The 72,089-nt window shown below is 37.3% G+C and overlaps 1 protein-coding gene and 1 pseudogene across 4 annotated transcripts in view; one reads left to right on the top strand and one right to left on the bottom strand.

Annotated features, from left to right (window-relative positions):
• LOC122752745 (regulating synaptic membrane exocytosis protein 1-like) overlaps nucleotides 1–30,519 on the bottom strand; it is a 386,130-nt gene extending 355,611 nt beyond the window's left edge. Inside the window, exon 1 of one of the 4 annotated variants that reach the window (XM_043999635.1) lies at nucleotides 30,203–30,519. In XM_043999635.1, coding sequence (XP_043855570.1) covers nucleotides 30,203–30,372 — 170 coding nt within the window. In that variant the 5' untranslated portion in view covers nucleotides 30,373–30,519. The remainder of the gene's footprint in view (nucleotides 1–30,202) is intronic. The other 3 variants (XM_043999634.1, XM_043999637.1, XM_043999636.1) reach the window with 3 other exon arrangements.
• Nucleotides 30,520–65,949: 35,430 nt separating this feature from the next.
• Nucleotides 65,950–66,498, top strand: LOC122726366 (annotated as a pseudogene).
• The last annotated feature ends 5,591 nt before the right edge of the window (nucleotides 66,499–72,089 follow it).

Raw genomic sequence — 72,089 nt, 5'->3', positions numbered from 1 at the left:
TATTGGGACATATAAAGACATACAGTATAGATACTTCTTTTAGGGAACTTATGAGGAACTATGAAACACATGAGAGTGTGTTTTACAAAGAGATTTGGGCAAAGACATGAAAAATTTTACATAGAGATCATTTTTACTTGAGGGGTGGGGGAAGGGATGGTAATAGTGAAAAAGAAGGTAGCAACTGAGTCAGGTATATGGATATAGTCAGTTGCCAAATTTTTTATTTCTATTTCCACAATATCTCTCACATATACATCTCTTTCCTCTCTCATATATAGCAAACTTCCCTCAAAATTAGAAAACCCAGGTTCAATCAAGTTCTGCTTCGGACACATATTAGGGACATGATCTGGGGCTGTCATTTAATATTTCTGTCTCTAGACAATTTTCTGAGACTATAAATTGATGAGAAAACATCATCCTCCATTATTGGAAGAAATTTCCTCAACAGGGACTTCTCTGTACTATTGAAATTAAAATTCTAGATAATCTTCACTCTTTATCCTATCACTTCACTTATACAACCACCACCCTACTTCATGCCTTTAACACCTTTCACTTAACATGTGGACTATTGAAATGACCTCCTCAGGGACAGCTAGGTGACACAGTAGATAAAGCACTGGTGCTGGATTCAGGAGGACCTGAGTTCAAATCTGACCTCAGACACTTGACACTCTCTATCTGTGTGGCCCTGGGCAAGTCACTTAACCCTCATTGCCCTGCAAAAGAAAAAAGAAAAAGAAAAAGGAAGAAATGACTTCCTCTTTGGCCCCCCTGTTATAAGTCTCTACCTTCATCCTCCATACCATTGTCAAAGACCTAAAAACAGGCCTTACGTCACTCTTCTCAATAAAATCACAGAGCTCCCTATTACCTCTAGAATCAACTATAAACACCTACCTCTCTTTGGTCATTTAAAACTTTTTACAACCTGGCTCCTTCCTATCATTGCTTTTTTTTTTTTTTGCACTTAACTCCATATATTCTAAAATCCACACATCTTGGCTAACTTGTAGTTCCTTGTTCATTGCTCTTCACTTCTTGTCTCCATGTTTTCACACTGTCACCTTTGCCTGGAGCACTGTTTTCCTCATCTCTGCCTCAAGGAATCTCCAATTCCCTTTCAAATATCAAGTGCCACTTTCTATATGAAGTCTTTCTTAATTTCTCCAATTTCTAGCACCCTCCATTCCCAAACTACTTAATTTCTACTGTTTCCCTGGTTAAGGTGTTAGCTTCTTGAAGGCAGGGATGGTTTTTCTTTTGTCTTTGTATCCCTAGTCCACAGCACAGTGTTAGGTAGATAGTAAGTATTAAACAAAAGGCTTATTAATTAATTGATTGATTGGGCTTTAAGGAAAGGAGGGACTTCTATAGATGTAGGTCAAGAGAATCAATTACAGGGGGGCGGCTAGGTGGTGCAGTGGATAAAGTGGATTCAGGAGTACCTGAGTTCAAATCCGGCCTCAGACACTTGACACTTATTATCCTGAGCAAGTCACTTAACCCCCGTTGCCCCACAAAAAAAAAAAAGAGAATCAATTACAGGAGAAGGGTATGAACTGTAAAAAATGTCACTTGGAAAAGAATAGTTCAGTTTCCTTGGAGCATAGAGTTTGTGAAAGGAAGTGGTATGAGTGAAAACCAAAAAAAGTGAGTTGGAATATGATGAATGTCTTATATGAATGGATCCAGAGTTTTACTTTCTTTGGTCATCCATGGAGAACCACTGAAGTTTTTGAGTGGAGATATGATATTATCAGAATAAAGAATTTAATATTATAAAAATACTGTTTGAAAGGGTCTGTTAGAAAGGAGATAGACCAGAGGCAGGAAATGCAATTAGGACAATATGACAAGAGTGTAGACAAGAAGAATAAAAGTTTAAACTAGAGTGGTTGAAAAAGGAATAAAAGGGAAGAGGAGGGTCAGGAGTTTTATTCACCATTACTCTACACCTTGAACTTTCAGCAATAATTTTGTGCTATTCAGTCATTTCCAACTCTCCATGACCCCATTTGGGATTTTCTTGGCAAAGATACTGGAGTGCCTTGCCATTTCCTTCTCCAGCTCGTATTATAGATGAGAAAACTAAGGTAAACAGTGTTTAGTGACTTACTCAGGGACACACAGCTAGCTGGTAAGAGTCTGAAGCCCGATTGGAACTCAGGAAGATAATTCTTCCTGATACCAGGTCTGACCCTCTATCCACTGTGCCACCTAGCTGCCCAAGCAATTATCAGCAAGAATAGGTAGAATTTGTAGAATACTTTATGATTTGCAAAATGCTTTTAGAGCTCATTTGATCCTCACAACAATCCTGTGAAGTAGGTGCTATTATCATGCCTATTTTCTGATGAGGAAACTAAGACTGAGAAAGGTTGTCATTTGCCCATGATAACACAACTAAGTAAATATTTGAGATAGGATTTGAACTCAAGTCTTCCTGACTCCAAGTTCTACACTCTATCCCCTGCATTATGTAGCTGTGTGCAAATGAAAGCTTCTCATATTTTAAAGGGCATGTAATTTCAGGCATATAGGATTGTATAGGAACAGGGCATAGAATTTTCTAGGTAGACCTAGAAGTCAATCTGTGGGTTTTCCCTTTTATCATACATCTTGACATTTGTTTTGCCACTGGACTTCAATGACACTGGAAGAGAGAGTGAGGCTGACAACTTTGTGCAGCTCTGCTATACTCATATCCAACTCAAGGCAAGACATTGCCTTCATGGTATCATTAGACCTCTTCGAGAATAAAGGACCACCACCACCACCAAAAACAACAACAACAGAACCATAAACATAGATTTAAAGCTGGAAGGAAACTTAACAGCCATTAAGTTCAGCTCCCTTATTTAATAGATGAGGAAACTGAGGCATAGAAAGGTTAAATGACAAAACTGCTCCATACAAACAAGCAGGGTTAAAATGTATGCATCCTTCAAAATATGTAAGAAATAAGCAACTCACACCTCATTCAGCAGGAAACCATGAACATGCTGACTGTTATTTCACTGAATATCAATCCAGAGTAGCATGATTTTCAAGTCAGAGGTTATACTTATGCTTATTAGGAAATGTTACATTAAAAAGTTGATTTTAAAACTTAGTTTTTGGGAATTCTGATAGGTCCAGCCCAATGATCATCAATATTTTACTTTTCTAAGGAAATCTTTATCCGAGTTTCAAGTTTCCTTCTTCTGCATGGAAACTAGGTGGCAGGGATTTTTGTTTGTTTACTTTTGTTTTTGTTTTTGTTAATTGAATATAGACTAATCAGAATTGTGCATGTAAATCCCCATGCATTGAGCTGAGATTACAAACTAATGGTATGAGCCAAAATGTTTCCTTAGTGAGAAACAAAACAGAAGTATTACAGCTATAAGTCCAATGTAATATAAACCTATTCAAAGTCACTCACTGATAGAAATTAATATAGTTCACCAGAAAGTGTCCAAACTTTCTGACTCAGTGTGATCCCCAGGCCCAGGTATCTGTACTATATTAAATCACTGAGATGAAAAGGAATATTCTGGCTTACTTCAGTGTCAGAGGTGAAAGCACCCATTCTGCTTTGAATTCCTTTCTGTGGTACAAATATAGCAAGGAACGTGCTCAGAAATTAGAACAGTATTTACTCAAGTAGATGTGTTAATACAGGAATACTGGTGTTTATGGTACAACTTAAATTGTCATGTGCATTATTACTAGTAATATCCATATGCATATATGAAAGATAAATTCAGATATATGACTTCTAGTTTAGGATCTAAGTATAATGATGAATAACCATTGACATTAATAAATGTAATTATATTAAAAAGAAAAGGAATACAATTTTAATTAGAACAAAATACCTCATATTTCTTGGATGATGAACCATCCTGGAGAGGTAGTATTTTATAGAAGATAAAAATGACTGGCCTTTGGATCATTATTTTTAAATTTTATTTATTTTCTTTTGAATTTAAGAAATAAAACAAATATTTCTATGACAGTATAAGAGGAAAAAATTGGCTGTACACAAAACTAACTTGTTATTCCTTTTAAATATATAATAAAGTTATCATGTAACATTTTTTTCTAACTATCTTCACCCCTATCCTGGAGATGGCTAATATAATTTTTGCTCAAGTCTTGTCTATTGAAAATATTATCTGTGTAACTATAGCCAAGCAACACTCTTGCTGAGCCCCCAGGCAATTCTCTAACACTATAAGTTGTAGAATAATTACTATTAGGCAGTGATAGAAACTTTCCTTGTTATAAAGAGAATAAAATCACAGGTATGTTCTTCCTCTCCCCAAAAAGAAAAAATAAAATGAAAGCCATTCCAAGGACAAATAATATAAATATATAATATTCAAAAGCAGTCATATGTTGTAGCAGCAAATTTACCTTTAGCCAATACAGTTCCTCACCACGCATGTCATTATCCTAGTCACTCATGCATTTAATTTATAGAATTAGAATTTGAAGGAGCTTGGCAGTAATACAATCCAAACCTCTCATTTTATGGATTAGGAAACTGAAGTCCAGGGGGGCTGTGATTTTTCCAAAATCACACAGGTAGAAAGCAGGAGAGTCAACATTCGAACCCAAATTCTCTGATATCACTTTTTCTTCTTTCTACTGCCACTAATTGTAATGCCCATCTTGAGTTTTTAAAGAGTTCTTATACACTTTTTTTTAAACAATCCTACATACCACAATTTCCATCCTAGAACTACAATTACATTTCCTGTATCATTCATTAATACTTCCAGGAGGCAGGAAAGTTCTGTCTTTATAGATGGACTAATCAAGGGAATCTTTTCTTTGAAATCATCCTTTACACATTTTTGAGGTTTGGAAAACAGGTCCATTTTGTACTTTGCATTTATAGAGCATGTTTGGAAAGTTATAGCCTGAGAAATTGTTTTAAAATTGTATTCTGTTTATTGATGATTTATACACCAATACTTCTTTATTTAAAAAAAAGTTTATGATATGTCCATTGCCCTTTTATTTAACACCAAAAGCATAGCTATTATGATAATATGAAGACTTTCCAGAGGGGGCAATTAGGATGGTAAAAATACTTGATACTCATGACTTATGAGGGTTATTTGATGGAATTGGGAATCCTATTTAGCCTGGAGAAGAAAAGTCCTAATGAAGAACAGAATAGCTATCTCCAATATTGGAAGAGCTGTTATGTGGAAATGGGAACAGACTTCTCCTTAGCCCCAGAAGACAGAATTACTGAAGGATGGATGGAGAGAATTTAGGAAAAGGACAGTTTAGGCTTGATGTAAGGAAAAACATCCTAAGAATGAGATCTATACAAGTTCAGTGGTCTGTCTCAGGAGGTAACAAGAGGTATTTAAACACAGGCTGTATCATCACTTATTTAGTATGTTGTAGAGTTGACTCCTGGTCATTTAGAGGTTGGACAAGATGGCCTCTGAGGTTCCTTCAAAGACAAGACTGTGATTGTATGATATGCAATAAACCTGTTAGGTGTTTGGGTGTTTATTGAAGGAAGAGAAGTCTTTCAACCCCAATGCACAAGCTGAAAATATATTTGAGTACAATAGTCCATTGAAGGAAGAAGCTTCATTAATTCATTTAATTCTATTAATTAATTTACTCCAAATATTATCAAGTGAGCCATATCCCTGTCCTTTTTCTTCCTCAATATTGCTACTTCTTGCATGATGACTTTCTTGATTGAATCAGGGATCATCATGCTCTCCCTTTTGAAATCACTTATACCACATTGAATTTATCAACTTCTATTGATATTTTGCAATATAATTTAAGCTCCTTAAGCGAACCCCTCCCCAAGCCTAGTACAATGCTTGACACATAGTAGACACTTAATAACTGGTAGGTGAACTTAATTCAATTCTTTAATTTCTGCACCCATGCACCCATGTAGTTTTTGATCATCTAATAAAAATTCAATAAAGTGTTTAATAAATTCTGTACACTTTCATATGTAAATGTGATCTCAGCGAAAATCAGTATTTTTTAACTAATACGAAAAAGCATAAAGTCAGTTACCAAATGAAGTAACTGTCTTTAACATTAAATACCTATTTATTTCCTGCTAAAATATTTGTTTGCTGGCCTGTAGCTAAAATTATGCTATTTTTTTAAACCAGCAAGAACTGGTATTGAGGCATTGTTTCCCCTCATGGTTAAGGTTTAATTTCTAAGCATTTCATGTAGAATTGTAATGACATTTTTAAGAGGTGCTTTAGTAATCTACCTCTTACTTCCAGCAGAGTAGAGGAATGGTCAGACTTGAGATCTCACAATCATCTATAACTGTGCATCCTTCAATATTTTGAAGTGTAAAATTCCTTTGTAATTTTCTGTCCTTCCATTCCTTTCTCTGCTTCACTTCTCCTAACATTCTTTACCTTCACAAAAACCTTCAATATCCATATTCTTCCTATTTTCCCAATTTATCATTTTTGCTGTTTTTGCTTTTCCCTTTTCACCCAATTATCAACCAACTCAAGTATATATTGTCATTCACCTTATACCCCCTACCCTCTTATCCTTATTATTTATACTCTGATAATCTTCAGCCCTGAATCATCCTCATCATTCATCTTTTCTACTCCTATCTCCAGGTAATGAAACACAGCTGGAATAAGTCATACAATAGTGCTGACAGGATTCACTATAAATTCATGTTACCAAATGTCACTGCTGTATTACAATCCTTTTATTCTCCCTTGACTCTGTATCACACTCTGATCTCCTCTGTGGCTAGGACAAACCTCTTTGCTCTTGAAGCCCACAAACCAAAACCACTCACCTCTCTCAACATATGTTCTAGACTCTTATTTCACTGAAAGTATAGAATCTAATCATCACAATCTATTTCATCTCCTTTATCTATGCCCCAGAACATCTTTACATGTATACCTATCCTGTTCTCCTTTGCATCAATCTCTGAGAAAGAGGTGACTCATTTTCTTACCAACGCTAACCTCTATACTTGTGTCTAGGATCCAGCCCCTTCCTATATCCTTAGACACTCTCCTCATTGATCTACAACATCTCCATCCCCAATCATCATTCTCTGGCTGCTGGAAAAGTATCTCCTACCTACAAATATGCACAGGTCTATTTCATCCTTGAAAAACTTTCACTTGACCATGATAATTCCTTAAGTAACATGCAATTTTAGTAGGAGAAACTCAGTTAAAATTATGTCTCTCCTGTTTACTACCTTTGTGACCTTGGGTAAGTCACTTATTTCTTTTGTACTCATTTTTTTTCACTTGTGAAAGGAAAGAAATGAACTAAATAGCCTCTAAAATCCCTTCCAATTCTAAATCTATTAATCTATGCAGCTATGCTGTAGAGACACTTTCAATGAGGATGGAAAGGGGAAATTCCTTAAGAGACAGATGTACCTGTGTAGGAAGGGAATTGACTGACCAAGTTAGATGTTTAAAAGATATGTACAGAAGTTGGAGGCAAGAAAAGGAAATGGAAGATCAATGCATGAACTCATTAGCATGGCAATAATATTTGAGCCCAGAGCAGTAGTTGTGATTATGAAAAGATAGAGTATAAGATTAGGCGTAGGAACACTATATCTCAGAATGAGATGAGGGAGGCTGGCAAGGAAGGAAGTGATGAACAAGAACAACAATGAGGTTGATTTAGCTCTCTTGGAGAAATGAGAAAGATTTTTTTAAAGGGATAGCATCACTGCTTAGGCTAGATAGGCCAATAATAATAGAAAAATGTCCGAATAATTAGAGGTATCCAGGAGTGGATCAAAATGTATCAGTGGGTATTGTATTCACTTTCACTAAATGTCTTCAAGTAAGGGCTAGATGACTACTTGTCCAGGATATTTTAATTTGGCTTTTTGTACATGTGTGGAATAGACTACAAGACTTTCAATGTTGCCATTCTTTTATTCTTACACCCCTATTTTTCAGGGACAACCTACCAGAAAGAAGTGTCTATGCTCATCCCATTCAATTCCTCATTATACTGTTGCTTATCAGACTCTTTCAATCTGGATTTCAAACCATCATTGAAATATTACTGCTGGGGAAGCTAGGTGGCACAGTGGATATAGCAACCACCCTGGATTCAGGAGCACCTGAGTTCAAATCTGGCCTCAGACACTTGACACTTACTAGCTGTGTGATCCTGGGCAAGTCACTTAACCCTCACTGCTCCGCAACAACAACAACAACAACAACAACAATAAAGAAAAAAATAAGAACTGAAACTGAGAATGCTAAGATTATCTGTGATATCCTAACTCTGAAATGCAATGACCTGTTCTCAGTTATCTTCCTTTTATGTGCAGCTTCTGGCATTGTTTACCTGCCCTTCCTTCTGGATAGTCTCCCCTCCCTCTGCTTCCATAGAATTACTCTTTCCTGGTTCTCCTCTGTCTGATTACTCCTCAGTTTCACCAGCCAAATTATAATCCAACTTCTACTTTCTTAACATGAGAATCAGTCAGTCAAAAAAGCAGTTTTAAGTGCTTCCTATGTGTCAATAGCCATGCTTATCCACAATACTTCTGTACTGAACCCTCATCTTGTCTTTCTCTGTACTCTTTTCTCTGTATTCCATTTCGGAATACAACTGTTTCAATGGGCTCAAATTTCATTTTTATGCCAATGACCTATAATCTACATAAATACAAATATATACATATTTACACACATATATAACATGTTTAGGTATTGATCTATATTCATATCTATCTCTCTTTCCATTCATCCATCCATCCATTTCTCTCATCTCTCTTCTTAACTCAGGTATTGCATTATCAATTGCCCAATAGACATCTTTTCTTGGATATACCACAGATACCTCAAACTCAACATGTACCTCTTCCCCCACCAAGAAGTATAATTTCCTTACTCCTCTCCCAAACTTCACTTTCCTAAAAAAGACATAACCCTACTCTCAATCACCCAGGCTCATAAACGTTGAGTTATATTGTTCCTCCCTTAACCAATCACTGCCAAGTCCTGTTAATGCTATACCCCAATAATTCTGTCTCCACTCACATGTCCACAATGCTAGTTCAGGTCCTAATCTCCTTCTTCCATCCTCTCCTCTCCAAACTATCAAGTAGATATCAGACTTATCTGACTAAAACACAAGTATGATCATGACACTACTCAACAACTTTTAGTGGCTCCCCATTGCTGATAGGATAAAACGTAAATGCTTCAGACTATCATTTAAGGCCCTTAAAGTCTGGGTGTTACAGACACATTTTATACTATTTCCCTTAAGAAACTCCATATCTAGTAAAATAAGACAACCTGTTTCTTGAAATTGAGAGTCCATTTCTGTCTCCCAAACACAGTTACAGGCTGGCCTCCATGACAAGATTGCACTCTTTTCTTACCTCTGCCTCTCAGAATTATGAAATTCACTCAATATTTAGTTCAAGTTCTGCCTCTTCCATGAAGCCTTCCCTAGTGCTTCCTCCTTTAATTACCTTTTATTATATCAATTTGTATATATGTTGTATCTATCCAAGCATAGTGTAAGCTTTCTGCAAATAGGGGCTATTTTGTTTATGGCTTTATAATTTCAATACCAAGCACAGTGTCTTTTACATAAAGGAAGTGATTAATAAAGGTCGAATTGAATTTCTGGCAAGACCGTTCTAAAAACTAAATAATAAAAATTGAAATTTAGTCAAAGTTAGTGGTCCATGTAGAATAACATACAAGTGGTATGAGGTAATAAATGAGCCAGTACTTATATAACATTCCACTGAATCAATGCCTATGATGTAGTTACTTAGTATCTATTAATAATCAATTCTAGAATTTTTCCAGTTGTCAACAGCAAGTTCATTGTTCTGTAGGATGAAGGATCTACTGTATCTTTTAATTTTGGAAAACTCAGATGATATTTGTCCAATTTCATACCCAAGACACTCCCATTCTCCTTGACTCCTCAAAGATTATCACCAGTGATTCAGCAATCACATCAGTAAATTCTCCCAGTGCTCTAGGATGCAATTCATTTGGATCAGTGACTTGAACTCAGAGTTAACCTAGGAATGTTAACCATTTAATCACCTATCTTGTAGTTTCATTACTAATTATTATTATTTTTTGCCAGGACAATGAGGGTTAAGTAGCCCAGGGTCAAACAGCTAATAAGTGTGAAGAGTCTGGGGTCAAATTTGAACTCTGGTCCTCCTGAATCCAGGGCCAGTGCTTTATCCACTGTGCCATCATTACTAATTTTTAACATTCTTCTTAATTATTCTCTTTCTATATTTTTAGAATTTTAAGCCATGATATTATACCTATCCTTTTTTTAAATATTATTTTAGAATGCTCCCATAAAGTCAAAGGTACATATAAAAATAATCCCATTCACCTTCCACTTCTTATCTAAGAGAGTATAGTAAATTATTTTCAAGGTCCACAATATCAGTTCCACTCACTGCTTCCTTCTACCTTTTAAAGGATTAAATTATCAGTAGTGTAAGTGAATAATTTATCAGTTGATTTGCTTTTAGCAGAAACAGCCTGCCATCAGAAGACAGAATAGTTAAAGTATCCCTTCCCTGTTCCCATGCTAGCTGTGACTTCTGCATTAGGAACTCATGATTCATTTCTTCCTTCTGGCTAGGCTGTCTATAGAATACTCCCACCATTTAATGACTTCTGTTTTCCCTTGCCTCTAATTTCATCCATATATTTATCTACTCAGGTATCCTTCAGGTCTATTTTTTTTCTCTAAAACATAGAGTATTATTCTACCACTCTTATTTTCTTTTTAAAAAGTATAAATGCTTCATTGATATATTTTAATGATGACCTGCATCCTACTATGTCTCAGTAATACTTATTAGGTCACATTTTATTAATTTTAATTCTAGTTTATTCCCCTTATTATTAATACTCTGTTGGTGAATAGATATACAAGGTTAAGGAGACAATTTCAAACCCTCTTCCCAGTTATTAATTCCCTCAAATTGCTAGGCACTTTCATGCTATTATTTTGCTTAAATTACCTCTTTCTGTCTTCAGTATGTAGTTTAGTAATTTTTTTTAGGTAGTTTCTCTGCCCCCCCCCCATTTTCACTTTAAAGCAGAAATTATTCTAGTAGGAGGAAAAAAGAGATATTCTTAGAAACAGTAGTGTGGATATAAAGGGAACTCATCAACACACCCAGAGGTTAAAGAGTGTGTTTAGAAAGTGGAATCAAGAACAAATAACTAAAGTAGAAAAGTGTCTTTATCCCATTGTCAGGACAGGCTGGAATGTTCTATTTAATTCCAGAAGGGCATGAAAAAGGAGCAAGCATTTAAGTACCTACTATGTGCGAGGCACTATGTGAAATTTTATGAATGTCTTGTTGACCTTCACAACCATCCAGTGAAGTTAGTGCTGTTATTATCCCTATTTTAGAATTGAGAAAACTGAGGGAAACAGAAGTTAAGTAGGACCTAGAATCACACAGCTAGTAAGTGTCTGGGTCATATTTGAAGTCAGGTCTTACTGAGTCTTTGCCTAGTGCTCTATCCACTATACCACCTAGATGCAGCTATGTACCACTTTTTAGGAAATGTATAGACGAGCTAGAGGGTGTTCGAAAGAGGGCAACCAGGAAGGTAAGAAGGGTGGAGAATGTGGCATGAAAGGATCAGATTAAGGCAATGTTTAGCCTGAGATTTAGGGAAGATTGATAAATATCTCCAAGTTTTTAAGTAGTTGTCCTATGATTAAACTAGTTCTGCTTGGACCCAGGGAGGAGAAGATATAGATGTGGGCTAGAGGGAAGGAAAAACTTCTTAATAATTGAGCTTTCCACAAGTGAAATGACTTGCCTAAGGAGGAAGAACTTCTAAACCTCATTAGAAGTCTTTGAGCAAAGGCTGGATGACCTCTTTAGGCATGGATGTGCTGGACCCAGCTCATACTGGCTAAGAGCAGAGTCTTAAAATTTTCAATGTGAGCATTTACACCTCAGAATCAGCAAATGTTAGATTTTGAAGCCCAGTTCATTATTTTCTTGATCATCTGGATTTAAGAAAGCAGTGGAGAAAATGTTAATATTGCAGATTAAGCTTAAAAGTATGTTGTGTGCACACTTCCTCTCATCCAGGTGGTTGTGGAAGATTTACCAGCACAGCACTACTAAGGGATCATCAGGAATAGTATATTGGTCACAGATGGGCTGGAGCAGATGATCTGGAAGGTTTTGGGGTTCGTTTTTTGTGTTTGTTTTTTTTTTTTTTTTTGCTTTTAGACACTAGGATACTATTCATCCTCATATATGACTGAGTGTACAAATGCTTTCTTCCCAGGTCTTGTGAGATGTACTCCATCCATGGCCCAAAGCTCACCACTCCTATGCAGAAATCTAAATGTAATTCTTTGACACCCTCTTCTTCACCAACCATTCACCCCCTATACCCTTATTAATCTTCTAAATACAGTTCCTACCTCCAATCAGCAGTTGATTCCCAATTTCACCCCTAAAAATATACTTGAGAGATGAGTTGTCTGAATGTTAAATGGCACTTGGAGACATATGACATATACACTTACATTTTTTTTATGTTTTAAGAGTTTAAAAAGGAAATAGAAATCTTATAACTTCCTTTCATCTTGTGGGAATTTATATAATATGTACAGTTATTTTAATGAGGGAATTTGAAAATTTGAATAAGAATGCAATTTTAATGCACCGTCTTGTCTAATGAGTAAACTAAAAACAACTGACCTCTTTTAAAGAAATAGACATTTTATGGGAGAAAAAGTTCTCACATCTTACAAGTTCTTTGTTCCCTAGAGGAAAGGCACACCTACAACAGATATGCATGGGTAACAGATGAATTAATTAGAAGTCAGAAGATTCCTAGTTCAAGAAATATAACCACTAATGCAGAAATATGTTTAATGTTATTATACATATATATGTATATGTGTATGTGTATATATATATAACCTATATCAGATTACCTGCTGTCTAGGGAAGGGGAGAGGGAGGGGAGGGAGGGAGGGACAAAAATCTGCAATTGGAAAGCTTGTATAAACAAAAGTTGAGAACTATCTTTACACGTAATGGGAAAAAATAAATAAATAAAATACTTTGTTAAAAAAAAAATATATATATATATATATATAACCAGGATACTAAATCTGTTTTGAATAGTACCATATTATATGCTTTTCATTAATTAAAAATGGTTTTTAGGTAGGTAGATACTAAATGACTGTATTTTTGTCCAGTCATGTCCAACTCTTTGTGACCCTTTCTGGGGTTTTCTTGGCAAAGACAATGGAGTGGTTTGTCATTTCCTTCTGTAGTTCATTTTATAGATGAGGAAACTGAGGCAAACAGGATTGATTTGTCCAGGGTCATAGAGCTAGCAAGCGTCTGAGCCCACATTTGAAAACTTGTCTTTCTAAATCCAGGTCTGATCACTATCCATGGTGCCACCTAGCTGCCCAGACGACTATATGAAAAATGTCAATGTTTCATTATTTCTGTACTCCCTTACCACACCTAGAATACCCAAATTAAGTATTCATTGAGTACTTGCTCTGTCTTAACAATGATTTAACACCTGGTCCCAGAGCAGCTGCTTAAAGTGAAGCACAAACAAGTTCTTGCAATGTATGAAAGGAACAATGGCCTGGGAGCCTGAAATCCAAGCCCAACTTGCTACTAGTTAGTTATATACTCTTGATGGACCCTTTGAACTCTCTGGATCTCACTTTCTTTGCCCATAAATAAGAGATTAGAATGAGTAATCTCTAAGGTTCAATCAACTCTAAAACAAACAAACAAATGAAAACCTCTTTTTTTTTCCTTGCTCGGGGATGCTCCTTTGATTTTATCAGGATAGAGAATTCCCAATAAAGAAATTCTCTCAATTGATACAGGTCAGCCCCTTTTCTGTATCAGATAACTCCATTACTTGAAGGTACTAAACAGTTAAACCACTTGCCTATGGTCACACTGCCAATCCGTGTCAGAGACAGAATTTTAACTGCGATTTTTCTGACTCCAAGGTTGGCAGTCAATTCACTATGCAACACAGCTGCTATGAAAATCTATTTTCTTAAGGCATATGTGGTAACCTACCACTTCCACATCTTCTGAATACACCTTCTTCAAATCATGAAGCACACTATGAACTGAAGTTAGACAAATCTAGACATAATTTTCAATGAAGTAAAAATTGAATTTTATTAACATTTTCATTAACACTTAATTAACAGTTGCTACAGTGGATAGAGCCCTGGTCCTAAAGTCAGGAAGACCTATGTTAAAAAAAAAAATAGGTATCATATACTTACTCACTATGTGTCCTTGGCTAAGTCATTCTGTCTGTCTTGATTTCCTCTACTGTAAAATGGGGATCATGTTTTCATTTATCTTGCAGAATTGTTGTGAGGATTGGATCAAATAAGATACTATCTGTAAAATGCTTAGCATAGTGACTGGCATATAGTAGGTGCTTAATATATACTTATTCCCTTCTCACTTCCCCTTGAGTTGTAGCTTTATATCACTTTCAAGTATAAATTATGTAGCATGCAACAACCTAAAGTTTTTGAAAATAATTGAGAAAGGGAGAAAAACCTTGTGAACGAACACAGTCAGAAAAATCCCTAGGAAAATATGGGAACTAACAGAGGTAAAACTAGGGTGGAATGGCTGGTGCTTTTTCTTAGGATGGTTAAATTTAGAAGGTGCTTAATAATACTGTCCTTCAGCAGAATGAATTTGATAAACTGTAAGAAAAAAATCATTAAATTTGGGAACCGTCTAATGATATTCACCCACTTCCCCATTCATACTTTGGTCACATCCCAGGGGATCTCTACACTAGCCCAACAACTCTTTCCCTACAGATATTTCCACAGAAGAGACCTCAGGAGACTTGTATGCTGGAGCCAAATTGAACTGTCTAGCCCAGAGTCAATTGTTAAAATTTCAATATTAGTATTTCCACCCAGGGAAATTGACAAAGGTCACAGGTCAGGCATTGATTTATTGTTTTGTTAATTATTGACTCTAGTCTTGAGAAAATGATGGAAAAATAATTCAGATAAACTTTTTACTCTTTCTTTTCTTTCTTTCTTTCTTTCTTTCTTTCTTTCTTTCTCTTTCTTTCTTTCTTTCTTTCTTTCTTTCTTTCTTTCTTTCTTTCTTTCTTTCTTTTTTTTGCAGGGCAATGAGGGTTAAGGGACTTGCCCAGGGTTACACAGCTAGTGTCTGAGGCCGGATTTGAACTCAGGTTCTCCTGAATCCAGGGCTGGAGGTTTATCCACTGTGCTACCTAGCTGCCCCCAATTCAGATTAACTTTAAAAGTGTGTTATAGATACATTTTTCCTCAGAGAGATACTTGTTAAATATTTACTAGGAAACCATTATTTCACTGTGTTCCAAATCCTTATTTCCTCTCCAAAGGTGTTCCAGGCTCACCAATTCTCCCTATTCAACAAAATTTGTCATAAAAATTTGAATTGGGATTATGATTTGTGACCCCTGCTGCCCTGGGCTAAATAATTGCCAAGGTATGACAACTAGGACTAGCTGTAAGTATTACAAGATATTAACTTCAATAATATTATGAAAGTGAAATAATATGAAAAATTTTAAAACATAGTATTGTGAAAAGAATAGTTGACTGCAAACAGAAAATATGGTATTGAGACCTAATGCTTCTAGTTACTAACTCTATCACTTTGAACAAATAACTTCACCAAAGACTCAGTTTCTTCATCGGTAAAATGATTGGGGAGTAAACTAGTTAATCTCTGAATTCCCTTTCAATTCTAAACATGTGAACATTGTGGGAAAGCTTGAAAGGAAAATGAGTTGTAAACCACTCAGGCAAAGGCGGGGTGGTGGTATATGGAGCTGTCCACTATTTTCTTAAGTGATTGCGGAGGCAGAATAATGAATTTTGGTGCTAAATAAAAAATATATGGATCTGTCTCAGGTCTTTATCATATCAACCATGGTACACTTCTTTCTCATTCACTGAATTTTTCTGAGTCAACAATCATGTCACAATAGGGCAAGCATTTTCAAATTGGGAGTGGGAGAGATGAAGATACAAAACAGGACAGATTTGTCCTATGCTATAGAGGACCATTTTATTCATACAATAGGAACTACCTGACTTTCCTGAGTGAAAAATGCTTAGTTGTAAAGACATATATATTTGAAAAACCATATAAATAAAAAATTGAAAATATCTGAAGAAAAAAATTAAGAGAAAAGACTATTAAGCTCAAAAATGTTATGAGTGAAATCACATAAAAATGAAACTTGATATCTTGAAAAAAGCACTGAAATTGGAATAAGATCATATGGGTTTAAGACCTTGCTGTCACTAGGTATGTGACTTCAGAAATTCACTTTCCCTCTCTTTGCCTCAGTTTATTCATCAATAAAATGAGAAGTGGGACTAGATAAAATCTAAGGTTCAACCAACTTTCAATCTTATTATTCCATTTAGCACTTTAGCCCTAGTTGAGGTACTTGGGGGTGTCAACATAGCCAGCATCCCATTTATAGCACCATTCCTATGCAACTAACTACCTCATATAAAATTTCATCTAATGTCATGTTTTTATGTAAATTAGGTAAAGATAGATATAGCTAGGTGACACAGTGGATAGTGCCCAGATTGGAGAAGGGAAGACTCATTTTCCTGAGTTTCAATATGGCCCCAGATACTTAATAGCTGTGTGACTCTGGGCAAGTCATTTAATCCTCTTTGTATCTGTTTCCTCATCTTTAAAATGAGCTGGAGAAGGAAATGGCAAACCACTCTAGTATCTTTGCCAAGAAAATCCCAAATTGGGTCATGAAGAGTTGGACATGGCTAAAAAAAAAATGACTAAACAATAAACAAAAAAATGACAGATACCTGGACTCAAGATAATATTTTTTTGGACAAGACTGTGATTTCTGGGTTTTAGAGAATATGAGATAAGAAAACCTCCTTTACCTAAATAGATCAACAGCTTTGCTGCAATTTACAATCCTAGGGAGTTGCTTGGGGCACCAATAGGTTAAGGGGCGGCATACCCAGGATCACAGAGGCAGAAATAAAGTCTGAACGCTAGTAATCCTCATTCTCAGGCTAGTTGGGCATCTGCTGAGCCATATTGCCTTTTATTATAATTACAAAAAACATAATAATTAGATGGTTCCCTGGTGATCATAAAACCTAGATTTAGAGTAGGAAAGAACCTTAGCAGCAGTGGGTTTACCCCTTAGAGTACATTGAATTTAAACTTCTCATTATATAGGAGGAAACTGGGATACAGAGAAGTTAAGTGACCTGCATAGGGTCACACAGTTCACAAATGTCTGAGGTATGATTCAAACTTTGGTCTTCCTGTGCCCTTCAGCTAAGCCACCTTGCTCCCTCTGAAAACCACAGCTGTGAACATAAGCAAAAAGGGGGAAAGACAAAACAACAGAAAAATCAGTAGTTCTGTATTGCTGGGGTTCCTCGTGATCATAATGAAAAGTAAGATCAATGTGTGTGGGTTGTGGCTACAGGGTCTGTCATAGAGATAAGACATAAATAATAGAGCCAACGAGATGTTTCTGTCTAATTAAATGTGATTCTCCTATGAACATGTAACATGTCACAACAGAAAATCCAAAATGCCTACAATTTTATTGATTGTTGCTCTATTTGGGGTATTATTTTAATCCAAAGGAAATATGCACATCATGGGATATGTTCCTCACTCCCCAGGAAATAGCCTTTTCATTTGCATGAATCATGGGACTCCAACCCTCAAACACAAAGAGCTTTAATGTAAAATTTTTCATCACTTTAATAGATTCCAGAGACCCTCCAAGATTCAATAAAGAACAGGAAACTCAAAAAATAACTTAAAGGTTTGAATCTATACCTCCCATTTATATTTTATCTAGTAATAGAATCCTTCATGAGACACTTACTTACTGGATAAGTCACTTTATCTCTTTCAGCCTCAGTTTCCTCATTTGTATAATGAAGATGATAATAGCAACCATTTCATAGCTTTAATGTGAAGATCAAATGAGATAACATATATAAAGTGCCTTGCAAAATCTAAAATGCTATATAAATGCTATTATAGGGGGCAGCAAGGTGGCGCAGTGGATAAAGAACTGGCCCTGGATTCAGGAGGACCTTAGTTCAAATCCAGCCTCAGACACTTGACACTTACTAGCTCTGTGACCCTGGGCAAGTCACCTAACCCTCACTGCCCCACAAAAATAAATCAATGATATTATAATGTTTTTATTATTCCTATTATTTGTATTCATTTTCAAGGACTTTAATAACCTGGCTTGGCCCAGGACTTCCTATTTAATTTTCCCAAAGCTTTAATTTTCTCAACCTTCATTTTTCAGCAAATGCATGAATCATTTGTATTTGTTGCTTTATTGTCTCCATTTACAATGGTTATCATTGTTGTTGTTCAGTTGTTTTTCATCTATATCAAACTCTTGATGACCCTGCTTGGGGTTTTCTTGGAAAAGATACTTGAGTGGTTTGCCATTGCCTTCTCCAGATCATTTTACAGATAAGGAAACTGAGGTAAACAGGGTTAAGTAAATTGCGCAGGGTCACAAAGTTAGTAAGTGTCTGAGGCTGGATTTAAATTCAGGTCTTCCTGACTCCAGGCCTGGTGCTCTATCCATTACAACATCTAGCTGTTTCACGTGGCACATAGTAGGCACTTAATAAATGTTTATTGAGTAAATGACAATTTAAGAAAAGGACCAAGCTGTTTCATTTGATGCAGTGCATTTGAACATGCTGGAGACAGTCAAGTTGTGTCTGAGTGCCGAGGCAGCTGACGGTTCAGTGGATAGTGTTGGGCCTAGAGTCAGGCTGAAATCCAGATGTAGATATTTACCAGTTTGATGTTAGGCAAGGCATTTAACCTCTGTTTGTCCCAGTGCCTGGCACATAGAAGGCAGTATATAGATGCTTATTCCCCTTCCTTCCCCTCCATGCATCCCAGAGAGATTCAATAAATATTTGTGGACAGATTGGGCAAAACCTTTGAAATGAGCTATGATTCCTCAGAGAGTAAATATATTTTTGTAATTTTGACCTCCAAAACTTTGACTATAGAAAAATAAATTAAGAACTAATAAGATAGGGATTATACATAGGCTGGCAAACACAGTACACTCTCTTACCATAATACAACACCAACCTCACAGGGTTGTTATGAAGAAACCACTTTGTAACCCTTAAAGCACTCTCGAATTGCTGCTATTATGAATGTTAGTTACTACTTCTGAATGCATGCACTAAGCATTAATGGGTAATTTAAAGAGAACAGGAAGCTCGTGTTTGGAAGATAAAAAGAAAGCAAAAGTATTTGAATTGGTTTACATAGTACACATCTTTTCAAAGATTCATCTATTGAAAACATACTCGACAATTTGGAAGACCAATCTTGTTGCAGGAAAAGAGACGAGGAAGTAACTCCTTTTGGTAGAGTAGTGGTAAGGTAATGTGGAATATTGCTTAAGCCATCAGATATGGATATGGTTTTAGTTGTTTTTGCTTAATTATGTTTCTTTCTCAGAAGGGGAGACTCATTTGGTGGCAGTGGATTATCTGGAAATGGCTGTGATAAAAAAACAAAAGGCAGAAATAAAACATTTCTTTTTAAAAAAGAAAAAAAAATACACTCTGTCTACCAACACATTTTCTGATTTGTACCAAGAGGAAAAAATACAAAATGCCTTAGATATCACTCCAGCAAATTGTCTAAAGTATGAAAAAATGTCAGGGGGGCTCCCTATATCTCCTAAAATCATCTACAATTTCAAGTAAGTAAGTCTATTAACTATCTCTTTAGAAAGAAGAAGTGTGGTGTAATTGATAAACAATCAGCTTTGGAGCCAAGGAGCCAAGGTTCAAGTATTGCCTATGATGCATTCCAGTTGTGATATCCTGTACATTAATGTTATCATTAATGTCTCAATGCTCAAGGCAGTCCTCTTAAGATCTTGAGTTGCTGGACCTACATTATTAGAGGGATTTTCCTCATCTGGGAGTTCCCTATATCAGTGAAATTACAGGGCCTGTACTAGGAATTAAAATAAATGAATTGCTATAGTAATCTTTTCTCATAATGCCCAAACCTCAGAGAAATCCTTAAAGTATTAAATTTCCCCCAAAAAGCCATTTAAATGAATCCCCACACATTATGGAAGTAGGATGCTCTTTTGTAGTATCTGAAAGATAGTTTTAGAAAGTGAGACCTCTGAATGAGGTCTCAAATGGTAGCTGCTGGTTTCTGGGAAATGTTTTGCACATTTAAATTGAACCTTGCCAAAAAGATAAAGCCACCCACTGGGACCTTTAAAGGATAAATTCTAGGTCTTGATATAGATGCTTCCTTTGACCAGGTAACTTTTCCTATGCTATTGGAACTGATCATTTGTAGTTCACAAAGCAGCATTTAAACAAGCTTCCTTTTCTGAAGTTCTGGCTATTTATCTCTGTGAAGCTGTGAAAATTGAAGTAAAGATTCTCCATTTCATGGGGTCGGAGAGGGAGAGGATGGAATTTTGAAACAACCCCTGAGATGGTCTCCAAATATCCATTTATGCAGCCAGAGAAATACTGGAATGATATTAGAAGTTAAGAAGAGTTGACAGCAATATTATAAATGCATATTCCTCCTGATATTTTTGAGAAAATAATCCATTCGAGGTAACAGATTTCAACAAAACTTGAGGTATCTGTTGTATGATATAAGACAAAACCTTAATCTCATAAATCCTCATTGAGAGAACCAATAGAAAGCTGCCAGGAAGAGGAAACCACTACTTAGGTATACTCTGACCTTTCATTCCCTCATCTAAGTAGGAGAATGAATTATTTTTTTTCAATACACCAACCTGCATTTCCTACTACCTCTCAAGAAAATTAAACTGAGGCTAGTTTATATATTAAACCTGGGTAGATGTCCCCTTTTTCTTCTATTTCCCACAATATATTTTGTGAATACTACTTTACATGCTTTATATTAAAATAGTTTAAGGACATTTAATATAGTAGATGAGAGGGAGAGGAAGAGCAGTGGGTGAGAGAAGAAAAAAATGGGTAATAGAGTTAGAGAAAGAAGACGGGGAAATGGAGGCAGAGGAGGTTATGGAGAGGGAGTAAGAAAGGGAAGAGGAAAAGCAGAGAGAGGGGAGGGAGAGATGAAAAGAAGCTCTCAAGCCCTAAACCTCTATATTCTCTACTGATGTGATAGCTGCAGCAGCGGTGATAGGACAGTACTAGTCAGCCATCAAAAACCCAGTTTTGCTATCTCTTCAGAAATAAGTTAAATGAATATAAAAATGCAAAAGTGCACTTTGGGTGGAGATTGGCATGGGGTCTGAATTTTTATCAGTGTGGAAAGTCTTTATAGCTATAGCAATTTAGAAACCAACCTATAATTTATAGTCGGAGTTCCTTGGGGGCATTCTGAGATGTTCATAGCAGTTGGAAGAAACAGCAAGGTCTAGTCCAAGCCCTTCATTTTACAAATGTTGAGTTATATGCCAGAGACAACACAGGCAGTAAGGATCAGGGCCGAGATTTGAACTCCATTACTCTCACACACCAGAGAAAGGACTGAGTCCCTCTAGCATCCTGTGACTTGTCCACAGTCACTGAATTGTGTCAGAGGCTTGAAGGACTTGAATGCAGGACCTCCTGACTTTAAGGCTGATCCTCTATCCACTAAATCAAACTACTTCTCAAAGATAGCTTTAGTTTTGCTTACAGGAAAATATTTCAGAGTTGAATCAATTATCTCCCTTTTCCAACACTTGGGGGCAAAAATGCTATGAAGACACTATACAACTGCTAATGGGTACCTCAAAATGTACTAGGAGTCAAGTATCTTGGTTTCAAATCCTGGCTCTGACAGTTATTTTCAGAGTTAAGGATAGTGACTAAACCTATAATTCCTTACATCCATAAAAAAGGACCTGTTCAATATGATATATTTCAACAAACCCAGCATATAACTTAAGATAAAACCCAATGCACAGATATCTTCATTGAAACAATGTGGCAAATTCCCTCTTCTAATGTCAGCCCTTCTCTAAAATATGTAGTCTGAAAAAGTCATTTAGAACACTGAAAAATTAAATAACTTGCCCAGGGTCACACAGCCAGCATGTGTCTTGTCTTCCTGACTCTAAAGTCAATTCTCTATCTAGACTATCCAGGACTAGGGGTAGATTGTGAGCAAATCACATTTCTTCTCTTTGCCTCTCAGTTTCTTCATCTGTGAAATGGGAATGAAAACACTTGCAGTTGCATCAGGTTATTTCAAAGGATCCATATAAGAAAAATGCTTTGTAAACCTTAGTGGGTGATATAATTAGAAGCTGTCTAGCACTCTTTCAATGTAACTCATTGAGCCAATAACTGTGAATGAGTAGCAGTTTCTCCCTTTGCTCTCCATCAAAAAGAGAAAGAGAAACAAATACAGGTAAATAGAAAGAAGAGAGAGAGAGAGAGAGAGAGAGAGAGAGAGAGAGAGAGAGAGAGAGAGAGAGAGAGAGAGAGAGAGAGAGAGAGAGAGAGAGAGAGAGAATGAGAAACAGTACACAGAACCAGTAAGAGGTAGAAAGACAAAAGGCAGGGAGAGGACAGAGACAAAAAGAGACAGAGACAGAGAGCAAATACAAACAGAGAGATCTGTGCAAAGCCATGATCCAAGTGTTGATACATTGCTTCAAACTTCATGTACCTGAAGACCCAATACACATTTTAATTTTGTAGCACATGATGTGCTTTTTAAACATCATAGTAGGAGTTACTATACATTAAGGATATAAGTAGTTCCAACAATAAATTTCAGTACAAAGCAAATGGGAAGAGAAATCTGATTTCACACATTTGCACATGTTGGGCCAAAAGTCATAAAGGGGTCTGTTGTTTTAACAATTTTTTAGAAATTAATTTTTTTTATTTTTTGCATTTCTGAGATTTGATTTTTCACATGTAATATTAATTCATTTAATATATACATATATACATATGCATATATAGAGAAAGAATATTATCATATGGTATTATAAATTAAAAACAAAAAGGAGTTATTAAATATTAGTGACTTTGGGCCTATCCTGTATTTGCATTTCCAGGCAGTTTGGGGAAATCGAGGCACCTCATTATTTAACATGAATCTCCTTATAAGGTGATATAAGACTGAAAGACTGCTAGGAATAGGATAGAGATCCAGTCATTGAGTCAGGAAAACACATATAGGTTCAAGTTCCCTCTCTGACTGTGTGACCCTGTGCAAGTCATTTAACTTCTCACTGCCCTGAGGTAACTCACTAAAGATTGTCACATTGTGCACAAGCAGTTGATTTGAATAAGTGGAGGCAATTTGCATTCCAGGATTTTTCAGTGATAATAAAAACATATCTCTAGACAATGGATAACTCCCCTCCCGTCCAAAAAAAAAAAGTCTTATGATTAGATCTATATCCTTTCACTTAACAAGTAGGAAAAAAGCTCCACCCTCAGATATTTTTATTTGCACAGCATTACAAAAGTCAATAATAAATCCAGGGATATCCGTGAATCTCATTGCTAGTAATTCTCTAATTACTGCCTCCCTCACTTTGGATTGAAAAAGTATTTATACAAGCAAATATGAAACCACTGGTGGGTCAATGAAATTGTGAGTGTGTGTGTGTGTGTGTGTGTGAGAGAGAGAGAGAGAGAGAACTATCTTTACTAACTCTTTCTTACCTGTTTCATCACATATGTCTCCCTGCTCTCTCCTTTCTGCTCTTCTTTGGTCACAATCTCCTCACCTCTCAGTACCCCCAGAAAACTCTTATATTATAAATAGCAGAAAAGGTTCTGAGCTGCATTGGGAGAAGGCATTTTCTCAACTGAAAATTCTCTTTGTCAATGAAATCTCAGGACCAATCCCCATTGCTAATAATCATATCTTACATGATGAAATTGTGCAAAATTGTGGGGGGCTTTGAGTCTCAGCCTGCTAGTAAGTTACATGGAACAGTATAGTTCATGAAGCAGTTTACAAATACTTGCTGCTTCTATCCTTGTAACAATCCTGAAGGGGTAGGTGCTAGAATTATCCCCATTACACAGATGAGAAAACTGAGACAGACAGAGGTTAATTGATTTGCTCAGGGCCACATAGCTAGTAAGAATCTGAAACTGTATTTGAACTCAGGTTTTACTGACCCTGAGCTTTCTCCACTGTGACACACACTGTACAGAGAACAATACTGTGATATAATCACTATTGGTATTATTAATCCCACTTAAGAGAAGAGAAAAATGAGGCTCAGAGATATTGAGTGACCTGCCATGGCACTGAACTAGCACTCTACCACAAGGTCATATACACATAGACCCAAATTCCAGGTTGGATAATAAGGCAAGGGTCCATGCAACCATTTGTCCAGAAGCCTGTTAGAGAAACACCTTGTTGTAGTAGAAAGAATCCTGTGATTCCCAAGGCTTGTGTCCTTGTCCTGGCTCTGACACTTAACTAGCCATTTAACTTTCCATAAGCCCACATCTTAGTTTCCTTATCTAGAAAATGGGCACAATAATAGCACCTACCTCACAGGACTATTGTGAGACTCAAATGAGATAATGTTAGCATGTACTCTGCCAGCCTTAGAGAGCTGTGGAAATGCCAGTTATCAGAATGAGATTATCCCTATCCCTTGTGTCCCTTTCCTTCTAATCCATCTTTATACTATCATATATGATCAGTATCTAGGAAAAATACAAGTATACATTTAAATATCTGGATTTTGTCATGCTAAGTACCTGATGATGTGAGAATTTCCTCCATCAAAACCAACTATGTCCAATCTATGACTTAGTAGATAAGTTCTAGGAAGGAGCCTGGCACCCAGAAAGGTTAAATAACTTGTATGGTATCATACGGCTCTCATACAGTGCTGGAGGGAGGATTTGAACACAGATTGCCTATTGCTAGCCCATCATTCTTTCCACTATACCACATTACCTCTAAATACACTTTGTTGTTGTTAAGTCATTTCAGTCATGTTCAACTCTTCATGACCCCATTTGGAGTCTTCTTGGCAAAGATAACGGAGTGATTTGCCATTTCTTTCTCCAGTTCATTTCACAGATGAGGAACTGAGGCAAATAGGATTAAGTGACTGGTCCAGGGTCACACAGCTAGTAACTGTCTGAGGGCAGCTTTGAATTCAAGAAGATGAGTTTTCCTGACTCTAGACCTGGCACTGTATCTACTGTCATTATATAAACATGTATGTATCTGTGTATACACACATATATATATATGTATATGTGTATATATGTGTGCGTGTGTGTGAAAATTAGGGCTCAGAATGTGAAAATGGCATTTCCCATAACAGTGACTTCTCTTCCTCATCTTTTCTTTCTCCCAATTACTAATTCAGGTCACTCACATTTATTGTAATATGGTAACCCATCATCCCTTGTCTTCCTTCAAGACTCATTTCAAATGTCAGCTCCTCAAAAAGACCTTCCCAGATTTACTCCTGTTCATAATATCTCCCCCCCCCCCACCAAATACTTGGTATCTGTCGCCTTGTGTTACTCCTCCTCAAACAGACTGTGGGCTTTGGGGTGGGGCACTGCAGGGACCATTTTATTCTTTGACTTTATGTTCCAAGGATCTAGCTCAGTGCTTGGCACACATTTATTGAATTGAATTCATACTATGCAGCTACCCATACTGGGAGATATAAGAAGGAAGAGGAGGACAATGAAATGTCAAGATTTCTCCTAAGTTGTATGAGGGAACACCATCCCCTTCTGTATTCTACCAGAAGTTACCTACTAAGGACTATGCTTACTGGTGGGAAGAGGGAGAAAGGCTGAAGTTTGACATTCTTTACAAATTGGCATCCAGAGCCCCATTCTGATTCCCACAACCTTCCCTAAGGGATTATTCCCTTAATAATCTTCTACCAAATCGATGGAGTTTTCCTTGAAAAAGCTCACCCCTTAGAGAATGCAAGGATTTGTACAATAATAATCACATTAATAACCTATCAATTATAAAGTATTCATAGTTTACATTTTATAAAGTGCTTCACAATTTACCAAGAGAACTATGTATGTTATCTCATTTGTGCAGATATGGTTATCCCCACATTCTGGATGAACAAACTGAGTCTCTGTGACTTACCCAACTTCCCACAGCTAAAAGGTGGCCATGCTGGGAATGACTAAAACTCAGGTCTACTGACTGAAGATCTAGAGTACTTCCCAATGTACTACAATAACTCTACTTCACTACTTACAAACTCCTCATTAGAGATCTCCCCATACTCCCTCTACCACTTCCCTTCCATCCACCAAACACTATAAACCTGTGGGTAATTACTGCAGGACTTTCTTAAAGCCCTATTCTTGCTTTTTCCCCCAACTGAATAGAGAAATCTCGGCTTTATCTCTGGCATAGGTGTCCTGTCTTTGAGGTAATGAAAGACCAAAAACATGTCCCAGGGTTCTTGGGGGAGGAGGAGGAGGAAGAGGGACAGGCTCCTGTGAGGTCCTCAGTAGCTCCAATGTGCTCCTTAACTCCCTCTAATCCTCTTGAGCTATACTTATTCTTCTCTTCCTGCAAATCACAGAGCCTCTATTTTTTAAAGATTTCAGATGTTAGATCTAATGAGATCTGACTTGATTTAAGCCCTCGGTAATGCAGTTTCCAACACACGTGCTGTTTTGGCTGAGGCATGCAAAGGAATATTGAAAAGTTTGGTTGGAGAAAAATCCAAGTTATAAAAAGCCCATTTTAAAAGATAATTAACTTTATGTTTTACAGCATTTGGCAGGAGCCATATAATTCTACACAATATAGAAATACATCTTAAAATTAATTCATGTTACTTATGAAATTAATTCTCATGATGATAAAGTATCTTCCTATTGCTCTAGTAAACTTGATCCAGAGTCCCCAGCTGAAAGCTGCCAGATTTTTTTATACATAGAGAAAAAAGTACCACAGCAAGGAATTATTATGAATATGATCTTATAATGTTCATGAACTCCTAAAATGATTATTCATTAAATAATTTTGAAAATCACTTTGTATTCTCAGCATGTAGCACAGTGCTTGACACATAGTAAGTACTTTAACAAATGCTGGCTGAGTGATTGATTCATTTTCTTCTATTCAAGTTTTCATTTTTCTCTCTGAATAGTACTGTTTTCACATAGACTTGGGGTAGAAGTTCCATAATCTATTTAGGCAAGGATGATAACTCGACATGGCTTACAAAACTTTTGCTGTAGGGGTTTGCCAGAAGCAAGTTGAGCCTCCCACCAGAACTTGAACTATTAGGTCCATTTCTTGAGAAAGCAAGTTTTTGCTTATAGGATGGTGAAAGGTTTACCAAATCATACTGCAGAAAGGTCCACTAACTTACCCAATAGGGCAAAGTCCAACAGGAAACACACATGTAGCCTAACAATCAACTTTCAATGCAAAGTTCCCAGGGTGGCATTTAGAAGCCTGAGTGGATCCCCTTTCTAAAGGGGGGCTCTTAACACCTTCATTGCCCTCTGAGAAACAGTTAAAGTATTGTCCCACTATTAGTTAACAAGAGGAAATGCTAGCAAAGCAACAATTTTGGCTTTGGAAAGGCTTGCCAATCTGTTATTGCAAAATTGTACTGACACCTGATCACAGCCAGGCTGATGGATAAAGTTAATACAATGGGTATGCCTTAGACTGCTTTCACACAACCACATCTCATACTCATATCTTTGCAATCCTTTTTTCAGATCCTTGCAATACAAGTATGACATTCCCAAGCAAGCAGGAAGCAATCGAAGGAGGAGCAGTAGAAGGGTGATTTAAATGTGACCATCTGGACCATGCTCTTAATTCTCTTTTACCCATACAGGCCTCTGTAGATTTCATTATTTCTTTCCTTAGTCAGATACTAGGTCCTGGCTTCTCCCTCCCTCTATGTTTTAACATCTCTGAATCCTTAAAACAGCTGTTGAAGTGCCCTGATGGCTATTATTTACACTGGACCTTCCCTTTTTGATATCCATAATCAGATTTTAAAGAACCATCCAGTTATTTATTTTTATTTATTTATTTTTTGGCCACTGGTTGCTGGGGGACTCGATCCAACCTGATGTCTATAATCAACACGAAGAATAACAGAGCAACAGGCCTACAGATCTTAACCAATAGAAAGGGGAAGGGTGGCAGGGACTGTAATTGTCGAGGACGGACAGACCCATAGTCAGACAGACGACAAAAATCACCATCAGACACCATGAACTACTTCGAAGCTCAGAAGGAGGGAAACCTGCAGCTAGGGAAGTTGTATTCCCATATTTCCACCGGGGATAAGCAGCAGAATAAGGGATGTTTTAAACCTCCCCTCCCCAAGTCAGGAGGTTTAAAGTGTTTATTTTGAATGAGAAGTGTTTATTTGGTTGAGAAATTCAGAAACCCCCTATTGCAGGGGGATAAGCTAGCTCTGGGCTTTCAAGTTAACTGCCCCTTTTGCTCATTCTTCAATTTCTACAGTAGTAATTCTGAAAGGAATCATTTGATTTCCTCTATGACCCAGCAAACCTCCCCTCACCTCCACAACTGAGTGGCAGTCACACTGATCAGGCCCCAATCAATCAGCATGTTTCCTGCCCCCCTTCCCCTTTTTGATAAGGCATTGCTGCACTAAAGGTGAGAGGAAGAATCCAAGTGTGGTATTATTTCTTCCCAGGAGGCCAGGGGAGGAAATAAGCATCGCTCATGCAAAACAGGTCTGAGGACACTCAGAGTCCCATCCTTTCTCCCTCCCTTCCCCCTCTACAATCAGTTTGATCCCAACGAAAAGATGATTCAGTGCAACAAGTCCCCCTTCTCTTTAGCCCAGTGGACTGTTCCTAGACCCCCTTTTGCCCCTCTTCTAAGCAAGAATGAAAGGTTATTAAGGTCTCTAAACTCTCGTGACCCTATACTTTAAAACTTTCCTAAAATATGAAAATCTCCAAGAGGGAAGATATGTTTGAATATTCAACCCTCCAGAGTCTCTCTCTCTAGGTAACACTAGCAGGCAATAAAAGTCCAGGGTCAATTCCAGCCCCTTAGAAAAGGTTTTCTGAAAAGCTGAGGAAAGCAGCCCTGCCTGACAGTGTCACACACCTTGTGTACCAGCAAACAGCCCCATCCTCTACACACACCTGTGTAAAGGGGACACCAGACAGAGGTACCTTACAAGGCTAAGTGGAGCATGATAGAACATAGAAAGATTTTGCAAGTAGTCAATCACCCATTGTACAATTTCCATCAGTAACTGAGCAGGCCCCAAAGGTCTCTAGGAAAACAGTAGAAAGGAGCCTCTGTTTTGCATAGGCCAGAGTCCCAATCAGCTCTCCCCATTATTGGAAACTTTAAAATATCAATGGCCCTATTTAGGAGCAGGAAAATATATCAGCATATAGGCAATGGGTGTGAGGGTTATAAAGAAAAGATTCTGGGGAGCCAGGTTACCAAAGATGGCATCTGCCTCCCCCCACCACAAAAAAAACCCAATATAAAAACAAAAACAAAACAAAACAGTCTTACTCTGTGGGATGAATTGAGTAAAAATAGGAATAACATTTTTTTCTATTATATAAATACTGACCCTCCTGTATAATCACTTCCAATATATTAAGTAGCTGGAAGGAGAGAGGGTTGGTTGACTGATCTCAGAATCTCTTTACCGCACCCCTGTTGCCTCTTTTTCTCATCCTGGTCACCCCTAAAGAGCCCCATTTCGGGATTCCTGATTCTTTCCTCATGGCTGGGCTCAGGCTCTCCAACCTGCTCCCCCCCCATACATTCCACCAGCCAGGAAATCTTTTCAGTCACCGATCTTCCTGGGCACCCCGATCTCAGGGTAGCATCCTCTTGCTTTTCCTGTCTCTCAGCACTAGTGAACCCTCTTCTTCCTCCCATTTCACTAGCCCCTCCCCGGCTGGACTCCATCCCCATTGCCCCCCTGGAGCCTGCTCCCTGCACCCTGGCATCACCCCCCACATACACACACACCCCTGGGGTGGCACACATCAGCAGTGAGGGGATGAATGAATGCTGAATGAATGGAGAAATGAATGAGTGACTGGGTCTGCTTACTTGAGCATGGCCTCTTCTTTCTCTTCTTCTTCCTTCTGCCGGTCCATTACTGCCATGATAATGTTCCTCTCCTCTTCGGTCAGGTGGCTCAGGTCGGGCAGCTCTTGCATTGGGGGAGGCACTGTGGGTGGGCGAGGGCCTCGGGGACCCAAAGCAGAAGAAGAAGACATCTTTTTTTTTCTTGCCCTCCCCCTCCTCTTCCTTGCTACCTCTCACCTTTCCAATTCTCAACGAGCTGCTGCTCTCCTGGCTCCCCCCTTCACAGTGTGGTCCTCTCAGCAGCAGCGGCGGCGGCGGCGGCGGCGGCGGCGGCAGCGGCAGCGGCAGCAGCAGCAGCAACAGAGCCCGAGAAAGGGAAGAGCCAGTCTTTCATGGTTGTTTGCATCCACCCCGGTCCCGGATGCTCCCTTTGTTTTTGTAGCTTTAGGAGGATTTGGGGCAGCGCTGCTGCCTCTCGCAGCCCATCCTCTGATGGTAGGGGAGGGGGAGACTGTGCAGCGGTGGCAGGAGCAGCGACGGCAGCCAGGGAGCCCAGGGCTCACTGAGATGCTTCACCAGAGATCTGGCTGTGTGCGGAAGGCAGTAGGAAGAGGGCGGGGGCTGGGGCTGGGGCTGGGGCCGGGCAGGGGCCAAGGCTGGAGCGGCGGCTTCTGCTGCTGCTGCTGCTACTGCTGCTGTTGCTGCTGCTGCTGCTGCTGCTGCTGTTGCTGCTGCCGCCGCCGCCGCCGCCGCTGCCACCGCCTCTATTGCTGCTGCTGCTGCTGCTGCTGCTGCTGCTGCTGCAAGGCTCCGCTCGGCTGCCTCTAGTTTGGGGATGGAGGGAGGAAGAGGGAGAGTTGGGGTGTCAGTTAGGCGGAGTCTCCAATGCTTCTCTCTTAGATGCTGCTGGGGCCGCCGCCGCTGCTCTCACAGACATCACCGCCAGCCACTCAGTCCTGGGGAACCGCACCGCCCACACTCATTCTCCCCTCCCACTGCCCAGGTCCCCGCCACCGGGAGTGCTCCAGCCCACTCTCACCAGCTTCTCCAACATGCATACTACAGCCCTCTGTCCCCGGGTACCCCCTTGTCTATGAGTCATCTTCCCTCTCCTGGTCCCTAGTCGGTGTCATCCTCCCCAACCTTGTTTTTCCATCACTTGCATTAATAATTCCATCACCATCACCATCACCACCACCGTCATCATCAAGAATTCATATTTCTTGAGTACCCACAATATTACATTGCTAAACTGCAAAATGGTCTACAGAATGAATGGCACCCCCTTCTCTCTCTCTCCTATGAATTCTACTGTGGCTTTCTCATCCAGTGGACACCACCAAAGCAAAAGTGTAATTGGAGTGATTATCTGGGTAAATCTCAAGACTGCAAGAGAAAAGCACCGCAAAGTTGCTTGAATTTTCTAAATTGTGCAGATTCCTCTCCTGCTCTCTTTTATTTGAGGATACCTTGGGCTGCTTTTTTTCTTTGCTCCTAACACATCATACTCAATTACAATATCACTTAATTAGCCCTCTTCTTAGGCCTGTCCCCATCACATGGCAAAATTAAACTATTTTTTTTCTTTTGTATGTGAATAAGATCCTTTCTCTGATCCCAAATGTCATTTTGCATTCACCTCTTGTATCCTCATACTCATTTTCCTCAAGCAACACTAATCAAAAATAGTAAAAGTGGTTCTGACAACATATTTTAATATTTTATCAAGTGATGGACAGAGCATAATCTGTTTATCACTCAGGACATTCCATCCCCACTTTCTTAACCTTTGGACCACTTCCTACCCCCAAACCCTATGCCTGGCATGTACTCATTTTTTGTTTACAAAACCCCCTTTTTACTTTTTTTAATAAAATAATTTAATATTTTCTAATTTCATGTAAAATTTAACATTCTTTATAATATTTTTTAATTTCCAAATTCTCTCCCTCCTTCTCAACCCTCCACCCTACCAATTGAGAAGGTGAGTAATTAGGTATAGGTTATACACATGCAGTCATGCAAAATATTTACATATTACTCAGGTTATGAAAGAAAACAGAGCAAAAAAGAAAGAAAACAAGAAAAAGAAAACCAGGAAAAGAAAGTAAAACAGCATGCTTTTTTTCTGCATTCAGACTCCATCAGTTGTTTTTTTTTCCTCTGGAGGCAGACAGCATTTTTCATCCTGAGTCCTTCAGAATTATCCTAGATCACTGTGTTTCTGCGAATAGCTGTCATTCAAAGCTGGTCATCTTAGAATATTGCTGAAATTGTGTACAAAATTCTCCTGGTTCTCTTCACTTCATTTTGTTTGTATCAGTTCATATAATTCCTTCCAAGTTTTTCTGAAAGAATCCTGTTCATTTCTTATAGCACAATAGTATCCCTTCAAAATCACATACCACAACTTGTTCAGCCATTCCCCAATTGGTGGGCATCCTTTCAATTTCCAATTCTTTGCCACCACAAAAAGGACTGCTATAAATATTTTGTATATATAGGTCTTTTTCTTTCCTTTAAAACAATCTCTTTGGATGCTTATTGCTGGGTCAAAAGGTATGCAACATTTTATAGCCATTTGGGCATAATTCCAAATTGCTCTTGAGAATGCTTGGATCAGTCCATAATTCCACCAACAGCATATTAATATCCCGATTGTTCTTACATCCCTTCCAATATTTGTCATTATTCTTTACTGTAGTATTACTCAATCTGATAGCTGTGAGGTGGTACCTCAGAAACCCCTCTTTTTCTTTAAATACAATGCTCTATTCTTCATCTTTTCTGAACCCCTCCCCAAATGATATTAGTCCTCTCTAATCACTTTAATTAATTGGAATTTATTTTACACATATTCGGTATATATTTACATTTGTACATGATGTCTTCACTAATAGTATAGAAGCACCTTAACAATAAGCATTACTTCATTCTTTGTATTTGTGTCCCTAGCACCTGGTACAATGCCCAATATATAATAAGTAGTTGATTGATTGATTGATTGACTAGAACGAAAACCTTGGAGTCAGAAAGACCTGAGTTCAAGTACTGCTTCTGATACATACTGGCTGTGAGTGAATGACTCCCCTCAAACAGGTGAGTCATTTAACCTCTCAGTGCCTCAGGTGTTAAGTTGTAAATAAGTTGCTAATTGGCATTCTTAGAGGGAGTTTCCATGCTAGGAGGTGCTCATAGAATGAATTACCAGGTTAAGACCTCATAAATGAATGAATATTTGTGTCTAAAGGTAGCCATGGCGGGGGGGGGGGGGGGGGGGGGGGGGGGGGGAGAAAAAGGGGGAAAAGGAATTTACATGATAATTTTATTCTATATTTAAACGGAACAGCAAGGTGTACATAACAGTTTTGCAGTTTCATGTGCAATTATTTTTCTTCATTACACTAAGTCATGGAAATCATTATTTTAATGCACAAATTAAAAATAAAATAAAAATTAAAAGAATAAACAAACAAATAAAAAACTAAGCAAATTATATATTTGTTGTTCAAATTCTTTTTTCCCATGCAGTTAAGTTAGGTCACACTGGGAAAAGATGCTCTTTTACTTTTTAAAATATGTTACCTGGATATATTTGAATAACATAGTTGTAACAATCAGCAAAAGGAGGCATCTCAAATTGGATCCCAATGGGTGTTTTCCTTACAGAAAGCTCCTTGGGCTGGTGCTAAAATGCAGAAATAACAGGCAACTCTGACCATATGATGCTCTGTGTGTGTGTGTGTGTGTGTGTGTGTATGTGTGTATTAAGGAAGATGGTACAGATAGATTTAAAATGTCATGGAATCTTAAAATTGGACAGACTTTAAAGTGCATCTATTCCAGTCTCCCATATAATTCAAGAATTGTCTTTATTTTATCTCTGATAGATGATTCTTCAGCCTCTACTTGAATATCTCCAACAATAAACAAGGTCTTCAACTCAAAAGAGAACCCATTCTATCCCTAGCCAGTTCCAGTTGCCTAAAAAAAGCATTATTTAAAATATTTAACTAAAATATGTATCTCTGAAAAAAAATGTTTCTTTGTTGTTTCAATTGAGTGGCCTTGGTTCTGCCCTTTATTCAGGGGGAACACAGATTAAAGCTAATCCTTCTTATATATGATGGCACTTAAAGTATTTGAAAACTATAATGTCACTCCTTATTTACTGACTCTAAGACCTTGGGCATTATTTTATCTGGCTATGCCTCATTTCCCTCATCTACAAAAAGAGGGAAGTTAGACTAGATAAACTTTGCAATCTCAATTTTTAATATTATTTTATTTCACTTCTAAATTCTATGATACAATGAATTTATGTTTACGTGTAGGGCACATCCTAGCTTCTGGGTAAGGGAAATAAAGATGGATTACACATGGGTCCTTCTACAAAATCAGACTATAACATTACAAAGCTAGGAAGAATGTTAAAGATCATCTTTTTGGCACAGTAGAAAATTACAAAAAGGTTTTCTCTAGGTTAAACACCACCAGTAACTTCAACCAGTCTTTATTTGCCATGATTCCTTGCTGTCTCATCAACCTTATCATCTTTCTCTCTATGCACTGGGCCCAGCTTGTCAATGCCATTTTATCTCTCATTTCTAAAATGCATTCTGAAGAAGAAACACAACAGCACAGATGCATTTTGACCAACAAAGTAGACATTGGGCTTATTATTCTCAGGAACTATTCATGCAGCTTAAGTTGGCTTTAACTTTTTTAGCATTGCTGGCCCGTAATAATCTTATAAGCATTAGGCTCCCAGATCTTTTTCAGATCAATTGTTGACCAACCAGCAAGAACATTCTGTTCTTGAATAGATGATGTTTAAAACCTATAGGACTTTACACATTTTTCTGTTAAATTTTATCTATAAATTTTAGCCCATATTTCTACCTGTTGAGATCACTTTGAATCATAATTCTATTATTTGGCATATTATATGTTATTCATTCATAGATAGATAGATAGAGAGATGGATAGATAGATAGACAAACCTCAATATCAATTCTCAGAGAAGGGAGAAGAAAACAAATGATATATCAATTTCTTTATTCAATAAATATTTGTTGTGTGTGTGTGTGTACCAAATTTTAAAAGAGAGGATTTGGGCTTTAATGCTAATATGGGCTTCAAATGACTGTATTTAATGATTCTGAGATCTTTGGCAAGTTATTTAACCTTTCTGTTCCTCAGTTTCCTTAACTGAAAAATGAGGGAAGTTGGACAAGATACACATTCTAGTCATTTTCTGCTCTAAATCCTATAATATAATGAACTTAGGTTTATGTGCAAAGCATATTCTAGCTTCTATGTAGGAGAGATTAACATGTATGACACATGTTTCCTTCCATGGAATCAGAGAATCATACCATTTCATAGCTAGAATGTTAGAGACCATCTCTGTAGTGCAGTAGAAAGATTGTTCCACCCAGAAATAAAGGATCTGGGTTTGAATCTCAGTTTTATCATCTGAATGCCCTCAGGCAAGCCACTACATCTGTCTTCATCAGTTTCCTCATATGTAAGAATGAAGGAACTAGGGGTAGCTAGATGGCACAGTGGATAGAGCACCGGCCCTGGAGTCAGGAGTACCTGAGTTCAAATCTGGCCTCAGACACTTAACACTTACTAGCTGTGTGACCCTGGGCAAGTCACTTAACCCCAATTGCCTCACTTAAAAAAAAAAAAAGAATGAAGGAACTATACTCCAGGACCTTGGAGTTTCCTTCCATATTTAAATCAATTATCTTATGATCCTATATACTACAAACTTCTCATTTTGTAAATATAGAAACTGAGGTCTTGCAACCTTAAGAAAAATTAGAGGAGGAATCAAGCAAAGAAATATAATATGACATCCACAAAGTCCCTGTGGGATGGTCCCCATGGTTCTTTTAAGATGTTTTTGAATAAGTAAAATAGACAATGGACAGCGAATTGAGCACTAGCCTTGAAATCAGGAACACTCATCTTCATGAATTCAAATCTGGCCTCAGAGAGTCACCATCTGTGTGACTTTGGATATGTCATTTTACCCTATTTCCTCAGTTTTGTCATCTGTAAAATGAGCTGGAAAAGTAAATGGCAAGCCACTCCTGCGTCTTTACCAAGAAAACCCCAAATGTGGTTACAGAGGATTGGACACAATTGAAATGACTGAACAATAACAACAAACTATGTTCAAGGCACTGTGCTAAACTCTGGAGGTGGGAGTGGGGGCAGAACTGTCCCTGCTTTCAAGTACTGATAGGATAAAATACAATAATAACAATTGATATAACATTTTAAATTAGAAAACAGATAGCTTCATACATGCATAACCCCCTCTCCTCCCATTTCCTCCAGAAGACTGCCCCCACATTCATCTACTCTCAGTTTTTCTAAGCCTCAATTTCTTCTTTTCTTCCTCCTGGTTTCTGACAAACAAGCCCAAGACTTAACTAGTTTGAGACAAAACAATAAAACAAACATAACCCCCCCCCAAGAACCCATTAGTTCCATTTAATTATCTCAGACTATTGACTTAGATCTCTCCTCCAATTTTTCAGCCAAAATACTAGCAAAAGTTGCATGTGGATCCAGAGTCAGGAAGATCTGAGTTCAAATCTGACCTTTGTGACACTGGGCAAGGCATTTCCCTTTTGTTTGTCTCAGTTTCCTCATGGGAAATGGGGATGATAATAGCACCTACCTCCTATGGTTGTTATGACATAATAATTGAAAAGGTCAGCACAGTTCTTGCCCACAGTAAGCAGTATATAAATGCCAGTTGCTATTTGTTGTAGTTATTCAGCCATTTTCAGTTGTACCTGACTCTGTGACTCCATTTGGGGTTTTCTTGGCAAAGATGCTGGAATGACTTGCCATGTCTTTCTCCAGTTCATTTTACAGATGAGGAAACTTGCCTAAGGTCACACAGCTAGTAAGTCTTGAGGCCAGATTTGCACTCAGGAAGATGTCTTCTTAACTCTGGGCCTGCACTATATGCACAGCACCTCCTAGATGCCTTGCTAATAATCATCATTGTAGTCATCATTAATAACAACAACAACAATGATGATGATGATAAATTTCTTTCTCTCTCCTCTCAACTTCTTTCAATGTGGTTTTCAACTCATTTTCACTTAACTGAAACTTCTCTTTCCAAAGTTATTGAAACCAAATCAAATTATTTATTTTTAAGTTGAATTGTTCTTGATCTCTCTGATTATTTGATCACCTGATCACCTTACTCTCCTATATACTCTTTCTCTTTTTGGGAGGAGGGGGGATTTAGGGAGTTATGACACCGCTCTCTCTTCTGTCTTTCTGAGTACTGTTTCTTCATTAGCTGGCTCATCACCCATATGACATCTAACTATAGTTGTACTGTGTTCTCTTCTCTTTCATTCTTTTTGTTGCCTTTTTAAAAATCATTAGTTCACACAGGTTTAGTTGTCATCTCTATACTGATTCCCAGATCTACATATCCATCCCATATTTCTCTTGACATTCCAATTGTACATTTCAAACTACATTCAAATTCAACGTATCATAATACAACTTATTATCTTCCCTCCCCAAAAAACCTTCCTTCCCCCTTCTAAAGTTCCTTATTTTTGTGGAGGGTTTCACCAATCTACCAATCACTCAGGTCCCCTCTCTCTTTCTCAAGTCCCCATTCTCATGTGACATACATATCTAAACAAATCTTATCCTTTCCACTTCTATAATATTACTCACATCCATCTCCTTCTCTCTGTGCACATAACCACAAAAGAGTTCAGGCTCCTTCCATCAACCCTGTATTTATCTTCTATATTCTGATTTATATATGTTTTCTCTACCCTTAAAATTGAGGACAGGGATTGGTTTTGTCCTTTCTTTTTATCTCCAGTGCTCACTACAGTGCTTGGCATATAGTAATCATTTATAAATGTTTTTTTGATTGATAGATTAGAATATTGCTGCCTCCTAAAGGTGTTCTTGCCTCAGGTCTCTCCCCACTTCAATCCATTCTCCACAGAGCCTCCAAAAAGTTTTCTTAAATGTTGGAGGGGATGTGGGAAAGGTGTGACACTAATCCACTGCTGGTGGAGTTCTGAAAAGAGCCAGCCATTCTGGAGAGCAATTTGGAACTATTCCCAAAGGGCTATACCCTTTGATCCAGCAATAGCGCTGCTGGGTTTATAGGCCAAAGACATCTCCAAAAAGGGAAAAATACCTATTTGTACAAAAATACTTATAGTAGCTCTTTTTGTGGTGGCTAAGAATTAGAAATCAAAGGAATGCCCATCAATTGGGGAATGGTTAAACAAGCTGTGGTATATGACAGTGATGGAATATTACTGTGCTATAAGAAATGACAAGTGGGATGACTTCAGAAAAGCCTGGAAAGACTTGTATGAACTGATGTGTAGTGAAATGAGCAAAACCAAGAGAACATTGCACACAGAGACAGCAATATTTTTTTGATGAAGAACTGTGAATGACGACTATTTTCAACAATACAATGATCCAAGACAATCCCAAAGGACTATTGATGAAACATACTATCCACCTCCAAAGAAAGAACTGATCTTGATGGAACACAGACTGAAGCATGCTATTTTTCACTTTCTTTCATTTTTTCTTTTATTCAAGTTTTCTTGTACAAAATTACTAATATGGTAATGTTTTACATAATTATACATGTGTAACCCACCTCAGGGAAGGGGCAGGGGAGGGAGAGAAGGAGGGATAAAAATTGGAAATCAAAACTATAAATAAAAATGTTTATTACCTTAAAAATGTTTTCTTAAAGCAGGAATCCGACCATATCACTACTCTACTCAGTAAAAGTTAGCAGCTCCCTATTACCTCTGACATTGGAATATAGATTCTTTTATTTGGCATTTTAAATCTTCACAGCCTGACCTCAATCTGCATTTTCATTCTTATTACATACAACTCATGTTTATGCACATCAAACCCTCTCCTTCTTCCTGTTCCTCATGTGTGTCAATCATTTCTCTTTACTTTTGCATAGACCATTCCTCATTCTTGGAATCTGTTCCCTCCTCACCTTGACCTCATACAATACTTCATTTTCTTCAAGACTCAGTTTAAATGCCACTTTCCTTATTAAGCCTTTCCTGACCTCTCAGCTACCTCATTCCCCCAAATTTACCTTATATCTATATATGTACATAGAGAAAGACACACACAGACATATACATATGTGTAGTCACATATGTATATACACATACTTTGTGGCTGTTCAGTCATTTCAGTTATACATGAATCTTTATGATCCCATTTGGTGTTTTCTTAGCAGAGAAACTAGAGTGGTTGCCATTTCTTTCTCCAGTTCATTGTACAGATAAGGAAACGTGAGAGGCCAACGGGGTTAAGTGATTTGTCCAGGGTCACACAGCTAGTAAGTGTCTGAGGTTTGAGTTCAGGGAGATGAGTTTTCCTGATTCCAGACCAGGCACTCTATTTAGCACCTCACTGTTCACTCCCCAAGATCAGCTGTAATTTCCTCAATGTCAAGGATAGTTTCATTTGTGACTTTGTATCTCCAATTTATATCACAATGACTGACACACAGTGGCTATTTTTAAATGTTTCTTGAATAAATGATTGGTAACTAATAATATAAAAGAAATAAAGCATCATTATCAACAAAGATGAAGAAAGATATCCAGAAGTTGGCAATTGAACTGAGGAAGTTCATTAGAGGTATGGGAACAACCCATTCAAAGGCAAGAAAGCAGGGAATGGAATGATATGAAGGAAGAAAAAAGACGGCATTTTGGCTAGATTTTAGAGTACACTGAGAGGAGAATTGCATAGAAAAGTTTGTATTCATGCCTTCATTCAACAAACATTAATGAAGCGACTACTGTGTGAAGACCACTGTTAGACACTGGAGAAGAAACACTATTCAGATAATAATAGTTGACATTTACTTACATAGGTTTTATGATTTCTAAAGCATATTATATGCATAGTTTCATTTGCATCTCCAGCTAACCCTATCACAATATACAAGTATTATTATTATTATTCCCATTATGGAGATAATAAAATTGAGGCTCAGAGAGCTTAAGCAATTTTTATCCATGACCAGAGAGATAATAAGTGTGACATGAAAGAGCTGACCCTAGGTTTCTTCTCTCTCCAAGATTAACAAGCCTTTCATTTCCATTCCTTCTCAAAATAAGATACGGTATGTTTGTGCCTTCATGAAGCTTATATTCTAGTAAGAGACTGCAACACAAACAAAAATAAAACTCACAAAAGGTAGCATTTGATTTGTACTTTAAAGCATGGGTGGCAGCTAGGTGGTGCAGTGGATAGAGTGCAGGGCCTGGAGTCAGGAAGCCTGAGTTCAAATCTGTCCTAAGACACTTACTAGCTGTGTGACCCTGGCATGTCACTTGACTCTGTTTATATTTGCGTCCTCATTTGTAAAATGAGCTGGAGAAGGAAATGACAAACCATGAGAAGTCAGACACGACTATGAAATAAACAACAACTACAACTGTTTGACCAAAATGTAAGACATACCAGGAATAAGGAGCAATTCAAACAGAAGCACAGTGACTGGAGAATAATTCATTTGGCATCTCAAGATAAGAATCAAAGTCACCAAGGAACATGGCAAATAATTAGTAAAGTCAACATAGAATGATTACAGAAAGTTCTCAAAATTCTATCCACTCAGGACTCATTTCAAGTAAACCCTGTATTTCAATCATTGGGTTTGGAGTTGTATTACCCGAATTATAATCCTGCCTCCCCTACTTATGAGGAGTGAAAAAGAAGACTGGATGGTGAGTTAGAAGACCAGTGCTCAAACCCAGCTCTGAGACTTATTTTCTATGTGATCTTGGGCAAGTCACTTGACCTTTTAGCTTCAGTTCCTCATCTGTAAAATTAATTTTGACTAGAAGCTCTCTAAGGACTCCTTCATCTCTAAATTTATGATCTTATGAAAAGTTCCCATGGCAGAGTTATGATGTGGAAGAATCCCTCATTAGCTGAGTTTCTTAGGTCTTATTTTATTTGATAGACTCAAATTAATATCTCCCAGCATAATTCTGATCAATGGAACCCACTGTTACTTGTTTATTGAAGTGGTGAGTGATAACTTCATTAAATTTATACAGCAAAAATGGTGTTTGAGGAGCTTGATAAATGTTAGACTGAGCTTGTATTTAGTCCTTAGCCATTGTAACAAAATGTATTTGCCCACCAGAAGTGACTCATACTTGAAGGGCTGCCTCCAGATTGGAATGAAGTTTCTTGTTTTAAGATATACCATAAGGTTGGAGGAGCAGGTCTGACCATGCATTGTCATGATATAATAAGCCAGCCTTGCAGTCAGGCAGAGCTAGATTCAAGTGCTCTCTCTGACACTATATAGTTGTGCAACCCTGGACAAATCACTTAACTTCTCAGTGCTGTAGATAACGAAAACAAGGGTACTTAACCAGGAGTCCACAAAACACAATCCATGGAAAGATTTCAGAGGGCTCATGAACTTTGATGGGAAAAAATGACATCTTCATTTTCACTAAGTTCTGACTTAAATTAGCATTTTTTTTTCAATTGTTAATAAACATTATTCTGAGAAGGGGTCCCTAGGCTTTGGCTGCTTGATAAGTCCACACACACACACACACACACACACACACACACACAAAATTACTCTAAAAATAGTTATCCCTTCTACATTGAGACTTTCCCTATTCTGTTTTTGATATATTGTGGGTTGGCAGAAGTAATTAAATGGGAATTTGGGGGGAGTTTTGTAGAAGCTGAAGGCAACACATGAAGGTGAGCAGAGGACAGAGAAAAAGGTTAGAAACTCAGAAATGCATAAAATGTATGTAAAACATTGTATAATATGAACTCAAATTTTACAATACGATACTATAAACACCCTATAAGGGAAAAATTACAGTTCTAGACAAGATAATGCTTTTTTTTCTATCTTTTTCTGTTCTGTTCTTTTCTTTTTTCTCTTTCTTTCTTTCTTTTTTTCAGGGCAAGGAGGATTAAGTGACTTCCCCAAGGTCACATAGCTAGTAAGTGTCAAGTGTCTAAGGCTGGATTTGAACTCAGGTCCTCCTGAATCCACTGTGCCACCTAGGGTACAGGACAAGATAATACTACCGAAAACAAAATAAATTTCTATAGTGAGGAAGCACCCACTAATTTGCCAAATACTTAGAGGGTTCTATAGACTAGGTCTTCCAACTGCCTTTCTAAGTTATAAAATCTCATTTTTTTATACTTAAAGGGTTAATATGGATTTTCATATTACATATGTTGAAATTTAATCAGAAAGAATATAGAGGGGACTTCTCTGGACACATTGGTGACTGCACTGAAATATGCAAAAATTTATTTTGACTCCCTAAATGGAAATGTGAAAAAAGAAATGTGATGACCCAGATGTGCCAGGTGGGATAAAATACCCTGAGGACCTAGAGCTTTGAAGAGCTAAGGACTGAGAGGAAAGAGAAAGGAAGAATTCAGAAAACACAATGGTTAGGGACTAAAGGGGATTCTCTATATTGGGGTTCTCAACTATTTCAGGGTTTGACAATTTGATAAAACCTATAGATACCCTCTCAGAGTGTTTTGGGGTTTTTTTTGGTTTTTGTTTTTTGGGGGGATTTTTTGTGAAGCAATTAAGTGACTTGCCCAGAGTCACACAGCTAGTAAGCGTCTAGTGTCTGAGGCTGGCTTTGAACTCAGGTCCTTCTGACTCCAGGGCCGGTGCTCTTTTCACTGCACCAACTAGTTGCCCCCTCTCAGAGTGTTTTAACATTCATATAATAAAGTAAATATGATTATACTGAAAGACAATTATAGTGAAAAACAGTTATCGATTTTTTTAGAAATAAGTTCATGGGCCCCCGGTTAACAAGAATTACTTAAGAACAACTATTAATTACCCTGAGGTTCAGGCACAGAAGGGAAGCCTGTATTCCTAAAAAGCACTGAGACGGGTGAGGCCAAAAGAACACTAGAGTTGGAGTCAGAGGATCTGAGTTCAGAGCTTAAGACTTCACTTATTTCCTTTGTGACCCTGGGAAATTCATGTCACATCTCTGGGCTTCAGTTTTCTCATTTCTGAAGTGATGGGTTTGGGCCAGATGAACTCTAAAGTTCCTCCCAGCTCTAAATCTAAGATCCTGTGACTCAGTTCTTTGTGGCAAAAGAACAAAGACTGTTTCTGTGATTTGTTTCAGCTTTATAGTTCATACCTTCCTATTCCTTTAAACTAGATTAAAGTTTAATTTTGCAGGACTGTAGGGAATGGGGTATGAGAGATTATTAGTCCATCACTTCAGGAGACATTGTTGGAGATGGCCTATGGGGAAGTCTGTTTTGCATGACTATATATATTTCCTAAATTACGTTATCTTTCTTTCATTTTTTTTTCAATTTAGGAGTGAGTATGTAGGAGAGGTTCAATAGGGATATAAGCCACCTTCAACAAAAATGAGCAGAAAACAAAAAGCAGGTCAGAAGGGACTGCATACAAGCAGGACAACTTTGAAAGTTACATGGTAAATTCCTTATACACTTAAAAAGAAAGCAAACTACATAATATAATTCATAGTTTCACATATATGTTTCTCTCATTATAAATGTCTATTGAAATGTTTATTTTATTTGGTATTAAATTCAGAATAAAAGCAAAACAGGGGGAAGACTATTGGTGAAGAAAAAGACACAAGGGAAAGAGTTTGGGCGATATGCAAGGCACAAGATTTTCTTCTTTTGGGGGTGGGAGGCAGTAGACAGAGACAGACAGAGAGGGACAGAAAGACAGAGAAAGAGAGACAAAAAACAGAAAGACACAGAGACAGAGAGAGACACAGAGAGACAGAGATCTTGGGAAAGTAGGATACCATAAACTATTTCATCTAGATCACAATGCTGAATTTTTACACTAATTTATGAATAGCATGAGAATGACTAAATTAAAGGCCAACAAGCTAGGAAAAGGTATGGACTAATTTCTGGGGAAGATAAGTGGTGCAGTGGATGGAGCCCTTCAGCTGGAGTCAGGAAGATCTAAATTCAAATGTGGCCTCAGACATTTACTAGCTTAACTCCATTTGCCTTAGTTCCTCATCTATAAAATGGAGATACATTGGAGAATGAAATGGTCAACCACTACAGTATCTTTGCCAAGAAAACTTCATGGACAAAGACCATTGGGTCATGTAAAGCCCTATAGGACTGAACAACAAAAGTCCAATTAACCGATTGTTTCTACACAATTCTTACACTTCACACAAGGATCTATACCCTGTGGGGCTCAGTAGCACTACCTAACTCTACTGTGACATTATGGGCAGTTTTTTTAGTGTTCTTGTGGTGGGAGAGGGGGAGAGAGAAAAAAAGAAATGTACACCATAACTTTATTGTATATTTAAAAGGAATGACAAGTTGTACATAGTAGATGTACAATCATCTTTTTTATTATACTACATTATGGAAATGCCTGTTTTATCCCATAAATTAAAAATAGCGAATTTTAAAACAAAGTTGTTGTGGAAAAAATAATCAGTCTTGAGGTAAGCATCTTTAAACTATGTTGGGGGTCCTCAGACAATCATATATAGTCTGCCACTGGATACAAACTTGAGACCTTTTCAACTAGGTGGGAACTGCTAAAGACTGTGACTCCCTGGAAGAGTCTTTGAGAACTCAGAGAGATATCCAGAGTATGATGAGACATAAGAGGAAGAATTCAGGATATGTTTAATATACATTTTTTTTTTGTAGTTTTCATCCAGACTTATGATTTCATGGACATGGAGAATTTCTAGATGTGGAAATTTGCTTTACTAAGGCAAGATAGCACCTGCTCTGGAACTTAGTTTAAGAGGCAGGAGTTCTTACTCAGAAATACAAAGGTTTGTTTTTTGTTTTTTTGTTTTTGGTGAGGCAGTTGGGGTTAAGTGACTTGCCCAGGGTCACACAGCTAGTAAGTGTCGAGTGTCTGAGTCCGGATTTGAACTCAGGTCCAGGGCTGGTGCTCTATCCACTGTGCCACCTAGCTGCTCCAAGGTTTTTTTTTTTTTAAATATGTTGATAACTATATTTCAATATAACTGATTTTTTTAACCTTATGCATTTTATTTTAAAATTTCTTCTGACAAGGAGTCCATTGAATTAACTCCACGGCCAAAGAGATATATGACACACAAAAAAGATTAAGTACCCCCAGCACACAAAAACGTTAATGACTTGTTCAGAATAATCATGCACTGTATGGCAGCAAGACTTGAACCCAGGTGTTCTTGATTCCAAAGTCATCTCTGTTCATTATTCCCTACTGCTGCTCTCCACTAATGAAATCACATCTTAAGAATTATCTGGGCTAGGGACAGCTAGGTGACATAGTGGATAGGCCGTGGAGTCAGGAGGACCTGAGTTCAAATCTGGCCTCAGACACTCAACACTTACTAGCTGTGTGACCCAGGGCAATTCATTTAAACCCAATTGCCTCACCAAAAAAAAATAAGTAAAAATTATTTAGGCTCCTTTTGGTGACATGTTTCTCCCCTGTAAGAGTCACTTCTGAGTGAGGTTACCTTTTGCCATAAGAGCTAAAGTCTAAATAAAATCTAAAGGTATCATTTGTCAGGCTCATGAGGCTTCATTTTGCTTTAGAAACTTAATGAAGATATGGAATAGCTATGATAAACACACAGGCACAGATTAGTGGGTGTGAGAGACACCTTGATGCATTGAGACAGAATCAATTCTCTACCTCCTACAACCTAGCCAGAGAATAATTCACCAAAAAGATGGACCCTTCTTCAAACAGAAGAGGGAAATTCAGTGGCTAGGAAAAGAGAGGTTAATCGTAGGGACAGAAAGTGAAAATTCAGTGCTAGAGGTACAGACTAGAAGGAGGCTAAAGGAAAGGCAATAGGGAATCCAAAGACCACACATATTTGTCTCAGAAGGTAATAGCCCTCTAGAACACACAATCAAATATATTCCCCCTGTGGGATGCTCATCCATCCTCTATATCTAGTACTCACATGATCCCGAGGCATCTCTCCTGTCTGTTCCCAACCATAAAATCTGGAATACTTCTGCAAATCAAGGAAGTAGAGAGTGTTTTTTCAAAATAATCAGTGGGTTTTTTTATATGTTCACATGCACATACACATTGAATATGTGGAGGATAGTAAGGAAAACACTTAAGTGACCTGCCCAGGGTCACACAGCTAGTAAGTGTCTGAGGCCAAATTTGGACTCAGTCTTCCTGAGTCCAGTACTCTACCCACTGTGCTACCTAGTTGGCCAGAGCTTTATTTACATGATTTCATTTTCTCCTTAAAACCCTGTGAGAAAGTTCACGGAGTCAACATAATCCATATTTTAAAAATGAGGAAATGATGATTCCCAGAGATAAAGTTACTTGTATGACATCCCACAAAGTTGAAAGTTATGAAGGCAGAATTCCAATCCAGACCTCCCGACTCAAAATCTAGTGTGCTTTCTACTGTAATATGCCACCTCTGTTCCCAAAACTAGCTAAGAAAGATGCTGACCCAACTGGCTAACCATAAGACTACTATCTTGTAATTCTGACTTGAACCTTGCCCCTTTCAACCTTATAGATTACCACTTCCCCAATTGCCACTTAACTTCATGTTGAGTCCCTTCTAGTTGAACCTTCCACTCTTGGTAATACAACAAGAATCTTCATGGTGCTTTACAAATGTACTCTTGCTGGAAGTGGGAAATATTTGGCTCTCAAATGGTTTTGCTAAAAAAATTGGCTGAACCTGAATATCAGAATTTTGGCTGGAATTCAGTTAACTACCTATTTTAATCCAAATGTTGGTACAGCTCCACTATTGTCATTTATTCCAATGCAGAGTTCAATCTGCATGAATGTCTTTGTCCTCGAATCAGGAAGATGGCACCTCACGTATTTTTCTTTTACTGGGTCACAGCTGCCTTGGGCCATGCTTCTTCCCAGTAATTAGTTTTCTTGGCTATTCTGTCTTGTCATGATTTCTTTCCCAAACTTTTCCCTTGATTAAAAATCAAGGATCATGGTTTTCCTTGACTTCTTCTGTGCTTGACCTTCTTTCATATTAGTTACCTTTGAATATTTGTTAGAGTCCAGTCTATAGAGCTCCATATCAGTTCCTCTACTTTTCAACTAAGAGTTTTCCATTCTGCTCACTAGCCTAAATGAGGCAATTATACAAACTTGTCTGTGATGAAAATATATTCTTAGAAGTGATGACAATTTATAATTTCTTAAATTGAGACATTCACCCCCCAAGGATATAAATGACACACTATAAACAGAGGATGTGTTCCTATGAGGAACTAGTATTTGTCATTTTGTCCTTAGTCCCAGAAACTATTTCGTCAATTACTCAAATACAGTCACATTAACAACTAAATAAATGAATATTGTCCAGAAGAAACATTTGCTTTAATTCTCCACAAGGGTGGGAAGATGCAGGGTGGAAAAGATAGATGTATTAGGGCTAAAGAATTAACAACTGCAACATGGTTAGATAATTGAATGATACAAAAGAAATTAATGTAGAAGGTGTGTTGTGTTCTTTATGAATGGGACAACAAAGCTTGAATGCAGATAGGTAATTCTACTTAGGGATTACTAGGGGGAAATTACCTCATTTTCGTTCAGCTATCATTAAAAGATTAATACTACCGTAAAACCTGGGTCAAAGACTTTCATGGCATAGGGGATCAAGATATACTCTGTGTTTTGAAAATAATTTCTCCTTCTTCTTCTTCTTCTTCTTCTTCTTCTTCTTCTTCTTCTTCTTCTTTCTTCTTTTGCTTCTTCTTTCTTCTTCTTTCTTCTTCTTCTTCTTCTTCTTCTTCTTCTTCTTCTTCTTCTTCTTCTTCTTCTTCTCCTCCTCCTCCTCCTCCTTCTACTCCTCCTTTATCACCATCAATTTTAAACTGATTATGATCTCGAGTTATCTATTTTATCATTTTATTAAAATCAAAAGTGAACCCAAGAGGCCAAGTAACTTGTCCAAGGTCTTAAATATAGTAAATAGCAAAGCCAGTATTTGAACCTAGGTTCCCTAACTCCAGTTCCAATGTTTATTCCCCTGTATCATGCTCTCCTGATTCAGATGCCTTAAAAAGGACCATGGACAGCTCTATGCATGCTAATCTCCATCATACTGCAACCCATTAGATACTTAAAATACTCATAATCCCTCATTTTGTGCTAGCATTTATCTACAAGTCTGCATTCCCAAATATTATAAGAGAAGGCCTTCAAAAATGAAGGGAAGTAAACAGAAACATATGAATGAGTAAACATCAGTCCCAACATTCTATATAAATTCTCAAAATCCCATTTCCTAGAAGATAGTTTGTGTGCTTCTATCAGCTGCTTTTTCTGCTTTATAATAGCTTAAATTGGGTGGGGGGAGGGCAGCTGATGTAGTCTCCTATTGCTTTCACTTAGGATTGGCAAACATTTTCAAGTCTCCTCCATTTCCAATCCATCCTTCACATAGTTGTTAAAGTGGTTTTACTAAAGTATATGTCTGACGATGCCATGCCCACACTCAGCAAACTCTTGTTCCTCCCTAGTATCTCTAGGGTCAAATATAAATATAATATTCCTTTATTTGGAATTTAAGGCCTTTTACAACTAGGTTCTAATCTATGATAATGAATCATTATAAATACATTCACTATATTGTCCAGCTAGATTGGATTTCTTAATCTTCCTTACACATAACTCTCTGTCTTTCATCCCCCTGCCTTACCATTAGTGTTCCCCATGACCACCTATTCCAATAATACATGTGACTCTCTTGAGATCGCAAATTTCCTTCAAAGCTTAGTTCAAATACCATAATCTGTGTGAGGCATTTCTCAATTATACCAGTTACTTGTGCCTTTCCCCACCAAATTATCTTATATTTATGTACACATTTTCTGTATTTGCAATGCATGTTATCTCCACTAATAAAATATGAACTCTTTGAGGGTAGGAAATGGTTCTTTTTAAAATAAAATCCATATCCATAGTACCTAACAGGATAAACAGCAAAGTGTAATGGATAGAGGAAGCAAGGATAGACCTGGATTTAAATCATGCTTCTTACATATACTGACTGTGTGGCCTTAATTAACCTTGTAGTATTCTAGAAAAGACTTTAAGTCACAAAGAATGTGCTGGCCTTCATTGGTAGAGGTAAGTTTTCTCATCCAGGAGTTTTCTATATCAATGAAATCCCAGGTATTAATTCTGCTTTCTCTCTCTCTCCCTCTCTCCCTCTCCTTCCTATGGCTCTGCAGTTCTTCACTGCTACGAGCAGGGTATCTCAAATGTCATCCTCAATTTCCATTTGCCATGGTTGTCTCTTGTTCAGGAGACCCCCCCATCCCCAATATTTCTGCTGCAGCAAAACTTTTTCCTTCTTGGTCACTGTTTCACAACCAAAGTGAAAATACTTCAAGAGGTCTCAGGTCTAGAAAGAGATACATTTTTCTATAGTGCTTTACAGATGCTTCTGGAGATCATGGGCTCCTTCTCATTACGAGTCCTCAAGCAGAAATGGGATCATCACTTGTAAACTGTGTTAGAGAGATTCCTTGCTGAAGCCATTCCTTTTCACCACTGCTCCATTCAACTTCTGGCCACTCAATAACTTGACCAAGAGAATGGTCTTTCATTGATCTCAGGCTTTAGGAGAATCTCCTTCATGAGCTCTCTGTTCAGATAGTGACCACAAACCCTGATGATCTTCTCTGCTCTTATGTGTGTATGTATATGTGTGTATATGTATGCATATACAGATACAGGCATATGTATATGTGTGCATATATACACATATGTAAGTATGTATGTGTGATGTGTGATATGCGATATGTAAAGGGAACTCTTTCACTCACAATAATTTTCCCCACTTGTTCTAAAGTCAACAAAGTCTCCTGAATTATCTCCCTTAAACACCTGGATAGAATTATTTAAATTAACTAAGGCTGTCAATAACCACAATTAATTATCATTTCCCCCTCTAAATTAAGGCTATGCACTCATTGCCAGGTTCAGTGTATCCTGTTTTAGTGCTACTGGCACTATTCTTACAAAAAGTTGACACTATTTTGTCTCATTTTCCATAAGAATAGCATCAGAGATTTTAATCTTAGAGAGGACCTTGGAGGACATCTAGTCCGTCACCTTATTCCATTTTACAAATGAGGAAATTGAAGGCTAGAGATGTTAAGTGACTTGCCCAAGGTCATATAGGAAGTAAGTGTTAGAGATAGGATTGGAATCCAAGTACTTGGACTCAGAATCCAGGTCATTTTACACAGTACTAGACTCCCTATTACCCTTGCAGTCACTTTTTGCTAAAGGGATGGAGTACACAGAGGAGAAAAAACTTTACTAAACTTGTTAAAAGAGATGTTTTTTCAGAGGCATAAATGAGAAGAAAACATGTCCTACCACAAAAGTAACTAAGAAATATTGTGCCTGTAGAAAGTACCAAAAACTATGCCAAGGGCCTATGGTACAAATAGTATCCTCAGTTTGGGGGAAGGAAGATAGTGACTTGTGAGTGTATGTATAATCCCTGGGGAGCCACAAAGTCACTGATATAGGGTCTCTATATAATCACCCTCTGCCTCACCCCTTCCCAACTCCTCAAGGGGAAGTCACTCATTTGGTCAATATTTTTCACTCTTACCAAGATAGGTTAGCAACACTTACTGCAAACAGATTGATGTTTTGGAAAGAGGACTAAAAGAAGGCTTGAAGCTGAACCTTGCCCTCCCAGTGAAATCTTCAAATTATCATGTTAGAACTAGAAGGGACTTGGGACATCCTTAAATTTCTTCATTTTACAAAAAAGTAAGATTCCAGAAGGAAGAAGCAACTTGTTCAGATGATAGAGCAAAGGTCATTCAACTCAATAAAACTGAAGCTGAATGAGGTAACATAATCTATACATCCACAATCTATGGCATCCCAGAGAGTGAGAGCTACAAAGGACCTTAAGGACTGTTTTGTCCAAACTTCTCTTTACATAGAGAAGAAAAGACATAGTTTAGATAAGGAATAAAACACAGATCTTCTAATGTTTATTCCAATGCTCTTTCAGCCAAGTCGTTGATATACAGTATGGCCTTCTTCAAGTGCACAGACCACCACCATTTCCTGAGCATTGGTCCCTAGTCTCATGAATCAGCACAGGCAGCTGAGCAGTGAAGGGTTCCCTTCAATCCTTCCAGGCTCATACAGCCCCTAAACTCCCTTCACACAGCTGTTGTAAGAAAGTATCAGCATCTAAAGAGTGCAAAGTTTCCATGGAAATAGAAGGTCCCAGGGAGACAGAGTCATTCCTCAAAAAGAATGACTTTCCACAGGGGGTTAAATGGATGGGTTCCTTCACTGCTTTATCATACCTGAAGTTCTCCCCTCTCCTTCCAACCAAGGTTCTTTTATCTGGACACACTGTACGTTAAAGCAGCCCCACTCTATAATTTCTAGCTCTAGAAAAGCATTTCTTCATCCCAGAAGCAATCCAGCTTCTCTTCCCCAAAGAATCCAGCGTTCTGAAATGTCTCTTTCTAATCTCAAAGTCAGGATCACCGTATTTTCAAACTGGTCCTCCTATCCAGTGTTCATGGTAAAAATTGAGTAATTGGGAAGGGTACAACTGCTAGGGGAAAGAAAGCTCTTAGGGATTGGAAAGGCAGAGGGATCACTAGAAGGGAATGGCCCAGCAACAGGGACTGAAACGATTGCTCTCTTCTTGTGCTTTGCCAAGATTCAGGTCTCATATCTCAGAGGCTAATTTTATTTGATGTATATTCCTAGCTCACTACTGGTCTTCAGATTAAGCAGAAGTACCACTGACACTGGACACCACAGTAGGCAGCATCAACTTCAGTTGAGTGTTGGGGTTGAAAACTAGACTGAAACGGGTTGATGTATAAATTGATGCAGGGTATTGTGTGGAGCTTAGCAGTGAAAGGGAAAGGAGGCAGAGAAATAATGATAGTTTGAGGGGACAGCTGAGTCAAAGGAAGATTTCAAAGAACATGAAAATAAGACAAGAGATAAAGCTCATAATTAAGACAAATACAAAAGGACTCACTTTCTGGGGGGAAAATCTACAGGAAAAAAATGGAAAGCAGTTTGGCAGAAATTGGCAATACTTTCTATCATATACCACAACAAACTGTAAATGCATATATTATCATAATATTAAAAAGTTCACCTATTGTTCTCAGCAATACAATGGTCCAAGATAGTTCCAAAGGACTCATGATGGAAAATGCTCTCCAAATCCAGGAAAAAAAAGAACTGTGGAATATGGATGCAGATTAAATCATACTATTTCTTTTGTTTTTGATACTGTTGTTTTTCTTTTTTGAGGTTTTTCATTTTTGCTCTGATTCTTCTCTTATAACATGACTAATGCAGAAATATGTTTAATGTTATTGTACATATATAACCAATATCAGATTACTTGCTGCCTTGGGGAGGAGTGAGGGAGGGGAGGGAGGGAGAAAAATTTGAAACTATAAATCTTATAAAAACAAAAGTTGAAAACTCTCTCTACATGTAACTTAAAAATAATAAAATACTTTTATAATTAAAAAAACAAGCAGAAAGAGTTTATAGCAGGAGACCTTGTGAATGTGACTGTGAATACATTTACATTGGTAGAAATCAAGGCATCAGATATGTACTCAGCAACTGTATTGTACAGGTTTGCAATGGAATAATTATGGAAATAGATTAATAAATAATGAATGTCAAAAAAAAGTTCACCTAATAAAAATTTAAAAAAAAATTAAAAGAATGAGATTAGGTGCATTCCACAAATATACTGGGCGAGAATTCTTAACTAAAGAAAAATAATAGCTCATAAAAAATCAAAATGCACCAGGGCCCCCCTCCCTTCCCCAGGCTGGACTTCCAGGCTGAAATCTGCCCCATCAGGCCAAGTGCATTTGGGTGGGGTTATGGGAGTATCAAGAGATTTGAAGAATCCCTGTAACTGATGTCACCTCCCATCAAGAAATAGCATCAGAGAGGCTGGAACCAGTTGAGGATGGCAAGCCCACTGACTGATGCCCCTCAGCCTGTGACTTGGGGGACAAGGGCTGCTGGAGGAAAGAAATGAGCAGGGTTTTAGCTGTGGGGAGATTGAGTCCTTGGATTCCAGTTAGGCCCCGTCCCTTCCCTCTTAGGTACCTCTTCAGACCATCCTGGGTCCTCTGCCCATTCACTGTGGCCCTTTCACAGCAGACATTCCAGGACACCACTGAGAGGAGCTAAGACATTTGGGACACTCCCATGAATGCTCCTCCCAGGCCCAGGGGCAGAGGGCTGGAGAGTCAGTTTGTCTAGATGTAGCAGTTGCCCACGGACCTCATGGAAAGCTCAAAGCGACCTGAGCATCCTTGGCCCTGTGGAGGAGAACAGGGGGAGCTGGCTGGTGGTGGGGGGAGCCCATCTGCCTTTCATAGAAGCCAGTGTTCTTTGTTCCTACCTGTCATAAAATTTTTATTTTTAAGAGTTAAAAAAAAACAAAATGAACAATTTTGTTCATACATTATTAGAAGGTATTTTACACAAATCAAAAGATGATCAAAAAAGATAAAATGTAGAAAAGCAAAAAAAAATCATTTAATATCACAAATAAAATACTGATATTGCTAGGTAGCACAGAAGATAGAGGCACTAAACTTGGAGTCAGGGAGACCTGAGATTAAATTCAGCCTCAGACACTTAGTATTTCTGTGACCCTGGGCAATTCACCTAATTTTTGTCTGATTTAGTTTCCACATCTGTAAAACAGAGATGATCACACCTACTACAATGGGGTTTTTGTGGATCAAATGATATATTTGTAAAGTGCTTTGTAAACCTTAAAGCCTCATATAAAAACTTGCTATTGTTAATATATCCAAGACATATAAGGAATTGACATAAATATATAATACCAAGAGCTCTCCCCAAAATGCCCGAAATATTTTTCTAAAGCACAGATCTGACCATGGCACTCCTTCAGTCAATAAAATTTAATTATATTTTTGTTATCTCTAGAATCAAATACAAACTCTACGATTGACATTTAAAACCCTTTGTAACTGGGGTTACAGGTTGTAGCCTTATTATATACTCAGTTCCCTTCATTAATTCTACAGCTCAGTCAAACTGGTTTTCTTACTGTTCTAAACACATAGCTCTCCATCTTCTGTTTCCATATCTTTACATGAGCTATGCCCAGTGTCTGGAATGTTTTGCTTCCTCATCTCTTTCATTTGAAATTCCTATTTCCCTTCAAGCTCATCACACACACCAGCTCTTTGCAGAGTCCTTCACTAAGATTTGCAGCTGCTAGTTCCCTCCTTGAAAAACGGGCATGACTTCAGAAAGACTCATCTTTGTGAATTCAAATCTGGCCTCAGACACTTACTAGCTGTGTGACCTTGGGCAAGTCACTTAACCCTGTTTGCCTCATTTTCCTCTTCTATAAAATAAACTGGAGAAGGAAATGGCAAATCACTCTTTACCAAGGAAGATCGCAAATGAAGTCACAGAGTCAGGCTTGACTGAAAAATGACTGAACAAATATCTCCCATTGTATTTATTTTTATATACTTATATATATTTGTGTGTGTTGTTCCCAAACCCCCCACCACCAACAGTACATGAGCTTCTTAGTTTTGTTTTTTGTACAAGCAAGGATTTCACTTTATTCTTGTCATAAATAAAAATACAAGAATAAATTTGAGGCAGAATCAAATTTAGGACCATGTTTCTCTGGGGTTGAGCCAAATATTACAAATCTTTGTTTAAATAAAAAGTCCTGTATTGAAATTAAGTTTGTAAATGATTATCATATTAAGATTATCATCTACAAAGTTGTAAATTATTGGATTAAATGTTATTTACATTAAATAAAATGTATAAGATAAAGAAATTTAATATTAAGACTTGCAGATAACAATAATCATATGAGGTCTTTATGGATTACTTATTTTAATTTTTATAGAATATCCACATAAATGTTCATACTTATTTTATAATAATAGTGTTATAATTTTATATTTAGTTTTCTTAATTATGAGTAGAATAAATTTCATATTTTAAAATTAAAATTAAATCAAGAAAAATTTAATTTGCAGATTTGGGGGGCAAGAGTTATCATTGGATTTATTGTAAAAAAAACTTTAATGAATAAACCTAAATAGAATATGAAATTACTCTGGTGATTCACTATACTTTTTTTTGCATATTGAAAGGGGTTCAGGCAACAAAGAGTGTTATGGGCTACTGTTCTAGCTTGTCAATTTCCCTCTTTGGTGGCCTAATGGATAGTGTGAGATATACTTGGAGTCAGGAAGCCTGAGCTCAGGTCCGGCCCCTAGATGATTATTAGCAATGTCACCCTGGGTGAGGTTTTTTAATTAATAAATTAATTTAGAATTTCCCCCACCTTACATGTAAAAACAAACTGTAACATCATTTTTTTTTTGGTGGGCCAATGAGGGTTAAGTGACTTGCCCAGGGTCACACAGCTAGTAAGTGTCAAGTGTCTGAGGTCAGATTTGAACTCAGGTCCTCCTGAATCCAGGGCCAGGGCTTTATTCACTGTGCCACCTAGCTGCCCCCTGTAACATCAATTTTTATAACTTTGTGTTCCAAATTCTCTTCCTTCCTCCTTATTCCCTGCTTAAGAATTCAACAATTTAACATAAGCTATACATGTGCAGTCGTGCAAAACATATCAGACACATTGATTAAGCACTTATTATGTGCCAAGCATTGTGCTCAGCACTAGGGGTACAAATAGAAAAATTGAAATAGGCCCTGATTTCAAAGAGATCAAACTCTAATTTGGGGAGATAACACATAAATGTGTACAACTACAGGTCAGATCAAAAGGCCTGAAAGTTTATGAGGGTGAAATAAGGGAGTGGACACCAAAGTTTGAGACTCCTTAGGTTATATCAGTAGGCAAGATGACAGTTTTGGGGACCTACATCACAAAGAGGCAAGTCACATGGTAATGACTGGACAACCTTTGTAGGAAGTTGCAGGTCATATAGTAATTTCTTGTGGTCCTCTGTCTCACCTAAAGAAAGAAGGCTGGCTCCTATCTCATCCAAGCCCTGTAAGCAATCAAGCAGTTTGCATGAGTCCTAGGTGACCTAGGCAGAGGAGTTAAAGAGGAATGGCAAGAGGAAAAAGTATCTGCCAGTAATAGAAGAGATGGGAGAGACTTGAAGCTGGGACATCAACTAGGAGGCAATAATCTAGGTGAGAAGTGAAGTTGGCTTGAACTAGGTTGGTGATCATAAGTAAGCATATGAAAACATGCTACAATTCTCTAGTAGTAAGAAAAATGCAACTTAAAATAAGTGATTTTGACTTACAACCTGCAAATTGTCAAAGATAATAAAAATAAGTATAGTCAATGTTGAAATGGCTATGGGAAGACAGGTAAACTAAATACCATGGTGGTTAGGGGGTCCTAGTGAATTTCATAGCCAAGGGACTGTCCAGCTAGGTAGTGCAGTGGATGGAGTACCTGGCCTAGAGTTAGGAAGACATATGTTCCTGAGTTTAAATCTGGTTTCAGACATTTACTAGCTGTGTGATCCTGGGCAAGTCACTTAACCCTGCTTGCCTCAGTTTCTTCATCTGTAAAATGAGATGGAGAAGGAAATGACAAACCACCTCACTATCTTTGCCATGGAAATCCCAAATGCAGTTATGGAGAGTTAGACATGACTGAAATAACTGAACAAGAAGAAAAAAATTATGAACTGTTCCATCCAATTTGGTAATCAATTTATAATTATATGAGAAAAATTATTAAAAGGGCCATACTTTTTGACCCAGAAATCCTACTATTGAGAACATATTCAAGAAAGCTAAAAACACTTGTAAAGTTTGCATATGTACCAGAATCTTTAGGGTAGTCCTCGTTTTATAAGCAAATAACAGGAAGCAAAGTGGGCATTAATCATTCGGGAGGGGTGCATGAAATAACTTTTGCATATGAGTTAAATGAATCGCTATTGTACAATAAGTAATGACAAATATGGTGAATTTAAAGAAACACGTGAAGATTCATATGAAACAATGTAGAGGCTGGGCCACGATGGCAGAATAGAGGCAGCAATCCAACAGAACTCTCCCAACATTCCTCTCCAAATAAATTTAAAACAATGACTCAAATCAAATTTTGGAGCATCAGAGCCAACAAAAGGTCAGGGTGAGACAGTTTTCCAGCCTCAGACAATTTAGGAGGTCTGCAGGGGAAGTCTGTAACACTGAGCTGGGAGCCAACCCAGAGAGTATTCAGGAATAGCCACAATAATAGCAGCTTCAGGAACTCTTAAGCCAGAGGCTGCAAGGTGGTCAGTCAATTGGTCAAAAAGAGATTACAAAAGACTTTTGCTGACATGGGGTATGGTTGGCTCTATGTGGCAACTCTGTTGTTCATATCTAGTTCCGGGTCACAGTTCTAGGGTGGAGAGAGGTGCTTCTGGTTGGTTACAAGAAAGCAGAGGACCAGGACACAGTTCCAGGAAAGAAGAAGAGCACAAGCATTTGTGGCTTCAGGGTAACAGGGGCCCTTCATGAATAAAGACCAGTGTACAAACCAGGATAGCAATGATACCTTACCCCATCACACCATATTGGAAATACCAATAAACGTATTAACCCCAGAACGAACTTTGAAAACAGCATACACGGGCGCGTGCGAGCATGCACACACACACACACACACACACACACACACACACATACATGCCTGAATCTTGGGACAGCTCAGGTGAACAGAATCGAACTTTAACATAAAGTTCAAAGTCAAGAAAGATAATTTAAGAATTATTGGACTACCTGAAAGTCATAATAAAAAAAAATCTAGGTATCATATTTCAAGAAATCATCAAGGAAAGCTTCCCTAGTAGATCCAGAGGGTAAAATGGAAATGGAAAGAATCCACTGACCACCTCCTGAAAGAAGACCTCAAATAAAAACTCACATAAGTATTATACTCAAATTTGAGAGTTTCCAGGTAAAGTAGAAAGTACTTCAAGCATCCAGAAAAAATAAACAATTCAAATATCATGGAGCCATTGTCAGGATCACACAAGATTTAGAAGCTTTTATGTTAAAGAAGTAGAGGGCTTGGTTATTCCAGAAGGCAAAGGAGTTAGGATGGCAACAAAGAATAATCTAACCAGGATTTCTAAGCATTCCTGATAAAAAGTCCAGAACTGAATAGGAAGATCTGATATTGAAACACAAGGCTCATGAGAGGCATAAAAAGGTAAATATAAAAGAGAAATTATAAGGGACTCGATAAAGTTAGGGCAGCTAGGTGATTCAGTGGTTAGAGAACCAGGCTTGAAATCAGGAATACTCATCTTCATGAGTTCAAATCCAGTTCAAACACATACTAGCTGTGTGAACTTGGGCTAGTCACTTAGCTTTGTTAGCCTCAGTTTTCTCTTCTGCAAAATAAGCAGGAGCAGGAAATAGCAAACTACTCCATAATCTTTTCTCAAGAAAACCCCAAATGGGGTTGTGAAGAATTGGACATTACTGAAAATGATGGAATGACAACAATAAAGTTAAATAGTTTACATTCCAATATGGGAAGATGATACATGTAACTCCTAAGAACTTTGTTATTCTTTATTGTTCTGAGGACATTTAGAAGTAGAGGATGTCCAACAGAGGGTGATCAGGTGAGGAGAAATTGAAAATCATTCTGAGTGTAAAATACATAAAGGAATTTGGAGGATTTTAGACAGAAGATAGCTATTAGGTGGCACACTAGATAAAATGATGGACCTGAGGTCAAGAAGACTTAAATTCCAATGTGGCCTCAGAAACTTAATGGCTTTGTCACAATGGGTAAGTCATTTAAGCTCTGTTTGCCTCAGTTTCTTCATCTATAAAATAAGGATAATAACAATACCTACCTCCTCATGTGGTTATGAGAATAAAATGAAACATTTTTTGTAAAACTTTTTGCAAACCTTAAAAACTAAGCAATTGCTAGCTATTATTATTATGAAATAGTAGAAATCTAATATTTTACAGGCTTTCACATGTGGACAGGGGACTAATTTTGTTATGATTACCATCAGAGATAAGATCTCTGAGGAGTGGGAGAATTCATTAAATTCGTGTCCATGTTTTCCAGAGTAGTTTACATTATTACCATTATTATTAATTTTTTTGGCCTATATCTGAAATTTTATCGGTCCAAGAAATTTCTGATTTCATTTGAAAAGTCCTTCCATCAATGCATATCTGAAACTCTATTCTAACTTAGAGTTTTAAAGAACTGCCTGAGACAGGAAGAGGTTAAGTGATCGCCCATGGTCACTGGGCTAGTGTGCCAGAAGCGGGATTTGAAACCAGGTCTTCTAGAATCCTAAGCCAGACTTCTATTCACAAACGATCCTGCCTCCCAGAGTTCAAACTGATTTAATTCATATTTAATCATTTTATTTTACCCAAAGCAGACTTTTATGACATTCTGCTAACACAATTTCGGGAAAAGAATGTGTTCTCTTTCATAGGACAAGGAATAATAATAGGATTTCATTGCTATGGTGAATTTTTGGATAAGGAAACTCCTTCTACCAGTGCAGTATGTCACCTTCACTGCAATTTAGGATCTGAGAAGGTTGCCTAGGGCAACAAGAGTTTAAATGATTCGCCTAGGGTTACTCAGCTAATATGTGTCAGAAATAGGACTGAGCCCAAGTTTTCTTGACTCGGAAGTTAGTTCTCTAGCCACAACACCACACCATCTAAGAATCATAGGAATTAGAGCTAGAAAGGTTCTTTCAGGCCATTTAATACATCCCTTCAATTTATGTGAGGAAACTGAACTCTAGAGAAGGTCACATAGGTAATAAATGACAGATTGAACAGTGTCTAGAGTGTTGGGCTAGAGTCTGGAAGACTTCTCTTCCTGAGTTCAAATCTGACCTCAGATACTTAATATCTGGGTGAAATCAGGCAAGTTACTTTACCCTGTCTGCCTCAGTTTCCTCATCTGTAAAATGAGCTGAAGAAGGAAATGGCAAGTCATTCCAGTATTTTTTGCAAGAAAACACCATATGGTTTCACAAAGAGTTGGACATGACTGAACAAAAATTCTAACTTCACACCCAATCTTTCCACTTAGTCATCCATTGATAAACTTTCTGGTCTCAGGATTCCTTTATCACCTCAAAAATTATTGAGGATCCTCCTCCAAAGAGCTTTTGTTTATATGGGCTATTTCTTTTGTTATTTAACATATTAGAAATGAAAACATTTTATGAAATGAAAAAATATTATGAAAAGAATCTTGACCTTATTGTCCTCCTGACTTTGAGAACCACTACACTAAACCATGCTGTCTTTTTTATTATCATATTTTCAAGTACCCAAGTTCATACTCCAGAGACATCCTTTGCTCTTCCTTCTACCTTCCCCTCCATATTCAATAAACGTTTAATTATTTCTATTTATATTCTGCTTTTCATTCTATTTTATTCTATATGTATTCTGTTTCTTATCTCTACCTCCACAATATATATATTTAAAAAATTTCTTACTCCCTAATCTCTTGCTTCCATTGCTTTTTTCTCTACTAGCACAGACACCACCCTATTACATAAACTCAAGACCAATCACATGTACTATGGTAATACACTATTCACCAGACTCTGATATCTTCCCTATCCATGCCATCCCCCACACAGCTGCCAAAGTAGATTCTGAAAGCACAGGTATGCTTGCATCACTCCTCTGCTCAATAAAACTCAATAGCTCTTTATTGCCTTTAGGATGAAATATAATCTATCTTTAGTTCCCAAAGCTCTTTATAATCTGCCTTCACCCTATCTTTCCAGATTTGTGATATATTATTATTGTGTGTATATATGTGTGTATTCTGAATTTTAGCTGAACTGGTCTACTTTCTGCTCTCAGTACATGACATTCAATCTCCCAACTCTGTTCCTTTGCATAGGCTATACCTCACTCTCTTTAACTCCACCACATAGAATCACTGGCTTTCTTCAAAACTTATTTTAAGGTCTACTTCCTCTAAGAACCCAACCACCACTCCACCAGTTACCAGCGCCCTCCTGCTGGAAATGTATTACATGTATTTTATTTGGTGTTCTATATTTAATAGGAATAACCAAGGGCAGGCCTCTTATTACCTGTTATCTGATGGATTAGGGCCTATGGTTGGGGGGAGCATAGAGCATGAATAAGGATAGGCATACAATATATTCAGTCCAACAGAAAGGGTGGTCCATTTATTAACCTATTTCCTTTGTACAGGTTATTTACCACCACCACTACCACCATCCACACACATGAAAGAATGCAAGTTTCTTGAAGGGAGAGATTTTTTCAGTTTTGTCTTGTATCCCCAGTTGTTGGAATTTTAGTTGGAACTTGATAAGTCTTGAATGGATGAATGAATGAATGAATGAATGAATGAATGAATGAATGAATGAATGAATGAACAAATGAATGAATAGGCAGTTAGTAAAGTAGAATCAAGGGTGTCGTTTTGAAGCAGATTTTATTTAGAATCAGTAAGTAGTAATCATACATTATTACTGAAATCTTCATCTGAGAAACAAGAGACATGAGAAGAAACAAAATCTAACCTTAATTTGAAAACTGAGTGAAATTTAGAGTTCTCCAAACTGCATCTTGACATTAAAAAGAGGTCACAAACTATACATCCAGCATTGAGCACAGTCTGTCATCCACCCTGCACACATCACATTAAACCCTGACTAATGGGAGAAGTCAGAAGCTTCTTAGCATTCTTCAAAATGGCTTTGTCTGAGAAAGTGCTCGTGCTATTAATAGATAATTAGTTGTTTCAAAATCCAATGTGTTATTTATACACAAAACATATTTATTTCTAAGCACATTACATCAGGAAAAAATCATTTATTACTGATAGAAGCAGTTGGGTACAATGGGATGCAGACTAAACTGGTTGTCAGATCAAGGTCTTTCTCTGCCACTGCCTAACTATGGAGCCTTGGGGAAGTAACCTCTCATCTCTGGGACCTCGTTTCCTCAAATGCAAAATGAAGAAATTGAATATAAGCACCTTCTGATGCTTTCCGGATCTAACAGTCTACTAGAGTTATTTTTGCTTTTTAAACATTGACATGGCACTTCTCAGCCATTTAATTAGTTGAATTAGTTCATCATTACATAGCTTTCCCTGTACTATTTTAATTAAGTTTATTTATTGCCTCCAATCCAATAGATATAGAAACCTCTTGGACAGAGACTCCACTTCTTTCTATTTTGTAATTACCTTTCTATCTACCATACTTTTTTAGAGAGAGATTAAGAACAAAACAAATTGTCCTCCCATGCTTACCCACATGCCAGTGGCTTTTATTATTCCTGAGTGTCTTCTAAAAGTACCTTAGCAGTTATATGTAAACACTGGGTGCTCACTGACTGTTAAATAATGATAATGATAAAATCAAGAGGAAGTCTGACATAATGGATAGAGGGCTAGAGGTGGAGTCAATAATGTCTGGGTGGAAGTCTCCATTCTGATACACATCAGTTCTGTGACCTTGGGCATCAATAATATAACCTCTCTGCATCCCAAGTAACTCTCTAAGACTGTACAGTAACAAAGGACTTATCAGTTTACAACAGTAGGAATTTCTACATGGTTGATAAAATCACATGTCTGGACTTTTTCCATTGATGAAAATAACTAATAACTAAATTAATATTTTACATAACATAAATCTATTTTATCCATTTATATTAATATAGGTTGAATCAAGTTTTGATGAATATAATGACTAACATATTTAACAGTGAATTTATTTTTAAACAATGAGATGTACCTGAAGACCTGGGTTCAAGTGGTTGTATAACATTGAGAAAGGCCTTTGACTACTCAGTACTCCAGTCTAGAGAACTGACCACAAATTACAGAAAAATGTGCCTGCCTCCATTGGGAGAGGGATTTTCCTCACCAGGAAGTTTCTGATGTCAGTGAAGTCAGAAGTCCCATCCTTAGACTTGTCCCTATTCTAGAGACAGGTTGGTATAATGGAAAGAATGTTTCTCTTGAGGTCAGAAGACTTCTTTCAAATTCCCACTTTTATGTTACATGTGGCTATGGACAAGGTATTTCACCTTTCTAAATGTCAATTTTCTTGTCTATAAAATGAAAATAAAAATAATCAAACTGCCTATTTTAGAATGTTGTTGTTGGGAAAGCACTTTGTAAACCTTACCATGTCATGTAAATGTGATTGATATCCATCCTTACTTTTAGAATCTGAAGCACTCATGGGACCTTTAGGACAACTGACAAAGAGACCTCTTCTCTTCAAATAGCTGATTAATTGTCATATTTGTTCTTTATCCACACATCAGTAGCTGTTCTTAATGTACTTTGGCTTACAGATATGAATCATTTAAAATGTAAAAACATTAAAATATTATAAAATTTATTTTAGCAGTTTTTAAATCAATTGAATGCAAAATCAATAATTTAGAGTACCTCTATAATAATCATTACATAATGATCCCCATAAAAATCTGTCTTCAAGTTATAGAATTATTTTTAAAATATTTTCATCATCAAAAAATGCAAAGTGTGGGATAAATTTGCTTCCCTTGAAAGGTCTGAAGTTATTATATGTTGTGCTTGATCCTTCCTCTTCGTATTTAGGAAGCTGAGGGAACGGTGAGTCCATTAAAACCATTTATTAAGCACCAACTAATTGTTAGTCATCAGTTTAAACACTGAGCATACGAAGACAAGAAAAGTCAAAGGAAAGAAAGACATATTAGATATCAACTAGTTGTTATCCATTTTCTGTGCTTGAAACCCTTTAGTGATAGTGATATATCATTATCTATTGAGGTTTTCCATTCCAATAGTTAGTTTAATGTAGCTACAACAAAGTGGCTAAGGGTTTGGACTTGAAATACACTAACAACAAAATGCCATTGTGGGCTTAAATCCTATTCACAGCACACTATTCACTTTATAAGGTGGTTCTGAGAAAATACTTTCAAGTGTTCTACAAATGCAAGGTAATACTACTTTGTAAGCCTATATGGCATAGGGGAGAGAGTATTGGACACCCAATCATGAAAACTGAGTTCTATTCTCAGTTCTGCTGACTTCTAAATATGTGAAATTGGCCAAGTTACTTCAAGTCTCTTAACTCAATTTCTTCATACGTAAAGTGATAGGAACAACTTCCAGGAAAAAATGACAAAGTAAATAGTTTTGTCTAAATAATTTCTTTTATCCAATATCTCAAAAAGAGGAACAAAAAATAAGAGAATATTTAGAAAAGATATAACCATAATATAATTCTCAAATGAAATTTCAAAAGGGAGGACTATGAATCACTTTTACCTTACTTCTAAAACATGAACTTGAATCCATCCCCAATCCAAGTCCTAAGGGGCTCAAGTTGTTGGAGTAATTTCTTGCTTTATTTAGGTGGGGCAGAAAGTCACCAGGATCCTGTCAAGCACCTCATATAGAAATAGGCGATTTACAACTCATTACATATTTAGGGAAAAAAGCATGTGTCTAGAACCTGACCCGACAAATGCAAGAAAAAGAAATCTAATCAACTGTGTTTATGGCTGAGTGAAGAAGCAACCCACTGCAGCTCTCCCAGATTTCCCCTCTAAATCAACATAAAACTGCCTCTGAAGTCACCTAGGAACAGGGAAACAATCTAACAGCCCAGCAGAATGGTCTGTCTTAGCGGGGTGAGAGGGAAGTGAGACCCAGGAGCAGCAGCAACAGAAACAGCTTCTGGGCTCACAGCAGAGGCCTACAATAGACCTCTGAGCCTGCTGAATGGTAGTGAAGCCCTGCTCAAGCAGGTCAGCAATAGATTTCCACCCCCTTCGACCTCCTAGCAGAGAGACTATTTCCAGAGCAAAAACAGCCCCAGGGATTTAGCAGATCACAACAAAATTACTATTCAAGGGTCTGTTAACAGAGTAACAGGTTACCATAACAACCTAGCAGCAGGTTGCCACCACAGGGCCTGAAGATCAGAGGGATCACTCCTCCCTGGCCCAACTGACACAAAATGAGTAAAAAAACAATGAAAAACAAGAATGAAAAAAGTTTGACTATTGGCAGCTACTTCAATAAAAGGAAATCTCAAGACAGAAATATAGGGGAGGACAGTAACAAAATGACTACAGGTAAACCTTCAAAGAGAAGTACAAATTGGTCTCAGGCCCAAAATAAATTCCTGAAAGAGCTTAAAAAGGACTTTGAAAATCAACTTAGAGAGGTTGAGGAAAGATTGGAAGTGATTCAGCAGAACCATGAAAAAGAAATATAAAATAACAATATAAAAATACAAAAAATTACTGAGGAAAATAATTCCCTAAGGAACAGATTTAGACAAATGGAAAAGGAATTACAAAAAGTAAATGAAGAAAATAATTCTTTAAAAATTAAAATTGAACAAATGGAAACAATAAGATACCAAGATGCAATAAAACAAAATCAGAAAAGAAAAAAGAAAAAGAAAAAAAAAAGAAGAAAATGTAAAATTTCTCATTGAAAAAACAAATGACCTAGAGAATAGATCCAGGAAAGATAATATAAGAATTATTGGGAGACTGGAAGTGACCGGAAGCAGGAGGAAGGGAGATTTGAGCTTGAGGTGTTGCAGAAATGGAGCTGAGTGAGCTACTCTACAATAAGTTCGAGTACATCGAGATGGCACCTGGAAATAAAGTCAGTCGCCAGTCAGTTCTGTGTGGAAGTCAAAATATTGTCCTAAATGGAAAGACAATCATAATGAATGGTTGTATTATTCAAGGGGATCTGGCCAATGTAAGGATTGGGCGCCATTGTGTTGTGAAAAGCCACAGTGTCATAAGGCCACCATTTAAGAAATTCAGCAGAGGCATTGCATTCTTTTCTCTACACATTTGTGGCCATGTCTTTATTGAAGAGGATTGTATGGTCAATGCAGCCCAAATTGGTTCCTACATCCACATATTCAAGAACTGCATAATTGGCTGATGCTGTGTGTTGAAAGACTGTTGCAAAATTCTAGACAAAACAGTATTACCTCCTGAAACTGTAGTCCCACTATTCACTGTCTTCTCAGGCTGTCCAGGCCTCTTTTCTGGAGAGCTTCCGGAGTGCACCCAGGAGCTGATGATTGATGTCACCAAGAGCTACTACCAGAAGTTCTTGCCCCTGACACAGGTCTAGTACCCATGTCCTGTGCCTCCAATGACTAGACCTCTAGAAAGGACTTGGAACCAGGGAGTTTTAGAGGGCCCAAGACCAGGACCTTGTGCACTCTACTCCTCCCATTTCTTGGCTCGGTGGTGTTTTTTGTTTGTTTGTTTTTTAAAATTTCTCAGTCTTTCCAACTCTCACTTTCTCCACTGGAGGAATTGTCTAGAGTGATATATTTAAATTAGATCTATTTATAGTCACTTTATGCCAGGTTGGCTTTGAACCACAAAATTATTTTTGTTTGATTCCATAATGCCCCTTTCCCGGGCATGAATGGGTCCCGCTGAACCACACCAGGAAAAAATTATCTTTGAAAGACTTTCCAAGGAAAAAAAGTTACTTTGCTGTTACATTGTATACAACCACAAAAGGCAGCCTACCACCTACATGAAGAGGTGCACAACAGAGGGCTTTCTTCTTACTAAATAAATGTAGTTGGCTGCTGCATTTGTTTATAAGTCTTGAAAAATCAATAGGTGTTTATGAATTTTCAGAGTTCAAATATTTAATTGTTTGTGACCACTGTGAAATTGAAATTGGGAAATGATGATTCCTTTTCTCCCAAACTACATGGAGTTATATTCAGAATTTGTGGCAAATACATGGATGGTTAGATGGTGATTAGAGGCTCTCTAACTGTGCTTGATTTAAGGCCCTCTCACTTGACCTGACATAGGGTAAAAGCTTAGGCCTTAACTGTTCTCTTGTCATGGTGTGGACAGCCTCAACATCCTGGCTTCTGAATCCTTAACACACCTGACCCTGAATCCTGTGTCCTACCCAAAGCTCTGTCAAGTGGAGATGAAACAGGCCAATGGTAATTCTTTGTTCCACAAAATAACCCTATTGTATTTGAGTGGGAACCCATGTCCTGTTTCATTAATTTTTAACATTTGTAAATTATGTTATTTGCCGTGGGAGGGGTAACATGTAATTGATACTACTCCCCACCCTTAGTGGTCTAGAGAGCTGAGCTAGCACCCTTATTTCATCCAAACTATACAGTGCAGATGAATATTGCTACATTTGGGCTTTCACCAAATTGGATGAGAGCACTTGCAAAAAGACCAAATTATTGATGGAGTTTGTTCATAGCACCTAATATCATTCACAGCCCCTCAGTTCTGCCCTGACCTCTGAGTCCAGAAGGACATAACTAGAACTGAGACTAGGAAAAATGGTTTGGTCTCTTGCCCTAAAAATTGATGCTAAGGTGGCATATCCCCTGGGAGTTAGTAACTTTGAATTTAGTAGCAAAAAGAGCCTGTGTAATATATCATGTAGGGCCCAGATACTTATTAACTAGTTTGAATTATACAAACATTGCATTGTATACTATCAACCATTCATGTAAAGCTTCTAGCTGGTTTGTTTGTACTTTTATGTACTTAAAATAAAAGTCTTTTAAATGGGAAAAAAAGAATTATTGGACTATCTGAAAAATATGACCAAAAAAAAAAAACCAGGACAATGTCTTTCAAGAAATTATCAAGTAGAATGACCCTGAAATATTAGAACCAGAGGACAAAATAAATATTGAAAGAATATACAAATTACTGCCTAAAAGCGATCCCAAAATGAAAACTCCCAGGAACATCATAACCAAATTTCAAAACTCATAGATCAAAGAAAAGGTATTACAAGCAACCAAAAAGAAACAATTCATATACCATGGAGCTACACTCAGAATTACACAGGATTTGGCAGCTTCCATATTAAAGAATCGCAGGGCATAGAATATAATATACCAGAAGGCAAAGGAGTTAGGTTTACAACCAAGAATTACATACCCAGCAGAATTGAATATACTCTTTTTTTTTGCAGGGCAATGGGGGTTAAGTGACTTGACCAGGGTCATACAGCTAGTAAGTGTCAAGTGTCTGAGGCTGGATTTGAACTCAGGTACTCCTGAATCCAAGGCCAGTGCTTTATCCACTGTGCCACCTAGCTGCCCCCTGAATATACTCTTTCAGGGGAAAAAATTGACATTTAATGAAATAGAGGAATTTAAAGTATTTTTGATTAAAAGGCCAGAATTGAATGGGGAATTTGGCTTCCAAATAAAAGGTTCAAGAGAAACATAAGTACAAGATTCAAGTGAAACATAAAAAGTTAAAAAAGAAACAAGAAAGAAAAACTGTAAGAGATTTAATGAGGTTATACTATTTCTAGTTCTGTATGATAAAATAATATTTGTAATTCCCAATAATTTTATTGTAAAAGTAATTTTAATACAATTAGGAATATATGTAAAGAGCTTGTGGTCATAAGGTAATATTTAAGGTATGATTATATTTGTAAGTCTAAAAAATGTAATCTAAGAATGATTAGAAAGAGTATATGCAGGCAGAGGGTCATAAGGTGACATTGATGATATAACATCATAGAAAATAAAATAAAGGGCTAAAAAGAAATTGCATGGAAGAAGTAGGAAGGGAGAAACTGAATGAAGTGAACAAACACACATACACAAAGAGGTATAAAATAAACAAATACGTAATCAAATAAACAAGTAGATAGGTAAATAAACAAATAAATTAATAAGTGAGTGAGCAAACAAATAAATGGATGAATGAATCAATAAGTAAATAAATAAGTAAACAAACAAACAAATAAACAAATGAACTAATGAATGAATGAATGAATGAATGAATGAATGAATGATCATAATGGAGGAAAAGATAGGGGACATAGGCAAAGCTTAACCTAACTTTCATCAAAGTTGGCAGGAACAGGGAACAACAATTACACTTAGTTTGACATAAAAAAATCTATCTTACTCTATATGGAAGTTCAGATAGGGACAGGAATAATGGAGGGGGCAAGGGGGTATGGATAAAGGGGAGGAGATATTGGGGAAGGCAGTGATCATAAGTAAGGCAGTTGTGGGAAAGGAAAGGGTGGGGAGTCATAATGGGAAGGATGAGCAGATGAAAAATAGCATGGAGAAATATAGATAGTCATTATAACTATAAATGTGAACACATTTGAGACAGTGATATATGTGGGGTGAATGTAGAGAGTTGGAGTGGGATCCATTATGTAGCAATTATGATTTCAGACAGAACAGAAGCAAAAATAGAGTTATTTGGGGGAGATGGGGAGGGAAACTATATTTTGCTGAGGGATACCATGGGCAATGAAGTCATATCAATACTTAACATGTATACACTAAGTAGTATAACACCTGGGTTTTTGAAGGTGAAGTTGAATGAGTTGAAAAATCTGTAGTACCAGATGGATTCACAAGTGAATTTCTACCAAACTTTTAAAGAACAATTAATCCCAATACTATATAAATTATTTGAAAATATAGGAGTTTCAAAAAGTTTGGAAAGTCATATAAGAAATGATGTATTGGAAAGTGAACAGAACCAAGAGAATACTCTATACTGAAATAGCAATATTGTTTGATGAAGAACTGTGAATGACTTGACTATTATCAGCAAGGCATTGATGAAACATACCATCTACCTCCAGGGAAAGAACTGATATTGATGGAATAGATTGGGGAATGAAATTTTTCATATTCTTTCGTTAAGTGACAAATATGGTGATGTTTTCCATGTTCGTATATGTATAACTTATATAAAATTATTTCCAACCTTGGGGAGAGGGGAGGGGAGGGGAGGGGGCAAGGGAGGGATAGAGATTGGGATAGAAAAATAAAAGTAAAAATGTTTAATCTGGAAATGTGGGGGAGGGGTGGCTGGGAAAGGTAAAGGAGATATATATGTATTTATATACACATGCATATATATGTATATATGTTGTGCATTTATGAGTTGTTTAGGTATTATCTATATAGTAATTATATTAAAATATTTGTCATAAATTATTTATATAAATTTATATGTATTTGTTATTTTATAAAAGCTATTTAAGAAATTAAAACACTAAGTCATATGTATTAGAATATATCTAGGCATATCTAAATATAATAATGTAGGGAATTTACATTATATGTCATATATGTGTCTTTGTATATATTATATCTATGTTTAATGTATGTATAAAATATAATTATATATTGCAAATAAAATTTTAAAAATTTAAAAATAAAGAAATATAGAAAAACATGCATTTCCTTATAAAATAAGGCAAAGGATTTGTTGATTGAAAAAAATAAATGACTAAATTTTAAAAAATCTAATAAAGCGACAAACTCAAACAAAAAACTGAAATTTTGAAAATGAGATTGGAAAAAATAAAAAAGCTATTGACATCATAAATAAAATTAGGAATTATTTTTAAAGATCAAAAATAGATATACTTCTTAGCCAATTTAATATAAAAATAAAAAAGGATGGAAAGAGGGATAAAATTGGAACCCAAAACTATAAATAAAAATTTTTATTATTAAAAAAATAAAAATAAATAAATCCTTATGTTACACAAACTTCTAAAAATAGAGGAAAGAAGCATCTTACCAAATTGAACTAGAAAGAGACAGAGCAGAAAAGGAAAACAATAGACCAATATCACTAAGGAATACCAACAATAAGGCGTAGCTGGGTCTTGATCAGGGTTTCTTTAGTACAGGTGTGGAAACTGCCTCAGGCAATGCAAATCAACATTTTTTTTCCAATATATAGTCTTATAGATTTGCCTGGAAAATAAGAGGTTAGTTGATTTTACCAGAGTCATTATTACCAGAATTATTATGTATGAGAGTCAGGATTTGATCAAGTCTTCTAATTTGACTGTCTTCTAGGCTCTTTATCAATATTCTAATAACATTCATTGTCTATAATTGAACAAAGCTGCAGATGTGGTCTGCTCAGAGTAGAATACTGTGTGATAGCCATCACCTGTGATCTGGAAATTGTGCTTAAGAGTCTCATCATACAATCATATTATATCACATCAAATTTGTGATCAACTTTTAGTATCTTCTTATTTCACTCCCCTACCAGTCAGTAGGCCCCTTTTCTAGGCTATACTTGGGTTAATCATCTTTCTTGCTAATTCTCTCTACACTTCAAGGTCAAATTTTAATACCTTTTATTGATGTTGTTGCTGCTGCTGGAGGAGCAAGTTTATTTTCATCTGGGATCCAGATTCACCCCAGCACTACCACCTTCAAGATGATATTACTAACTGAAGGATTAGATGAATAAATACTGCATAAATGAATAAAAACAATATTTCTTCATTATAGTGTAAGCTCCTTCAGGGTAAGGATCATCTTTTGCCTCTTTTTTTGTATCCCCAGTGCTTAGCACCATACCCAGCACATAGTAGGCATATAATAAATATTTATTGACTGATTTCCAAAAGCGTGTCCTTTGTGCCACTTTGCTAAGCCCTAGAGAAACATACAGTGTTCAAAAAGCTCATATCATAATTAAAGGAGACAATAGACATAGGGCAGATTCACCTTCCTCATAGATCAAATGGTACTTGTTCTTCTATTTTGTCCAAGGTATCTGAACTCTTCCCCAGAAATTTATCTGACTGGGCCATTTATTCTTTCTTCTGGCTCAGCTCTTTTAACCTGAGGCTCTATCTCAAATCATATTCTACACTCTTCTAGCTTCTCTCTCTCTCTCTCTCTCTCT

This window comes from Dromiciops gliroides, chromosome 4 (genome assembly GCF_019393635.1).
Source record: "Dromiciops gliroides isolate mDroGli1 chromosome 4, mDroGli1.pri, whole genome shotgun sequence".
NCBI lineage: Eukaryota > Metazoa > Chordata > Mammalia > Microbiotheria > Microbiotheriidae > Dromiciops > Dromiciops gliroides.
Note: the sequence above shows the minus strand (reverse complement) of the source record. Positions and strands in the feature narration are given on the sequence as shown.